Source organism: Ovis canadensis, chromosome 10, assembly GCF_042477335.2.
Source record: "Ovis canadensis isolate MfBH-ARS-UI-01 breed Bighorn chromosome 10, ARS-UI_OviCan_v2, whole genome shotgun sequence".
NCBI lineage: Eukaryota > Metazoa > Chordata > Mammalia > Artiodactyla > Bovidae > Ovis > Ovis canadensis.
Window position 1 is genome coordinate 15,784,322 of NC_091254.1, and position 72,089 is coordinate 15,856,410.

At 40.2% G+C, this 72,089-nt stretch overlaps 1 long non-coding RNA gene across 1 annotated transcript; it reads right to left on the bottom strand.

The window, feature by feature from the left end:
* Nucleotides 1-28,540: 28,540 nt before the first annotated feature.
* Nucleotides 28,541-53,216, bottom strand: LOC138446833 (uncharacterized). The gene is made up of 2 exons (XR_011259569.1): nucleotides 53,095-53,216; nucleotides 28,541-28,788 (listed from the first exon to the last, which is right to left on the bottom strand). It is a non-coding gene; the product is annotated as an uncharacterized lncRNA (long non-coding RNA).
* Nucleotides 53,217-72,089: the final 18,873 nt, after the last annotated feature.

The following is a 72,089-nucleotide window of genomic DNA, read 5'->3' on the forward strand; positions in this document are numbered from 1 at the left end:
AAGTTCTACAGATGTTTAAAAATAAGAATAAAAACCTCCTGATTATTCATAGCACTGACTGTATAACCCAGGTCACTCTAAGGCACACAACTTTTCCAAAGGGAAAAAAAGAACTAACAGAAACATGTCAGAATACCACAAATACTTTCAACCACCTGCATAAATTGTAAAATGTGTCATTAATTTACTTATTCTCTAAGTTGCAAGTTTTCATAGGTAGAATATTAAAGACTTTCATTACCACAGCCAATGAATCTGTTCCCCTACTTCCCAACACATGTATTTGTTTCTGACCCTGCATCCTAGAATAATAAAATAAGCGAATACTTATTAGGTACCAGGCACTGCTACTAACACTTGTGAAGGTTAACTGGTTTAATTCTGAAAGGAAGTTGCTCAATTATCCCCAATCACTATACATGAATTCAAACATGTTTATTGTTGTCCCAGTTTTAGGTTTTAGAAGGAGTTTGGAGCCACACTGACATCAAACAGTGTGTTGTAACCTGCCCTAGTTATAGGTGCTTTGATCTTTGAGTGTCTTTGCTGATTAATTTTGGTAAAAATAGCCAATCAAGAAAATTTAGAAAACACATATGGAAATGATGTTTCTCCCCCAGCAAAGACTGAGAATAAGTGATTTCTATATTACAAGGAGATAAATAGAAACTAGAAATGCAAGCAAATTTCTAAGCAAATAAGCTCTTTATTGCTATTTCAAATGTTGCAGAGTGTATAAAAGGAAACCAGCCAGTGGGATCCAAAGATCTCACTTAAAACTGGGGGGAAAATTAAGAATATAACATCTGGATATATAAAACTCAGCTTTTATTTCAGTTTTGTTTTTTCCAATTGTCACACTTGAAAACAGATTAAGCTGAAATCTTTCTCAGGAGCCTGCATTCCCACAGGAGCATGTTGACAGGTGAAGGAGTCACAGCCTTGGCGTGGAAGTCCTCGCTTACCTGAACTTATGTACTAAGCCTATAATGCATGGTTCACAGTGGCACTAAGTCTGTAATACACAGTTCATCATGGTTTTTAACCTTGACTACACATTAAAATCACCTGAGGTGCTTTCTGAAAATACCACCCTCAGAGATTCTTTTCAGCGGTTCTCACGGGAGGCCCTGGGAACCAGTGCTTCTTACAAATCCCTGGGAGAATTCTGCTGTGCAATCCAAGCTGGAGAAGCCCTGCTGGAAACCTGAGCCCCAGGGGTTGCCATGGCTGCAACACGCTCTTGGGCTTATCCCTGCCTGGAAAGACAAGAAAATCACAGGATGCTGAAGCCATATTCTGAGTCCTTGCAAGCTTCAAGTCCTGCTTCAAGCACAGGTCTGGACCTCTCCCTCCTTTCTGAGCTTACAGCCAGAGAAGCCGCTTAAGAGCACCTGCTCTCTGGGAAACTTCGTTGTTGTTCGAGCTAGCCGCTGCCCACAACTTCTTTCGAAACTTACCTGATTCAACATACCTGTTAACAATCTTTGAGCACCAATAAAAGTATGGTTTTCTTCATTGCAATTATGAATGAGGGAACTATGAATTAGCCAAGGAGAAAACACCACATGAAGAAATTGAGTACCTAGTCTGTTAGACATTGTATTTAGTTTGCTTTCAATCCTTACACAGCCCTGTGAGAAAGGAGTTGTTTCATTTTAGTTCTCCAAGGAGGGAAGGGAGACTCAGGGGCATTAGCCACTGACTTCTCAAGGTCTCCCGGGGCTACGGAAAGGGACATGGGAAGGTGACACAATCTGAATTTCACTATTGCACACTGCCCACTAGGGGCTTCCCAGGTGGCGCTAATGGTAAAGACCCTGCCTGCCAACGCAAGAGACACAGGAGAAACTGTTTGGATCCCTGGGTCGGGAAGATCCCCTGGAGAAGGAAATCGCAACCCACTCCAGTGTTCTTGCCTGGAGAATCCCACGGACAGAGGAGCTTGGCGGGCTGCAGTCCATAGGGTCGCACAGAGTTGGACACGACTAAGTGACTTAGCAGGCCCACCACCCTCTACGGCTGCAAGAGTCAGGGCAAGTGCAAGCTCAAAGAACCTGAAATGCCTTCAGGCAGCCAGCTTGAAATCTTCCCAGCGCGCCTGATAGACAGATTGCTCTCTCCTCTTGGTACCACGGGCTTAGCCCTGAACTCTTACTGTCTTTGGTTAACTGCCAGTTCATGTGCTTTCAGCTCATTGCGTTTACAAGCAAGCTTAAGCCAGCAAAGGGTATCCTTTGTATTTTTAATCCACCCAAGAGCCTAAAATTGCCTTAGAGCAGTGCTTCTCAAACTGTTGTTATGTCCTTATAAGCTACGGACCTTGTTAAAATGCAGATTCGCTCCCAGAAGGTCTGGGTGGTGCTGAGACCCTGGGTTCCTAACAAGCTGCCAGGAATGCCAGTGCTGCTCGCACGGAGAAGCAAAGAACTAATTACTCCAAATAAACAGGTGGTTTAAACCACAATTTGGGAACAAGCATATGTGGGTACAAGTTTGATATATTTCACTACATTTCATTTCTTTAAAAAAAAGAAAAGAAAAAGACATCTCATTATCCTAACAAGACTGTCTAAAGCCATTCCTTTCCCATTCACTGAATTATTGTAGACTGATTAGTTGATAGGTAGGTCATCTCAACATGAAAAGAATCAATACCTAGAAAATACAGTTGAATGTCTTATGACTAACACAAAGATGCGTTAAGTGGTTAATCACTGATTTTTTTAAAAAAGGATGCAGAACACCCCTCTCACCACTGCTCCTCAGTGCAAAGGACCCCTCAGGTGGGATCATGACATCCTTGGGGTTACCAGAGTAGCTGGGATGCTTCTGATGGGAAACCTGTGGATAACTATTGATCTACTCTGGGTAAAACAGTCATTAAAAATGACAGCTTCAGGGTTGGCTGACTTGAGTTCAAGCCATTGCTAACATTTTACTTCTCAAGGTTCATTTCTTCTCCAGGACCAGCCTACAGCAAGACTTGTAACTTTGACCAATCCCTAAATAGTCCAAACTCCAAGTCATTATACCTGTGGCGGATACATGTTGATGTATGGCAAAACCAATACAATATTGTAAAGTAATTAACCTCCAACTAAAGTAAAATTTATTTTTTAAAAAAAGAAAAATAAAACAAAAAAATTTAATAATTTATGAGTGAATCTAAAAAAAAATACATTCATACATACCATAGAAAAACTCATTCAAAACAATGATATATTTCACTATTGATTTTGTGGTCAAACACAAAAGAGGTTTGCCTTGCAGTTGACACAATAAAAATGTTGTAAATCCTCTTGAAATGTATCCATCATTCTTCACCTTTGTGCCTCCTCACCCCCAAACACAAATCCTGCTATTCTGACACAGTGTTTTCCCCAGATATATCTGTGTCCCTCAGTTTCCTGTCAGTAGGTTCTAATAACAACTATCTTGCAGGTTTCCATGAAGATTAAACACATATCTCCCTCCAAAGTCCCTGGAAAGCCCATCAGTACCTCTCCTTTTTTGGCTCATCCTCTGCCAACCCATGCACCCCTCCAAACTTCATCTTATCAGCCTCATCCATATGCCCCTATCTTTCTAGTTCCCTTTTCTTTACCGAAAAATTTGCCTATCTCTTGGTTTTTCCAGTTGGGATCAGTCTCTTTAGGGATAGCAGAAAATTAGAAATAGCAAATCAACAAATAACTTTACATGCACACACAGTGAATTCTCTGCAGACATTTATTAAATTAATAAGTGGTTTGCCCTCCTGTAAACCAGTCAACCTCAGTGGATACTCAGTATTGAGTTCTAGAAGTTTTTACTATTTAAAAAAATATTATGTGTGAAAATACTAAGTAACAGTTATCTATTAAAAAAATCTTCTATATTGAATTCATGTAAGCCTCTTTTCACAAAGAGAAAAGAATAAATCAAAGGTACCACCAATATTTGGGCTTCCCCACTGGCTCAGAGGTAAAGAGTCCACCTGCAATGCAAGAGCCACAGGAGATGCAAGTTTGATCCCTGGGTCAGGAAGATCCCCTGGAGGAGGGCATGGCAACCCACTCCAGTATTCTTGCCTGGAGAATCCCATGGACAGAGGAGGCTAGCGGGCTATAGCCCATGGAGTTGCAAAGAGCTGGACACAACTGAAGTGACTTAGCATGCACACATGCACACAGCACCAATATTTAGATGGAATTTCAGAAATAGTGCAGTGGCAAGGACATCAGGATGTCAGAAATGCTATTCAATATTCCAAAAGCACACATCTTCTTATGCTATGTAGAGAAACAAGTAAGAAATGCCCAGCCCCATGAAATGTGCATGATTCAATGAGGCATACAAAAGTTGCCTTGTGGGTGAACTGAGGATGTTACCACTTCAAATATGGGTTTGTCATAAAGAGTAAAGAAAATGGCAGATATGTTTCTTAGTAGTCACCATGGAGTAGATATTCAGTAAATATTCTGCTTCAGCTTATCTTCATAGCTATGTTCATCCCAGAGGCGAGGGGAGGAAGGGTAGCAAATACTTAGTCAACATCTTTGCTGAACTTAGAAAAAAAAGAGAAAGCTCTGAACATGACAAAGATTTTATATGTTAAGTAATCTTTGCTCTTATAGCCTTTCAAAATCTTATGAAAAGAGATGGCAAGTTCTAAAAAGTTTAGTAGTCCATGTACAGTCAAACTGCACTCAGTGGAAGAAAAGAGGGGGAATATAAAAACAAATGGATGACAGAAAAAAGTCAAATCACTGCAGAAAAAGTTCATAGGAAAAGATCAAATCATAGCACCAGATAATAGGCACTCTAATAAAGCAGTGGCATTAAAATAACTATAAAAGAAAATCAGAAAGAAACTTACCAAAGGAAAAAGTAAGAAAAATGAAGCAATGATTGTTAATTGAACAAAATTTAGCCTATATATTTAAGCTAGGCAAATGAGACATCATTCTCATTAAAATTAAAGTCATACATAAATTTTCCAGTTGAGTAACAGTGCCCACAAATAAAACCTATAGCAAGATATCAGAGCTGAAATATTCATGGCAAATTAAAAAAAAGTGCAATATATTTTATATTACATATTTATTTAGCAATAAAATCATCTTTTCTATTTTTTCCTAAAACTTTTGAGCATTGAACTACCAATTGCCCTTAATGTACTATTGTATCTATTCAATATTTTGTTAATTAGGTTACACACAATTAAATCCAGGAGCTACAAGAGAACACATTCAAAGTTGATGGGCTCAATGCAAAATTCTATTACACGTGTTTAGGAAAGGCCAAAAAGAAAACCCATCACACACTTTACACACGTGAAAAACGACACGCCCTCGTCTCCTGAAGGTTTCTGAGGCAGGCATTTTACTGCACAAGAAGTGCGTAGGAGCCCCCGGCCCCCTTGCTCACCGCCTTTGTCTTCCCTCTGGGGCGAGCATCTACCTACCCTCACGGGTACCCTCTAGTTGGATTTCAGTTTCATTTTGTCCTTGTCATTTTCAAATCCGCATGCCTGTCTTCCTGCTGGTTACCTTACTAACACTGTAACTTTGAGGAGTCAACCGCCACTTAGGACCTGTGCGGTCTATTCAGTTCAGTTCAGTCGCTCAGTCGTGTCCGAATCTTTGTGACCTCATGAATCGCAGCACGCCAGGCCTCCCTGTCCATCACCAACTCCAGGAGTTCACTCAGACTCACATCCATCGAGTCCATGATGCCAACCAGCCATCCCATCCTCGGTCGTCCCCTTCTCCTCCTGCCCCCAATCCCTCCCAGCATCAGAGTCTTTTCCAATGAGTCAACTCTTCGCATGAGGTGGCCAAAGTCCTGGAGTTTCACCTTCAGCATCATTCCCTGCAAAGAAATCCCAGGGTTGATCTCCTTCAGAATGGACTGGTTGGATCTCCTTGCAGTCCAAGGGACTCTAAGAGTCTTCTCCAACATCACAGTTCAAAAGCATCAATTCTTTGGTGCTCAGCCTTCTTCACAGTCCAACTCTCACATCCATACATGACCACAGGAAAAAGCATTTATTCAAATCTTGAGCCAAGAAAGAAAAGTAAGTGCTAGTTAAACATCAAAAAAGACTGTTGTCTCAAAAAAAAAAAAAAAGTCGTTAGAGACAGACCACAGCTCAGCACATTCATTTATGTTTTCTATTGAAAAGTGAAAATTAAAAAAAAAGTTAGTACTAATAATGCAAGTACTTTGTCTAAATGAAACCTGGATAAAACCTCCATAAAAACTGGAGATGTCAGTTCATCTCAAACTCAGTTCCCATTAAAGGATGAGGGATCACGCCCTTGACTTCAGAATAGATCTTATGACTTTTCAGAAGAGTTAATCACTTAAATTCCAAAGGTTCCCCAACTCAACACATCACATACCCACATCTACCAAAAATGTACTTTCTCCACATATTAGGTGAAATTTTTATCACTGTTAGTAGAATTAGTATTATAGCTGCTTTTCTTGGTTTCCAGTTGCACTCCACTTGGCTTAGTCTTAGAAAGGTAAAGCTTCAGGTCTTGTGTATTCCTGTGTTCTAAACTATCTGTCCCCTTACGGAAAGTTGCAGAGGTCAACAGATCTAATGAGGAATTGAGCGGACACAGATACCCGAGAAAGGGCAGGAGCGGGAAGGGAGCACTGGGCTCTGGGATCAAGCCGATCTCTTCACGATTTTACCTAAGGCTTCAGCAGAGCCAACATTTATGTAAATGAAATCATAAATAGAGCAAAACACATTTTGAAGAGATAAGCCCAGAGCTGCTCTGGTTGGTGCTACATTTGAAGGCTGGCCCTCTGCCTTCTGTTCTTGTTCTTCCAGACCCCGAGGCAGTTCGGAGAAATGGTAGGTTCTCAGGAATGACGCTTTGAAAACCACCAGCCCATTGGAAGCTGGTATAGTGAAAGAAATCCTAAGAGCCGTTCTTTCTCTGAAACCTTTAATCAAGACTTTATAAGTTCAGAAGTGAATTTATGATTTCCGAAGTTGATAAATACTTGGGGGAATGAATGCGGGAAAGAGAGGCATGGAAAACTGCTGGTTCTTTTTGTTATTAACATCTCTGTTTTCAAATAACACGAGACTGAGCGACTTCCCTTTCACTTTTCACTTTCCTGCATTGGAGAAGGAAATGGCAACCCACTCCAGTGTTCTTGCCTGAAGAATCCCAGGGACAGGGGAGCCTGGTGGGCTGCCGTCTCTGGGATGGCACAGAGTTGGACACGACTGAAGCGACTTAGCAGCAGCAGCAGCAGCTTAAACAGAGGTAAGGTAAAATGAAGGGATCTCTCCCATTCATAGACAGGGAGAGACGCTTCTCATGATCAGATGCTAAAGAGCTATGGAAATCCAACCATTCCTTTTTCTCCATATCCTGTCTCTTTTGCCGCTTGGAGCTTATGCTATTCTAAGCTCATGTGAAGGAAATGGCCACTGTAACTAAATCATGATTTATATCTCTCTTCATGAAATCACCCAAACTAATTCCAAATCCAAGTTTTCTAGAAAGTACTTTGCTCAGCCCAGCTTGGGTGGCGTATCCCTAATCCCACTGAAATAATCCAGCTGACAACTCTACAGTGGATAGGGCAAGTTTCAGAAAAGAGAATAAGCACAACATTGTAAATCAACTATACTTCAATAAAATTATTTTGAAATAAAACAGAAAAGAGAGCAAGCAACTTTTGCAAAAATTAACAATAGCAGCCAGCAACAAACGTACAACCCCTGATACAGTACTGATGTGCTGGACCAACTCATTCCATTTCTAGCTCAGTATCAACCATGGTGAGAGTATTTATACCATGAAAACTGACAAGTGGTATAAATCAGGGATTCCTTTCTCAGAGAACCAGTTTACCAGCACCCTACTGTCACATCTGTCTCCACGATTTATGATGTCAGACCCAACCACATTAACTTCTACTCACACACTGTGAAGTTCAGCAGATCACATTAGTACCATTTTCCTCACAAGCAGAGTCCTCTAGAAGGAACCCCCTTCAGGTTGTTCACTCAGGTATGTTTATACATTGAAGAACGAAAATAAAGCAAGACGTGTGCATTGCCATAGGCCAAAGGCATCACACCTCTGATTCAACACAAAGCCTTCTGTCTACTATGTGTATTATAAGGTTAGATACAGGATAGAATGATCTTAGAAATTGCCACATTCTTGGTAGAAACAGGAAGCAGCAACTGGACAAATCTAGTGAATAAGTGTGAAGAAATAGAAATCACAAGAGCACTTACTGGAATATGATAGATCAATAAAGGTTTGGGAAAGAATGATGGGGAGAAAGGAAGTGGGAAAGAAGGGAGGAGGTGCAAGGCAGGAGGGAGAGAGGACAGAGAACATGGAAGGAAACAGCCATCACTCAAAGGAGACAACCTCCCGCTGAGAATAAAAGCAAAGTAACTAAATAAGTTATGACCAACCTAGATAGTATATTGCAGCCATGAAATTAAAAGATGCTTACTCCTTGGAAGGATAGTTATGACCAACCTAGATAGCATATTCAAAAGCAGAGACATTACTTTGCCAACAAAGGTCCATCTAGTCAAGGCCATGGTTTTTTCAGTAGTCATGTATGGATGTGAGAGTTGGACTCTGAAGAAAGCCAAGGAATTGATGCTTTTGAACTGTGGTGTTGGAGAAGACTCTTGAGAATCCCTTGGACTGCAAGGAGATCCAACCAGTCCATTCTAAAGGAGATCAGTCCTGGGTATTCTTTGGAAGGAATGATGCTAAAGCTGAAACTCCAGTACTTTGATCACCTGACGAGAAAAATTGACTCATTGGAAAAGACTCTGATGCTGGGGGGGATTGGAGGCAGGAGGAGAAGGGGACATCAGAGCATGAGATGGCTGGATGGCATCACCGACTCGATGGACAGGAATTTGAGTGAACTCCGGGAGTTGGTGATGGACAGGGAGGCCTGACGTGCTGTGATTCATGGGGTCGCAGAGTTGGACATGACTGAGCGACTGAACTGAACTGACTGAACTAAATAAGAATGTAAAAGTCTTCATTCAGTAGTAAGCTACATCAGATACTGAACCTGCAGCAGGTGCTGCGCACACAGCTCTTAGTAAGACATGGTCCTGGCCTCAGGCACCGTGTGGGGCAGTGGAGGAGAGCTGCAGGGAAGTCATCTCCATGCTCAGATGGTAAATGATGTGCTTAGTTAGCCAGGGATGCCGGGGTTGGGTGGGGGTGGGGGGAGGGACCATAGGAAGGCTTCTCCCCTAAACCTGAGAGTCAGAAAATACCTCCCAGAGAAGGTAACATCTGAACCAAGACCTGAAGAATACCCAGAAACTGCAAATGGATAGGATGGCATCAAGGGCATTTCAGATGAAGTATGTACACGTGTGCTAAGTCACTTCAGTCATGTCCGACTCTGCGACCCCATGGACTGTAGCCAGCCAGGCTCCTCTGTCCAAGGGATTCTCCAGGCAAGAATACTGGAGCGGGTTGCCATGCCTCCAAAGGATCTCTCTGACCCAGGGATCGAACCCACATCTCTTACGTCTCCTGCATTGGCAGGTAGGTTCTTTACCACTAGCACCAGCTAGGAAGAGTTTCAGGGGGAGGGGGAAGTGTAAAAGAGTTTGGCTTGAGTAGAAGTTGGCAATCATAGGTCTGGAATAAGTTTAGGCTATAGTGCTCAAGAGAGGAAACAGATAAAAACCACTGTGGGTCAAGAAAGTGTTGTGTGCATACTTGGAATTGGGACTTCAAGGACAGAAGTGAACTCTCTAGGGGGTTAAACAAGATAACACTTTAGAAAAATCACCAAATCCTGTGATTTGCTGGCATGTATCCTTAGGGGCCATCCTGGAGGCTGACTACCATATTCTCTCTTAATCAGGGAAGAAACATTGGCAACATAAAACTTCTGTCTGCTATGTGTGTTATAAGGTTAGACATAGGATAGAAGGATCTTGAAAATCATCCATATTTAAGCTCTCACATTCTCTTCTTCACCACCACAACCTTTTTGTTTCAGCGGGAGTGACATCACGACCTGCAGCTGGCCTCCCTGCCTTCGTTCTTTCCCACTTCTAAACTTGGGAAAGACAGGGTGCCAACCAGTGGCTGCCTCAGTTGTGTTGAGAGAAAGACTGTGGTCGTTCTTGCCCCGGGACAATCCAGAGGGATGGTGTGGGGACGGAGAGGGGAGGGGGTCAGGATTGCGGGACACGTGTGCCTGTGCCTGATGCATGTCGATGTATAGAAAAAACATCACAATATTCTAAAGTAACTATCCTTCAATTAAGTTAATTTTTAAAAATAAATAAAGGAGGTTAGATCAACAACAAAAGACTGTGATCATGAAACTAAGAGGTGGAGCAGTTTGAGAGCTCCTCAGGGGATCAAGGAAGCCGTCTTTGCTGACTGACAGGACTAGGTTGACACAGGAGGCAGGAGTTCAGACAGGCTCCCAGACTCCTAATTTGGGCAGCTGGATGCATGGCGATGCTTTTGACTCTGAGAAGACAGTTTTTTAAAAAACAGGTTTAGCAGAGTATATCAGGAATTTAATTTTGACCTTGCAGTGCTGTGGGACATCCTGATAGAGATGTTTAATAAGCAGTTAACTAGAAAAAAATGCAAAAAAAAAAAGATTATCAAGCTTTAAGAATTTTTAATACCTTGGGTTTTGAGAGGGTCAATAATAGGGGCATGAACAGACAGAAAAAATATGCACTTTGATTATAGATACCCGCCACGTTCACGTGAAAGGATTTCAACCTAAGATGGAACCAAAGGAGATGAAATAGAGAATCTTGCATGCATTCTCAGAAGAACAGAATTTAAAGACTGAAGTCCATTAAAACCCTGTTTTAGGAAAAAGTGAGACTTATCTCTTGACCAAGGAACACCTGCCAACAAGCTCTCCCAACTCCAAGTCAGTAAACTTACTGCTTGTGCCCGGCCTGCACTCCCGCCATGCTCTCCATGAATACAACCCACCCCTAGCCTTCACACGGCTCATCTGCAACCTGCTGCAGTTTGTGTTTCCAGAATTGTAATCCTTTGGCTGTTCCCGAATAAACTTAATTTCTTGAAATTGCAGCTTGCTTCAGTTTAACTCTTTATTTAAGTTGACATTTGCAAAATGTATATTACCAGTGTTTCACTCCTGATTTAGAGAGAATATGGTAGTCAGCCCCCAGGATAGCCCCTAAGGATACCTGCCACCTTGAGAAGCCCTCTTCCATACTGAAGGGGGCTGACTTGCATGACCAATAAGATACTATGAAAATGGCAAATGTGACTCCTGAGGCTAGGTTACAAAAGCTGTCACTTCTATCTTGTTTTCTTCTGGATTCTCGCTCTAGGGGACATGTCACGAGGTTACCCAAGCAGCCCAACAGACAAACTCACATGGTGAGGAGCTGGATCCTCCGGACCACAGCTGTGGGAGCAAGCCATCCTGGGAGCAGACTCTCCTGGACAAGACCCTCGGGACAGACACTCAGCCATCATCCTTACTGTACCCACAAGGAGAAACCCTGAGCCAGAACCACCCTGCTAAGCTGCTTCGGAATTCTTGACCCACAGAAATTGTAAAGTTAAAATGTTTATTGTCTTAAGCCATTAAATGTTAAGAATAATTTGTTACACTGCAACAGATTAATAATATAGAAATTTACTTACCAGGTCAAAGAAAGAAAGAAAGAAAGCCAGAGGAGTGTGGGCCTCACTGAGAGGGTCCTGCCTATAAAACTTAAGGCAGCAGTAAAGCTCCAATATGAAATGCAATCTTGAAGGGATCATTAAAGATAGATTTCTGGGCCCCAGCCATGAGTTTCTGATTCAGTGAATCTGAGGAAGGGCCTGAGAATTGGCAATTCTGTGGTGAGTTTCAGGATGTTGGATTTGATCAGGAAAAAGATGTGACCATAAGATCATCAAGCGTTCTTTCCGTGACTCTGACATGTTTGCACATGGGGAAAGTCTCTCACAGCATAAGTGAATTTAGAGGCCACCCCTGGGGAGGGGAGCATGGGTTTATCTATTGTTGTTCTGCTGCCCAGCAGGGAGTCTCTGGGTCACAGAGCTCTGAAGGTCAGCAGGAGCTTGGAGTCTTATTTATAGCTAAAGGATTTATCTTATCTTTTCTATGGTTAGCAGAAGGGTGAAATTTCATGGGGTATGCAAAACAGGCAGGATCCTATATGGCTAAAAATCTGCATATTAGGGCTGTACCTAAAAAATGGATATGATAAAGAAAGTGTGGTGTAAACATACACACAATGTATATAAACACAATGGAACAATGGAACGTTACTCAGCTATGAATAAGAATGAAATCTTGCCATTTGTGACAACATAGATGGACCCAGTTGGTATTATGCTAAGTGAGTAAGTCAGGCAAAGAAAGACACATATTATGTGATTTCACTTACATATGAAATCTAAAAACCAAAGCAAAACAAATGAACAAACAAAACAGAAACAAAATCATAGATACAGAGAACGAACATGTGGTTGCCTGAGAGAAAGAGAGTTGAAAAGGAAGGAAAGAAATAGATGGCGGAGATTAAGAGGTATAGATTCGGTTACAAAATAAATGAGTCGGGGTGAAATGCACAGTATGAGGAATACAGTTAATTACTATGTCATATCTTTATATGGTTACATATTGTAACTTGACTTATGGGGATCAGTTTGAAACGTTGAATCACTAGGCTGTGTAACAGAAACTAACAGTGCTCTAGGTCAATTATACTTCAAAGACAAAATTTTTAAAAAAGATCATATTGGTGGTTGCCAAAGGTTGAGGTGGGGAAGAAGGGCAGGGGACAGAATTAGATGAAGGCATTCAAAATGTAAGAACTTTCAATTATAAGAGAAAAAATACTAGGGATGTAACGAATTAACACTGATAAATATTACATATGAAATTGTAAGGAGAGTAAATCCTGAGCTCTCATCACAAGAAAAAATTTTTTCTAGTTCTTTAATTTTATATCTAGATGAAAGTGAAAGTGTTAGTTGCTCAGTCATGTCTGACTCTGCAATCCCATGAACTATAGTACACCAGGGTCCTTTGTCCATGGAATTCTCCAGCTAAGAATACTGGATTGGGTTGCCATGCCCACCACCAGGGGATCTTCCTGACCCAGACATCAAACCTGTGTCTCCTGAATTGCAGACAGATTCTTTACCACCTGAGCCACCAGGGAATATGAGTGTTTACTAAACTTATTGTGATAATCACTTCATGATGTATGTAAGTCAAATCATTATGCTGTATTCTTTAAACTTACCTTGCTGTATCTCAGTTGTATCTCAATAAAATAAAAGTGCAACTGGATGCCAGTGGACTTTTAACTGTGAAGAAAGATAGCTATAAAGAAATAAACAGCATAGGACCAATATGCAAAGGTCATCGTTAGCTCACTTATACAACAAAGTCTCCCAAGTCTCCAGCAAATCCTAATGCTGCTGGTCCAAGAACACACTTTGAGAAACTCTGACCTAAATGCTTCTTGTGGGCAGAGTGGCTCTGGAAAAGACGGTGAGGGTCAGTGTCTTCTCCCAAACTGACACATCAAATAAAGTCTCCTACACTGGAGAGAAGGAAAAAGGGAAGGAGAGGGAGATTATTGTACCATATGGAAGGAAGCATTATAACTGAGGAAGAACTCTTCTTTCCTCATATCCTAAGAAGAAACATACCTTTTCTTGGGACATTTTTTCATTGTTGAGAAGGAACTCCAGGGAAAACAGCCTGGTTTTCTATAAAAAGAAACCAGTTTCATTACCCTGACAAAAACAACAGTACTTTGCCTGTGGGTGGCAAAAGCTGTTTGTATATTCTTACCTTAATTAAGGAATCTCTGACGAAAAAGGATTATCTCACAAGTATTCTCAACAGACCTTCTTTAAAGAGTTTCAAGAAACACATTAATTGCAGTGTCACGAAAGGTATATTAATTGAGATCTCATGTTAAAGCTGTTTCCTTAATTCAGTTTTTAGTTTCTTTCATTTGCCCTTTACCACATTCACATCCCTGTAATTATCCATTAGTTCAATCAGTAATTTATTCATCTAGTCTTAATGTGTATGTTCTCTGCATTAAGAACTGCCCTGGGTGGTTTGAGATGATGGATGCTGAAGCAAGAGTTAGAAATGAAGAAACAAACAAAATTTTTTATTGGTCTCTTTGTTTTTTAATGAGAAAAACAAAGAAAACAGTTTCTGAGAGCCTTTGACATGTTGTTCTCAGCTATTTTTTTCTTTCCCCCTCCAATCCCATTTAAATGAATTAACGCTAAATTAGGGGGCTTCTCTGGTGGTCCAGTGAATAAGAATCTACCTTGCACTAGAAGGGATATCAGTTCAACCCTGACCCAGAAAGATTCCATGTGTCGTGAACCAACTAAGCCCGTGCACCACAACTACTGAGCCTGTGCTCTCGAGCCACGAGCCACAACTTCCGAGCCTAACTGCTGCATCAGCTGAAGCCTGTGTGCCGAGAACTTGCGCTTCTCACAGAAGAAGGTGCCACGACGAGAAGCCCAAGCACCACAATGAGATAGCAGCCCTCACCCACCTCAAATAGAGAAAGCCCACTTGCAGCAACGAAGACCCACAGCAGCCAAAAAACAAAATAAACTAATATAAAAAAACACTAAATCAGCATGGAAATTTTAAGAGGGAAAAAACAACAGAACAGCTGTTCTAACAAAGAAAATCTTTATCATGAGATTTAGTGAAAAGAAACATGTCACTTCACGTGGTAGTTTTAATAACAGATGCTGAGTCTTCAGAAGGTTTTGTACTTCCTCCTGGCTGAAATCTCTAGCTGGCCCAAAGCTCTGGCCTCTTGGTTCTGTCAGTGTTGATACCATTTGCATAAGTACCTGTCATTATCCCCTATCAAGTGCCTGCTCTCCAACCTTGAACATTTCTTCTTGATTCATTATAATTAAAGAACTAATGTAGCCATTCAAGTTCACATTGTCAATGACCATGTAATCATCTGCCCTAGTGATCAGAATTCCTTTCTTTTTATGAGGGTTACAATTAAATTCCTTCCAGCCGTAAGGTCAAAAGAATCTGGAACAGTTAGCCTTCCCAGTGACTAATTTCACACTTGTGACTGATGCATATAAAATAGGACCTCTCCAATGGAAGGTGTCAAATTAAGAAATAATATACATTTCACTACACCTCAATTGAAGTCAATTAGATGTAAAAATTAAAGACTGTGGATTCTTTGCCTGTTACTAGAAGTGATGCTTGACACTTGACTTATCAATTTAAGACACATCTGTGTCCCTTAGAAATGTTAAAGTAATTTGTAAGTTGGAAGAAAATTAAAATGGCTCAAAGCCTGGGAGAATACCGGCCAGGAGATTAAGATAATGTGCTCATGTCTGTTTCATATAATAACTTGTCCATCACTGTATTTTTTTTCCCCTTCTCAAGATTTGCTTAAGTACTTCTTAAAATGGATTTTGTTACTTTCCCTGCTAACGAGACTTTTTACATTTTATAAAGGATTCTAATTACTAGGCCATCACACATAGCTAAATGCCATGAGCAGATTTAGCCTCCGACTTCCAACACATAACACAGTCCAAGGAAGCTTTCCAGTTCTTTGAACTGTTCCTGGATAGTAGCTTTCTTCTTCAGCACATCATGAGTACAGAGTTTTCCCAGACCTTCTGTGCCTTTGAAATAATGAGCCCATATCAATTTGAGCACAATATCAATTTTCCAGTTGCTTCACTTAACACTTCCTCCAGGTCATAGATACCTCTCCTCTCTGTCACCAGGCTCTACCTTCACACCTCTACCCAGCTACAACGTTTAGACCCTTACTTCAGCCCAACCTGTATCCCTCCTCCCCATCTTCTTTCTGCCTCACCAACCTGATGTATAACTTATCATATATTATCTGACTTGTCCATTCTTCATCTTCCTTGTGGAACTACAGACTATGAGAAGCAGGGGCTTTTTTATACCATTGTATCCCCAATGTCCAGCATCATTGTGCTTGACAAATCACAGACAATCAACACCTATTCACCCCAAATATGTCTCTTATGAATTGACTATGGGATGGAAGATATGCTGAGTGCCGAGAATGTGACGATCAGAAAACAAGACCAGAGCTTAGTCTATTGGGTGTAAGAGCAAGGCGGTGGCAATACTGCAGCAGGCTCTTTAATATTAGTGCCACCTGGGAAGCCGCTGAGTAGGACATGGTCCTGGAAACCCAAGTAGTGAGCAAGAGCAAAGAGTGTGGTGTTCACTGCAGAGCAGTTTCAGAAGAACTTGCAATTCAGAGAATTTGCTGCCAAGTGGACAATTCACAGACCAATACATGGTAGATAACTTCTTTCCCAAATATATTGAAGAAGTTGTCCCTTGAAATTAGAGACTTTGACACTCACTACATATATACTAAGAATCGATCAAAGATCAGAAAATGAAATGTTTTGATATATTTTGTTGACCAGGAAAGGAAGTTTTGCCTTTAAAAAGGCAAAACTTTTTAAAACTATGTTACTAATCTGGATTCATTTTCAGCAGATCATACTGAACACTTGTATTATGTTTTCTCCTGGGATTTCCTGGCCTTGATCTTCTCAAAGATCCATAAATTTGAACACTAATAATGGAAAAGGAATATAAAACACCTGGTGAAACATTTAGGTGATAATAAACTGGACAAATATGCAAAAACCTCAGAAATACAGAAGAAAATTATTAATGACAGTTATATAAATCCAAATAATAAAATAACGACCAAATCACACATGAATTAACATATTTTAATGGAAAAAAGAAAATAGTAAAATGAGAACTGCATAAGACCAAATTAGATTTTTAAAATATTAAATATGAAAGGGTAACCATTAGACTACTTTAAATTCCAGGAACTTAGAAAAATATATTCAAAGTACCCCAGGATCCAATCAAGATGCACTGGTAGTGTCCCAGGCAGATACAGGGTATTCGTAAATGTGAGTCTGGGTAGAATTTACAGTTATGTGAAGTGACAACTTAAAATACTAGTTGATATATAAACAAAAAAAAAATCAATAAGGAAGGGACCAGAGTAAATTAGTAAATGCTCAAATCCATCAAAACATATGGATAAGAATTCACAGCACTGGGTTTTCTTAAAGGATTCTAGGGAAAGCCAAAATTCCCTCAGCAAACTAGAAACAGAGAGGAAAATGAGCAAACCGCAAAGTGCAAGATGAGCAAGAGAGAGGATTAGATAACTGTTAAGGAATTAAAGGAGATGAATATTCATGACCTAGTCAGGATTCACAGCAAGCTGGAAAGCTTGACTTTGAATAATACAGAAAAAGACCCAGATATCAGAAAAAGAAAGAAAGAGATCTTTATTGATTCTATGTCTCTGAAGAACCCCACTTAATACAGCAATCATTCTTTATATATATATATATATATATATATATATATATATATATATACACACACATATATATATACACATATATACAAAAAGAGATATAGGGGGATATGGGGGAAAATACACAGGTATATGTATAATTCCCTGGTGGCTCAGATGGTAAAGAATCTGTCTACATTGCAGGAGACCTGGGTTCAGTCCTTGGGTTGGGAAGATCCCCTGGAGAAGGGAATGGCTACCCACCCTAGGACTTAGTCCATGGACAGAGGAGCCTGGCAAACTACAGTCCACAAAGTCGCAAAGAGTTAGACACCACTGGGTGACTAACACTTTCATTTTCACACTTTTATAATGTGTGTGCCTGCTAAGTTGCTTCAGTTGTGTCTGACTCTATGCAACCCAACAGACTGTAGCCTGCCAGGCTCCTCTATCCATGGAATTCTCCAGGCAAGACTAGTGGAATGGGTTGCCACGCTCTCCTCCACGGTATCTTCCCGACCCAAGGATCAAACTCACATCTCATATGTCTGCTGCATTGGTAGGCAGGTTATTTATCACTAGCACCACCTGAGAAGACCCTTTTATAGCGTAATTCAGTTCAAAGGCCTGAGAATCAGAAGAGTAATTGTGTAAGTCCAGGTCTGAGTTCAACATGCAAGAATCTGAAGTACTGACATCCAAGGGTAGGAGAAGGTGGATGTCCCAACTCAAGCAAATTGACCCTTTCTCTGCCTTCCAGTTCTATTCAGACCTTCCGTGGATTAGATTCCCACCCATATCTATTGACCGAATTGCTATACTGTTCTGGAGACACCCTCACAGACATACTCAGGAATAATGTTTTACTGGCTATGCAGGCATCCGTTAGCCCAGATTGGCGTACACAGAATTAACCTTTCCAGCTGTCACCTTCTTCCCACTGCCTTTCCTCTTTCTCTCAAACTTCTATTGGGAAGAACCCTGATCTCCTCACATACCTCATGTTAGTAGTGTTAGTTGCTCAGTTGTTTCCAATACTTTGCAGCCCCATGGAGTGTATTTGCCTCTCCCCACTGCCCAGGCTCCTCCATCCATGAGATTCTCCAGGCAAGAGTACTGAAGTGGGTTACATTCCCTTCTCCAGGGGATCTTCCTGACCCAGGGATTGAACTTGGGTCACTGCAGGCAGATTCTTTACCATCTGAGCGTGTTAGGGTCATGAAAAAATAGAGCAAGGAGGAGGGCTAGCACCACTCAGAATACAATAGATGAGCTCTGCGGTAGGCCCATGAGAGTAGGAGCAGAGCTCTTACACTACTATGTGTGTGGTCATGTGTGAATCACTCAACTACTCATACAAGATGGGGATATGACAGTGCTACTGTTTAAATAAGTGTTTGGCATGTAAATAATGTTCAGTAAATGTTTGTTCAGTTTCTCCTTTTAATTCATAAGACAGATCAAACAATTAAGAATGTATTCATGACAATAATACATTGTCTAGCATTAATCTCTTTATAGGTGATTTATTAAGTTCTGTTTATGATTATCACACTGTGGGGTAAGAAAGTATAAGATTCATGTTTATTATATTCTGATTATTATAGCTTGGATTATTGCAGTGAATCAGAGAGCATTTGGAACTGGCTAGCATGACCAGTTATAAAAGTGCTTTAATTGCTAGGTATGATGGTATAACTAAGCCAGTAATAATTAAGTCCCTGTCTCTGAATGAGCCTTAGGAGAGACTAATGTAATGAGAGCAAAACCGCCACATCAGAAGTGACTCCTGACTCTGATGTAGAGAAGCAGGAAATCCGTGCCATGCAGACCTGGCCCCAGGCAGGAGTGCTCCCTGGGGGGGTCACTCTGAGCTGACACCTCACTGGGACAGCCTGTGGCCAGAACAGCTCCTGAAAAGGGGAGCCCAGGTTGTCAATGACATGAGAGTGGTGGTGAGCCACATCCGTCCTGAAAAAAGTCTTTTTTGACAGACCGACAGAACTTCCTGCCTTGGAGCCTGGTGTAGAGGAGTCAGGTATAGTGGAGTGAGGTGGGATTGGTGAGGAAGGATAAGGTCAGAGCAGGAGATCCCTGCCATTTGTTTCTTAAATGGCAGCCCACTCCACTACTCTTGCCTAGAAAATCCCATGGACGGAGGAGCCTGGTAGGCTACAGTCCATGGGGTGGCAAAGAGTTGGACACGACTAAGTGACTTCACTTTCACTTTTCACTTTTATGCATTGGAAAAGGAAATGGCAACCCACTCCAATGTTCTTGCCTGGAAAATCCCAGGGACGGAAGGGCCTGGTGGGCTGCCATCTATGGAGTCGCACAGAGTCAGACACGACTGAAGCGACTTAGCAGCAGCAGCAACAGCAGCAGTTAGTAAATGCATGATTCTCAAAGAGCTCAAATCCCTCAAAACATAAGGATAAGAATTCACAGCACTGGGTTTTCTTAAATTCTTTGCTCGTACTCTGAATGTAGTTGCTATGCCTCTTTCTGGGAAATGTAACCACAGCCTATCCCACACATCCTGTAAAGGACCAAGAGCAAGTGATGGGATCTGAAGTGAATGAGCATGGAGCTTTCCACATGGGGACAGCTGAAGGCATCAAGCAGCCCAAGGCCTCCCCTGTACAGACCCACCAGGGAGCTAAGCAGTGGGTGGCTTGGTTTTTGTCTTCCTAATGTCAGTCTCTCCAGTTCTAGACCAGCGTCCATCCACCTCATGAGGTACTCAGGAAAATCTTCAACCTGTAAGAGCACATGTCATCCCTGGCCTGACATTGCCAGGCTGAGTAACCTCTGCTAGTTTTAGTGCTGAAGGTCCCAAGGTGCTCCTGACTCCCAGGAAAACTGGGTTGACCAGTTGACACTGGTCACAAGTGTTCTGAGACCTCTCCTCAGACAGATTTCTGATGAAGTGGGATCTCCAGGCCTCCAGGTTAGGAAGTAAGGATGTGAGAGCAGATCAGACCCCCATTCACATTCTTGCCTCTTTACTAAGGCAGCAGAGCCTGGAACAAAAGGAGTCCTGCTTCACAAAAGGCTGGCTGAGCTGATGAGGGCATGCTGTCTCTCCTTCTGGGATGTGGTTTTGAATAGGATTATGAAATAAAAGGAGAAGAGAGGGAAAAAATTTGTCCAGATTCTTGCAGTTAATTAGACAACCATACCGATTTAATTTTGCAATGAAATGTATTTTCTGCAACTGAAAGACAGGTGGTGAAGCAAAGCATCTGCTTAACAACAAACAAAGCTCTAAGTCTGACTTTAGTGTTTAAGACAAAAGGCAGGCACCTGGCCGTGGCATGTGATTCATTAGCATTAAACCAGTCCGATTCCATTACCATGAACTTCCATGGACACAGAAACAAGATGAGCATTAGCTAAGCCTCATTAATCATCCAGGGTTACAGAGATTCTCAACATAAAAGCATCCATAGTTGTAGAATCCAATTGATCCCAATTATACCAAGCACTCAAGGGATGCTGTACCTTGTTGGTTTATTTCTGAATGCCAAAGATACTGATGTGAGAACTGAAAATCTTCACCTAATAAGTATATTTACATAAGACATTAAAGGTAACAGAGAAAATAGACCAGCAACCCGTATAAAAAATACTTCAAGAATATTGAAACCTTTAGATTCCAATTTATGTTATTTACCTAGCATCATGTTTATCAGAGATAAAGTTCTAGGGGTCGTACCTAGAGTCATGTTTATCAGAGATAAAGTTCAGTAGAAACAAAAGGTTAATTTAGACCTGATACCACAAACTGGCAGCCCACAAGATAAGGAGGCCCAGCCAGTGAATGGTTCTGGTTTATTTGTTTTTATATTCAGTTAAGGTTAAATATGGCAGACCAAACACATGTGTTTATCACCACTCCTTCATGAAATGTCACTAAAATGATAGCAAAGTAATAAAAATAGTGTGAACCCTGATGATTAAGAGGACAGGAAGAAAGTGGTGATGGAGTATAAGACGCGACAACAAAATTTTGAAAGACAAAAAGTGAATTGAGGAGCTATAACTAACTTAGCAGGTGACAGAGTGGTAAAGCATCCACCTGGCAATGCAAGAGATGCAATTCAATCCTTGGATTGGAGAGATCCTCTGGAGAAAGAAATGGCAACCTACTCCAGTATTCAACCCTGGGAAATCCCATGGACAGAGGAGCCTGGCAGGCTATAGTCCATGGGATTGCAAAAGAATCAGACACAACTTAGTGACAAAAACCACCACTACCACCATAACAATTAATTTAGCAAAGAGAAGACTGAAACTAAAGTGTCTTCTCAGGACAATAGTAATATCATGCAATCTGGTTTTAGGAAATTTAGAAAGTCTCAGAAGTAACAGAGTTCAGAGTTCACTTTGAAGGCTTAATATTGGAATGAGTGGAAAGCCTCTTTCAGGAGCAATTGGGCCTTCAAGCCCCTTTCCCAGTCTGTGTGGCCAGGCAATTCCCTTTATACTTGTCCCCAAAGAAGACTCTTTTGGAGAATTGAATCTGAGCCATTCTAGACTCTAGGACATTCCAACAGTGGAGGGCTGAGGCAGGAGAATTGATTGAAAGTTTACAAACAGAGCTATTGAGAACTCTAAAGCCCTCTTTTCTCCTATCCAGCCCTGGAGCAACAGCAGCCAGACTCACAGAGCTAGGAAGTCTTCTCTGGAAACCTGAACTACCTCAAAGGAAACACATAATGGTGTTAACATTGAGGTGCTCCAAAGAAATATCAGACATTGCCCACTAACCTCACAGCAAACCCACCCTTACATATATTACTTACAAACAGCTTCTCAGTGTTTCACTATATCAATAGACAGCCAAAGAGCACCAAAGAATTTGAGAAAATCCTACAACCCTCAAGAAATCAAAACAAATAAAAATATTTTAAAAAAAATTAAGGACTCCAGAAAACAATTCAATGAGAGGAGCAGAAGAAACAGAAAAATGAGATATGTGGTTGTCAAAATGAAAAATCAGAGATCAAGAAAGAGATCAGAAATTGTAAAATATGAAAGATGACATTTTTCCTAAAAATCTATAGAAGAGATGGAAAATAAAGCCAGGAAATCTCCAGTAAACCAGAACCAAAAGATACGGAGCTACACAATAGGAAAGAGATGATAAGTCAGATTATTGGTCCAGGGGATTCCACAGTCAATGATTCTAAGGGAAAAAAAGACATTCCAAGAGATGAGGGGCCATCACTATCAAGAAATTAATACAGGAAAATTTTCCATTCAGGAGTTTCCAGGCACAGGCGAATGTAAAGATACCCACGTCCTAGACATCATTGTGAACTCTCAGAACAACCAGAATAGAGAACTCTTTTAGAAGAGATATTCAAACCACCCAAAGAATCAGTAATCAGAAATCAGGATCACTTTGGGTCACTTCAGGATCCAAATCACCTCCAATCAGGATAACCTCAATAATAGTATTACATGCTAAAATCCAGGCAAATGGCCTTTAAAACTCTGAGTGAAAATATTTTTCACACTCAAATGCTTTTACCAAACCAAACTACTAAGTAAATGTGAAATAGAAATCTTCAAAAATGCAAAGACAAGAAATGTCCCTCTCACTCACTTTCTTTAGAAAACAGCGACAGCTGCATGGCAGCACAGCAAATGAGCAAACGAGACACAGAAGGACCGGCACCGGGACAGAGGGCCCCTAACACGGGACCACCCCAGGTGTGCTGAAGGCAACCCTAAGAGCACAACATACCCAGAGCCGATGAGCATGACCCACTCCTGGGAGAAGAATTCAGGAATGAGAAGGGGTGGGCCAAGCCATTGTTCTATTTTATCATATGTTTTCTCACAATTGAGTGACTTTCACTTTATACATTTTCTTTACCATGCAACTATTTAAATGGCATGTACACCCGTGGTGGATTCATGTCAATGTATGGCAAAACCAATACAGTATTGTAAAGTAAAATAAAGTAAAAATAAAAATTTTAAAAAAAATTTAAAAATTAAAAACTGTTAATAAATAAATAAATAAATAAATAGTATGTGCTATTTTCATTTAAAAAATAAATATCATTTTTAGAAATTTACATTGGTTACAATATGTAGAAACTAGGAGATTTCACATAAAAATAAAAATGTATGGTTTGTATCAGTCAAGATGGGCTAGTTTAAGACACAAATGACCATAAACTCAACATTAAAAAAAAAAACCAAACGCTAAGTTCTCAATGAACTGAAATGGTCTCTGCTTATCTTATCACCCAAGGAGACTGACAGAGGACTCAATCCAAAAACATATCCCCATGATTTGAAAGGAAGGTAAAAGAACATACCAAACCATCACTATCCTTAAGGCTTCTGCCATGCCTGAGTTCATAGACTAGACTATATAATTCATTTACAGAATAGATTACCAGTGGACCCATGTTTAGTTTTAGCAAGAATCCGCAGGAGCTGAGTAGCAATTATTTCTTTGAAGATGTGTGCACACTCAAATTTGCCAAAATCCTATTACGTTCTAAAGTCTCCCTGACATGGAGTCACGTGCTAGTTGCCATTCACTACTGCACTTTCAATTTTTTATAGCATATTTTTAATAGTAACAATAAAAATAAGATGAAATATTTGTCTATACCCACAGAAGAAAAAGAAAAGTAGAACAAGAGAACTGTTTAAAGAAAAATGGAATAGATCTTATTTCATCATAGAAGTGAAGAATACTCCTATGAATTCAGCCTGCAAACAAGGCATATTTTCTTGCACACTCATTTACTTTACCTTGCTTTGAATTGTCCCCTCAAAATATGTGCTGAACTTCTAACTCCCTATACCTCAGAATGTAACCTTATTTATAAATAGAGTCCTTGCAGAGGTAATTCCCTAGTGGCTCAAATAGTAAGGAATCTGCCTGCAATGCAGGAGACCCAGGTTTGCCTCCTGGGTCAGGACACTGGTGGAGAAGGAAAAGGCTACCCACTCCAGTATTCTGGCCTGGAGAATTCCATGGACTGTATAGTCCATGGGCCCACAAAGAGTCAGACAGGACTGAGTGACTTTCACTTCACTTCAGGACACTGGAGAAGAAAATGGCAACCCATTCCAGTATTTTTGCCACAGAATTCCATCGACAGAAGGAACCCGGTGGGCTACAGTCCATGGGGTGGCAAAGAGTCAGACACTTTCACATTTTCACAGATATAATCAGTTAAAATGAGATCATCCTAGGGTAGGGTATATCCTTAATCCACGATAACTAGTCCCTTAAAAAAAAAAAAAAGATGGAAAATAGACACAGGGAGAGAATGCCATGTGACCACAGAGGCAGAGATTGAATTTATGCCACACAAGCCAATAAAGCCCTGGGCAACCAGAAGTAGGGAAGAATCCTCCTCCAGAGACTTCAAAGGAAGCAAGCCCTGGCGAGACCTTGGTTTTGATCCAGAGTTGTCAGGGAATGAATTCCCATTGTCTAAAGCCACCCAGATGGTGGTATTTTTTTTCACTGCTGCCCTGAGAAACTAAGACTCCCTAAGCCCTGCAGGACCACACCCTCCTACTGAGAGCACTGCGGAAGCATGGACCCGGGAGAGTTCTGCATCTGTCTCTCTGAGTGAAGACTTCCTTCTTCTGGTGTGTGTTTAACGGTGACACAACAGACTGAAGAAATCTTTCTGATCCTGATAGTGTCAGTCAGCAAGCCATGAACAATTCATTGCCAGTTAGTGGCACGGACGTAGGGTTATAGACTTTGTAGATGAACTGCTATAGGATCCAAAATCCCATCAGAAAACTGGGTTCTCCAAGGAGGGGCATGTGAGCGCTACAAATCACAAGAGTCCAAAGTCAACGGTTTAGAGCAGCCAGCAGGAAGCCAATATTCCAAGTAAACCGGCTGGGGTTAAAACCCAAGCAGAGAGCATGAGCCAAAAGATCATTCCAGAGGATGAGGATGGAGTGTAGGCTCAGGTTCAGAGCAGAGAAGTAAATCCACATAAGGAACACAGTGAACAATGGCAGTTCCTCCTAGGACAGAGATTCAGCTGTCCCTGCAGGGGTGGGTCTAGCCAGTCTCAACAAAGAGCAGGAGACAGGCGAGGCAGCACAGTGGAGGCCCACGGAGCCGGCCCACAGCTGCTCTCCCTGCTCTTCCTTCAGAGCTCTTTCAGGAAAGGGTCATACCCATCAAAGTGAGGTGAGCATATTTACCTGACTCAAGTACCCAAACCACGGCCCGGAGATGACTTACTAACTTACAAGATGCTGTATTGTCAACAGGAAGAAATAGCCTATTTTGCCTGTAAATACCATGTCATTTGGGAAATGATATTTTAATTGTCTGTTGGTAGTCTAGCCTTGTTTTTTAACCTTACAAATCAGGGCTTAATGTCTTCTCATTTGTGTTGTGTCAAAACTGTCCTCACTGCATTGTGTTTGCTATGCTTTCTCTATTTCTCACAAATCACACAACTTTTTATAAGGGGGTTCAACTTTTATCTTTGTTTTCCATCATGTTCAATCAGTTATAAGTCTCCTACATTCTGTCTCTCTCCTATACATGCAAAGATACATCAATACTAAAGGGCTAATTAATTTGGACTTTTATCCTTTGCTACTTCCCTGTACTTGTTAGCAGAATGGCCAGAACACATCGTTTGCTAGTCAACTTTATAAAAAGCGTAAATTTTCATTTAAATAATGATTGATCTAAATAGCCAACCATAGGAAAATCATTAAGAAAACTAAACAGCTGCCACGTGATGGAAGATTAGGCACCGCTAAGCATGATGTTTAAAAATAATTTTTCATATCTTGAGAAAAGACTCGCAATAAGTGAAAAGCCAGAATATAATATACAATAACATTATTATTCTAATTTATGTAAAAAAAATGTGTGTTAAATGCTAGGTAGTATTTCTTTCTTTTGTTCATCCCTCCTGTGCTTTTCAAAATTCCAATAATAAGTAACTATTATTTTTGTAATCGGAAAAAGATAAACTAATAAAAAAATTTTGGAACATGAATGGTATTTACATTATCTAGAATTACCTTAGAAGAATTCATAATTTACACTCAAACTCATTGAACAATTTTCCCAATAAAAAATAAATAAATAAATTTTTATATTTATATTTAGGCTACAACATTCACACTTGGGCATATGATCTCTCAGGGAAGTATCCCATAGTGACACTGGAATCCAAAACAAGAGTCTGCAAACTGATTCTTATAGAGTGAAATAGTAAATATTTTTGGCTTTGCAGACTATGTGGTCCTTGTTGAAATTCTGTTTACTCAGCTCTGTTGTGGCACCTTAATAGTCCCAGGCAATGCTTAACCAAAGGACATGGCTGTGTTCCAATAAAACTTTATTTACAAAAATAGATGGTAGTTTGCTGATTCCTACTCTAGAGCACTGCATCTCAAACTTTAATGGGCAAAGCAATCACCTGAAGATTTAGCGATTCAGATTCAGCAGATTAAGAAGATTTAGAAGATTTAGAAGATTCAGATTCAGCAGATCTACATTGGAGTCTGAGAGTCAGCATTTCTAACAAGTTCCCAGGAGATGCTATTGCTGCTGGTCTGAGGACAACGCTTTGAATAGCAAGGCAGAGCATCTGTTTTATCAGCCACATATCATATAGATTCTCTTGAGGTGAACTTCAGTAGGATATAATAATACACTGTTTATCCACAATGTTTGCATATAGTAATAATATTCAGGGCTTTCCAGGTGGCGCTAGTGTTAAAGAATCTGTCTGCTAGTGCAGGAGACACAAGAGCTATAGATTCCTTAGCATGAGATGGAAAGTCCTCTCTTATCTTTCTTGCCTGACTCTTCCTTTCTGAAGCCCCAGCCATAGTGAAGTACTTGTCCTCCTGAAGTGTCACCTTAAGCTTTACTGTCTCTGCAGGTGTATCTTTCTTCCCCAGAACACCTTCATTCTTATCACTCCTCTTGTCACTAATTTCAAGTCTCAGTTCAAGCCCCATTTGACCTATGCTATGAACTTTTAGCGGAGTCTACAGGGCCAGTAGCCCACATGCTTGTATCTGCAGGCCTGTTGTGGGGCCATAGTGACAATGCATGGCCACAAATGAGAAGGTTGAACATTCTCTCCATTGCTTCAAAACCACCTGAGCAAGGGCCTCAGAGAATGTGCTTTGTTGCTTTGCAGATTCAAGGGCTTTGTCTGTCCTTGGCACAGTCAGGATGTCATTTTAGTGGTTATGAGGCTGGCAGCCGGAGTGAGTGGGAGGTGCACTCAAGAATCAGACAAAGCTCTTGAATCTGCAAAGCAGCAAAGCACATTCTCTGAGGCCCTTGCTCAGGTGGTTTTGAAGCAATGGAGAGAATGCTCACCATTCTCATTTGTGGCCATGCATTGTCACTATGGCCCCACAACAGGCCTGCAGATACAAGCATGTGGGCTACTGGCCCTATGCTGCTGCTGCTGCTGCTAAGTCGCTTCAGTCGTGTCCGACTCTGTGCGACCCCAGAGACGGCAGCCCACCAAGCTCCCCCATCCCTGGGATTCTCCAGGCAAGAACACTGGAGTGGGTTGCCATTTCCTTCTCCAATGCAGGAAAGTGAAAAGTGAAAGTGAAATCGCTCAGTCGTGTCCGACTATTAGCGACCCCATGGACTTCATGGGATTTTCCAGGCAAGAGTACTGGCCTTGTAGACTCCTCTAAAAGTTCAAAAATGTCTGAATTCCACCAACAGATAAAACTTCAAGTTCACTCATTCTTCACTTCCAGGATGAAGCTTCTAAATTGTGCTGGTTGATGGGTAGATAATGTAAATGTGCTACTTTGCCAAGAAGTTGGCCCTTGGTTTATTGAGTACTACTCTTAAGTCTCAGACCATTACTGTGGTATCCAAACTGTGAAGATTAAGTGAAAAAGCATGTACCCAACAAACCACTCCTAACCTAAAGTGCATAAGACACTTGTGGTATAGTTTCTTGAAAATAAGGCACTAAACGAATAAAGAAAAGCTTTCTTGTTATACATTATTCAAAGGCAATTTGGATAACATCTTGTTATACATTATTCAAATGCAATATTTCACAATACCAAATAAATACTAAAAAATGCCCCACGGCCAAAGGATATATCAATATTGGATGAAGTTCATTCACAATACTTTATTTAGAAACAATTTAAGATTCTGAGTCTATTACTTTTATAAATGTAAATTGGGTGGCTTTTTTCCTTCACTGAATTCATTTGAATTCCCTTTCCTTCAGACCAATCTAGCTGCAGTGTTTCTGCTTCCATCAAAGGCCAGATGAGTGTATCAGGCAGAGAATCAACAGTCCTGGCTGTGGTAGCATGAGGCTGGGTGGTGGTATGCAGTCTGTGTCTCAATTTCCCTGTTGATAAAAAGAAAGGTTTGGATCAGGTCATCTCTAATATTTTTTTCAGCAATATATTTTCATGATTCCATGTTTTAAGAAGAACCAACTGAATTTTAAGGGTCAGAAATGACTTGTGGTCAGTGTATGTGCAAACTCATCATTAAGCAATCATTTCATCTTTAAGAGTTCAAAAACAATTACTTACATTGTAATTATATTGCTTAAAATTTCTACATATACTATAGGATAATTACTTCCTAAAGTATGCTATACTAACATAATTATTTCAACTTTACAGATTCATTTATTTGGTCAACAATTTTTGAGCACCTAGCATATTTCAGGTATTATGTTAAGTCTTGAGTATAAGTATACATCATCACAACATAGTCTCTGCTTTTAAGGAGTAGGTGAATAAAATAAAATAATGGCAATAAAAATGCTAGAAATATAGGATGAATTCTATATAGTGTTCAGAGTGAACATAAGGGAAAGAGGTCAATTCTATCTGGAGGGAAGCTTCCGTAGAGGAAATGGGGCTTGACCTAAGACTTGAAATTAGTGACAAGAGGAGTGATAAGAATGAAAGTGTTCTGGGGAAGAAAGATACACCTGCAGAGATAGTAAAGCTCAAGGTGACACCTTCAGGAGGACAAGTACTTCACTATGGCTGGGGCTTCAGAAAGGAAGAGTCAGGCAAGAAAGATAAAAGAGGACTTTCCATCTCATGCTAAGGAACCAGGTTTTAACTAGCAGTGATGGGAAGTCATTTACAGATTAAAATCAGGGAAATAATGATTAGATGTGCATCACTGGAGGCTTCCTTTCACATTGTTTTCAAAGATGAATCAGATCATGGCCAAGGAAGGAAGGGAGATGATATATTAGTTGGTCATGACTGCCATAACAAAGTGCCACAGACTGGGCAGCTTAAGTAACACAAATTTCTTTTCTCACAGTGCTGGAGGTTTGAAGTCTGAGATCAAAGGTGTCAGCAGGACTGTTGCCTTTGAGCCCCGTCTTCATGGATTGTGATGAAGGCCTTCTCTTTGTCTTCACAGAGTCTTCCACTGGTGAAACTCTTACAGCCAACAAATATGACCTCATTTTACTTTACCTCCTTAAAGCCTCAGTCTCCAAATAGTGTTACATCTGAGGTACTGGGGGTTGGACCTTCAGCACAGGAATTTCTGGGGATGTAGTTCAATCCATAACAGATGAGTTATAGAGAATGCGATGCAATGGTCCAGCAAAGAGACAGTTAGGGGCATGAACAAGGCAAGAGCGGTGGGCATGCAAGAGTGGTGATGGGCACAGGACACATCAAGGACTGGACACCACCTAGGTCGGGGTGAGAGGAGCAAGGAAAGAAGGAGGCCTCTTAGATTTCCTCCCTGAGAGAAGGAGGGCCAGGTGTGAGGAGGGGGCTTTGAATTTTTACATGTTTTGATATTATATTTTTACATCAATTTTTGTACTTAGCAACACATGACATGTATATACCTTAAACAGTCACATATAACAGGCTTCAGTAAGAAAAAAGTCCTTTGCTTCTCATCCACTTTCTATGCCTTCTCCCCTCCTCAGAAGCAATCACTTTCAACTATTTAGCTCTTTCATCTGGTGCTTACCACAATGTTTCTAAATAATATTAGCATTATGTTGATGGGACTTAACATCATTCTTCGTTCTGAGTTTAGAACTGACTGGGAGGCAAGCACAGGAGTCAGATGACTAAAGATCAAAGTAGCAGCTTATTACTGACCAAAACAGATAAGTTCCCTAAAAGTTCACCCTAAATTTAACAAACCTACCCCGGCCTGGCCAAGGTGGACAAGCTACAGGCAGAGCTTGCCCCGAGAGCTTCCTTCTCACCAGGCAGTGATATGGGACTCGAAGGAATCCAGTTTAAGAACTGATGTCTTTAAAGATCTTAGAGGAGTCTGATCAGATCTGGCTCCAACTCCCCAATTTATCAGTAAGAAAAGGTTCAGAAACAGAAGAGTATCCCACCATCTGAAAATTAAAAAAAAAAAAATCAAAAGAAGAGTTAAAATCAAGAAAGAAGGAAGCTGATCATACTAAGGAATTATCATTAATTTTTAGTATAATGATGATATTACAGTTCTGTTTTCTTTTAATATTTCTTTTTGGCAATATAAACTGAAATATGTATGCATGAAATGATATCTGAATTGTTTCAAATTAATATCAGAGAAAGTAAGTGAAGGTTTAGATGAAATAAGATCGACGGTAAGTTGAAGCTGGGTGATGGGTACCCAGGCCTTCATTATTTTATTTTTCTTACTTTTATATCCACTTATTAAATTTTAAAGAAAAAGAATTATTACAAAAACCAAGAGAGTGAAAGTAGTTGGAAATGATAAGGCTACTAAGAAGTTAAGTAAGATAAGAAAGGCAGAGTTCTTTGCTTTGTTGATTAGAAAAGTATTTATTCATTTTGTTCATTTCTTGAGCACATATTATATACCTGGCACTACTCTGGGGACACACACAGAGGAGAACAAAATGGAGAAGATACCTGCCCTCTTATAAATTACCTTCTAATGACAGTGACTTTCTCCAAACAGTTTTATGCAGTGGTGAAGAGGAGCCGTCTAATGGCAGAAAGGTACAGAGAGAAGGGAAGAGGTAAACAAAAGATAGAGTAAACTTTCCAAGGGGTAAAAATGCAGTAGATGGAAGAGGCTTTTTTTGTTTGTTTAATGTGAGAGAGATGAGAATATTGCCAAACTATAAGGATGGAGGTTATAGAAGAGAGGATGCTATCAGAAAGAACAATCAATAAAATCCTAGAACTGCTGGAAAGAATACAGTATTGTAAAGTAAAATAAAGTAAAAATAAAAATTTAAATAAATAAATAAATAATTTTTTTAAAAAAAGAATTGCATCAGACTGCAGTAGAGGGATCTTCCTTGAATAAAAAAGGCCACGTTTTCCCTAAGTTTAGAATAAAGGAGGAAATTCTGCAAAGGTGGATTCTGTAAAGATGGATTCTGCATAATAAGATTAGGGTGAGAAAAGTTAGCTTGGTCTAGGCCATAGGTATTATGTAGGAAGTGGGTACAGATTTTCTTATCCATAGATCACACAAATGCTCATCTTTCCTTCCAATTCCCATCTGCCACTTAGACAACCTCTTGATATCCCATTCACTTCCTTGGAAATTCCATCCCAGGCTCCACGGTTAAATTAGATTCTCTGTATATCAGTTAGAAATGCATTCAGCTGCAATAGGTGAAATACTAATACCAAAAAGCCTCTTAACAATGCTGTTAAAGCTCTAGACTTGCTCATTCCTTCTCCACTATTTTAATTGATGTTTGTTTCATCTCCATGGGCACAAAATGGCTCCCATAGCACCAGACATCACATCTCAAGTAGTAGAAAGAGAAAATAACAGTGCCAGGTGCATCTGTTCCTTTTATCAGAGAAAGCAAAAGTTTGGGGGATTTTTTTTCCCCTTGAAATCTCTTGCATACTTCTGCTCATACATACTGGCCAAAACGATGTCTCTTGGCTATCGGGAAAGTGTTTGTTAAATGGTAGAAGTGTGCAAAAAGCAGCAACAACAAACTAGGCTGGGAATGGTGGTAGTGAACTAACAGTGTCTATCATACTCTATTATACTTTCTTACTAGACTGCATGCTCTCTGCCAACAGAGCTCATGCCTATGCCTCTCACCAACATATGCCATCACTTAGAGCAATACCTGGGGCAGAGGGACATCTGAAAGTTTTGCTGGCCAAGGATCCATCTTTTGTCCTTTTTTTTTTTTTTTTTGGTTATAAAACCTTGACTTTCTTTGGAGTGGCCCCTGCCAGAGTGCATGCAATTCTAGTAGGTCTCAGTCAAGGGGTTCTATCCTTCCAGCAAAGGTGTGAGAAGTGACTCAAGTCAGTCACTTTCCCATCTTTCCTGGAAAGTTAAGTCTTCACCGGGTGCAAACATTGGAAGCATGGATGCCAGGAAATCCTCTCTCTTGCTGTTAGACCCTTGGAACTTCCATGAGTCTTGTCCTGGAGACCTGCTTGGTTTCAGCTTTGCCTTCTACTCTGTGAGACATCCTCTAGCTTGACCATAAACTCATTTTTCGTTACTTTGTTCCCTTATCAAGAGCATCAAAGAAACCTAGCTGATAAATGAAGGCATTTAATTGGTGAATGATGATTGTTTTAATTAAAGTTAACCTATAAGCCAAAGGATCGTGCAACAAAAATGAAATAAACTGAATAAGATTCAAACTTTCATTTGGGGCCAAACTTCTTGATTTGCAGTAAGTTTTACTCTCGTGACTACAAAATGTTTCTCCTTGTCAATCTCTTCATTTTAAATGTCAGGGATTATGTTTTCTAATACCTGGTTTACTCTCCCATGATGCTTCTATCCTAATTCCCATTGTCTGCCAGTCCATGCCTTCTTTGTCCTCTCTCCTCTCCTCTTGAAAGGTGTCTGTTATCTCTAGACAAGCAGCCATCAAAGGAATATCTTCTTCACACACATTTATGAGTTGTCAGAATGACAGTCTCAGTGGGATGTTACATCACTGCCTCCAACTCTGAATGGTACATTTTCTTTTCCTTCAGGTTTGCACCTGGGTGTAAAGTTTTGAAGTTATCTTTGAAAACCATTTGCTCAGAGCCAAGCCAAGTTATAGCTTCTAAGGGAGGAACTTTGGGGATATTCTGTTCCAACTCCTTCCCTTTGAAGAAGAGGAGGAAGGCCCAGGGCATGCTGTGACTATCCCAAGCTCATACACTCTATTCTTAATAGAACTCCAAGTCTGGGGACTCCTTGATTCTTTCTACCAGACTTTCTTTTTTTTTTGTTATACAACTTTAAACCACACACTATGTAAAACATTAAAATACTTACCCTAAAGTCTCTAACTCCACAGCCTAATTATTTTGTATCCTCAGCTAAAAGTGACTGCAGTCTGAGTTCTCCAGGACACAGATTCTTTCATTGGTGAGTGCCCTTGGCACACACATCTGGGGAAGTGAGGAGAGGAAACAGAAATGGACTCAGAGAGAAGTCAGTGGTGATGCAGGCCCTTGAGAGCTAAGCCAAGGCTTTCAGTTCAGGCGCTCAGTCGTGTCCAACTCTTTGCGACCCCATGAATAGCAGCATGCCAGGCCTCCCTGTCCATCACCAACTCCTGAAGTTCACTCAGACTCACGTCCATTGAGTCCGTGATGCCATCCAGCCATCTCATCCTGGGTCTTCCCCTTCTCCTCCTGCCCCCAATCCCTCCCAGCATCAGGGTCTTTTCCAATGAGTCAACTATTTGCATGAGGTGGCCAAAGTACTGGAGTTTCAGCGTTAGCATCATTCCTTCCAAAGAAATCCCAGGGCTGATCTCTTTAGAATGGACTGGTTGGATCTCCTTGCAATCCAAGGGACTCTCAAGAGTCTTCTCCAACACCACAGTTCAAAAGCATCAATTCTTCATCACTCAGCCTATTCACAGTCCAACTCTCACATCCATACATGACTACCGGAAAAACCATAGCCTTGACTAGACGGACCTTAGTCGGCAAAGTAATGTCTCTGCTTTTGAACATGCTATCTAGGTTGATCATAGCTTTCCTTCCAAGGGGCAAGTGTCTTTTAATTTCATGGCTGTAGTCACCATCGGCAATGATTTTGGAGCCCCAAAAAATAACGTCTGACACTGTTTCCACTGTTTCCCCATCTATTTGCCATGAAGTGATGGGACCAGATGCCATGATCTTCATTTTCTGAATGTTGAGCTTTAAGCCAACTTTTTCTCTTTTCACTCTCCTCTTTCACTTTCATCAAGAGGCTTTTTAGTTCCTCTTCACTTTTTGCCATAAGGGTGGTATCGTCTGCATATCAGAGGTTATTGATATTTCTCCCAGCAATCTTGATTCCAGCTTGTGCTTCTTCCACCCAGCGTTTCTCATGATGTACTCTGCATAGAAGTTAAATAAGCAGGGTGACAATATACAGCCTTGATGTACTGCTTTTCCTATTTGGAACCAGTCTGTTTTTCCATGTCCAGTTCTAACTCTTGCTTCCTGACCTGCATATAGGTTTCAAGAGGCAGGTCAGGTGGTCTGGTATTCTCATCTCTTTCAGAATGTTCCACAATTTATTGTGATCCACACAGTCAAAGGCTTTGGCATAGTCAATACGGCAGAAATAAATGTTTTTCTGGAACTCTCTTGCTTTTTCCATGATCCAGCAAATGTTAGCAATTTAATCTCTGGTTCCTCTGCCTTTTCTAAAACCAGCTTGAACATCTGGAAGTTCATGGTTCACATATTGCTGCAGCCTGGCTTGAAGAATTTTGGGCTTTACTTTACTAGCATGTGAGATGAGTGCAATTGTGTAGTAGTTTGAGCATTCTTTGGCATTGCCTTTCTTTGGAATTGGAATGAAAACTGACCTTTTCCAGTTATGTGGCCACTGCTGAGTTTTCCAAACTTGCTGGCATATTGAGTGTTACACTTTCATAGCATCATCTTTCAGGATTTGAAATAGCTCAATTGGAATTCCATCACCTCCACTAGCTTTGTTCGTAGTGATGCTTTCTAAGGCCCACTTGACTTCACATTCCAGGACGTCTAGCTCTAGGTGAGTGATCACACCATTCTGATTATCTTGGTTGTGAAGATCTTTTTTGTACAGTTCTTCTGTGTATTCTTGCCATCTCTTCTTAATATCTTCTGCTTCTGTTAGGTCCATTCCATTTCTCTCCTTTATCGAGCCCATCTTTGCATGAAATGTTCCCTTGGTATCTCTAATTTTCTTGAAGAGATCTCCAGTCTTTCCCATTCTGTTGTTTCCTCTATTTCTTTGCATTGATCCTTGAGGAAGGCTTTCTTATCTCTCCTTGCTATTCTTTGGAACTCTGCATTCAGATGATATCTTTCCTTTTCTCCTTTGCTTTTCACTTCTTTTGTTTTCACAGCTATTTGTAAGGCTTCCCCAGACAGCCATTTTGCTTTTTTGCATTTCTTTTCCATGGGAATAATCTTGATCCTGGCCTCCTGTACAATATCATGAACCTCTGTCTATAGTTCACCAGGCACTCTATCTATCAGATCTAGTCCCTTAAATCTATTTCTCACTTCCACTGTATAATCATAAGGGATTTGATTAAGGTCATACCTCAATGGTCTAGTGATTTTCCCTACTTTCTTAAATTTAAGTCTGAATTTTTTAATAAGGTGTTCATGATCTGAGCCACAGTCAGCTCCTGGTCTTGTTTTTGCTAACTATGGAGCTTCTCCATCTTTGGCTGCAAAGAATATAATCAATCTGATTTTGGTGTTGACCATCTGGTGATGTCCATGTGTAGAGTCTTCTCTTGTGTTGTTGGAAGAGGGTGTTTGCTATGACCGGTGCGTTCTCTTGGCAAAACTCTATTAACCTTTGCCCTGCTTCATTCTGTATTCCAAGGCCAAATTTGCCTGTCTCTCCAGTGGAAGAGACCTGAATAAATCATGATGATAATTGAAGTGTAAAACTAAACATATAAAGGTAAACATGCTCACAAGTAGGGGATGATTATGTACACTGACTTGGGATGGATAAGATCCAGGAGACACAAGAGAGGAAGAAGAGCCAGCAGTCTCTGCCTTCCTTAGCAAGAGGAATCACTCGTGTTCGCACCAGAAAGTTTCTGTTTCCTTCCTTCCTTTTCAAGTCTCTCTCCAATATCTTCCCTTTGAATATAATCCTGTTAATTCCACTCCTCACTTATTTAATGTATTTTCCTACTTTCTTCTAATGTCTAGGGACGCATTTTTCTCTATTCTTAAAAAGCTAATCCCTCAGCCTGTTTTAAGGGGAGCTTTAAAAGCTAATTGTGTGCCATTTTGCACATTCGTTGTGATTGCACATCTAGCAAAGAGCATTTTCAAGGGATCTGTAGACTTAATGGGTTCAGGTTTCAAATATGTACATAATTAAATTTCTGATGTTAATAAAAGACATATTCTAGATGCTAAATAGAAATAAAATCCTGAACAGGGAGAGAAGTGGGGAATGGAGTCCATTAACAAGTACTTACTCATAAGGAGATGTTAACAGGTGATACTGCCAGATCTGAAAGGTTATGTTGCAACTTTGACTGGGGAATATAATCAGAAAATGCTAAATTGGGACTTACAATTCCATGGCAGAAAGAAAGAAGAAAGGAAAGAAATAATGAATGGAAAACAATTTGTCACCTTCAGACTTGAGAATTGGAGAAGAGAACACACACCAAAGTGCCTTTGAAAATAGCTGACAGCTTGCAAGCTTCCTCAGAGAGCCTGGCTTCTCTCCCCGTGCTGGAGGAGCTGGCCTCAGACACACAGAGAAAGATCACTGAGCAGTCTGGCATGCCCAGGCTCGGTCTCCTTTCCCAGGAGAGCATCCCACACACAGCGAGAACAAGTGAAGGCAAACCACAAACCCACAGCACACGGCGCTGTCAAGCCAGACCCTTGGACCGCACACCGGCTGCAGCCTTTGTCACGTGACAAATGGAAAGCGCCTGAAGCCTTTGCTGTCAGTGCCAAGAAAAGCTTGTCCCGTCAGGGACCCACCTGGGTCCTGAGCCCAGGAGGTTGGAAGGTGGATGGGGGCAGTGCATGATTACAATCAGTACATGAGCCAAAGTCTCCCTCTGCGTTGAGAGTGAGATCAAGCCCCATCTGCGTTTGATGGCCTGTAAGAATGGATAATACAATACTGTTCACAACCATGTTCTGGGGGCGGGGATCGTGAAATTTTCAATGGGTTGTTCAGGCCCATCTGGAGGGCTGATAGATGCCCTGAGACACGGAATCATTTTGTCAGATGCCAAGGCAGCTTCTTAATAGTCTGACCTTTACATTTGAAGTCCTTCGGTTCTGAAGATGAATTACAGCCTAATACAGCCAAAAGGTGAGGCAGTCCTCTCCACATCCATGAATTGTGTGAGCTCCTGAGAAGAGGGAGCCAATGATTATGTGTGAGTTCAGGTTTTGGCCCCTGTCCCCTGCTGTCTCTGAGCTCAGAGTGGTACTATAGTCCCAGAGTCAACTCTGTGACACATAAAACCAAGGCCAAACCTCAAGCCACCAGCACCAAGTGCTGTTAAAACAACAAAGAACAAGTATGTGTGTGTGTGTGAGCCCATGCCCTGATCACTGGAGATGTGGAAAACAAAGCCAAGGAAACAGAACACCAGCTGGCACCAGAGACTGACATGTCTGCATTTAAATACTTCAACTTAAAAAGTGATTTTAAAAATTACTTTCAAATAAATTATTCCTGAGCATGGCTGAGGTTCCGGCTGCATTTTGTATGTATAACTTTACTTTTACATTTAACCATCATTTGGGGACATCTTTTATGTATCAGTCATCATGCCAAGTAGCAGGGAAAAATAAAAACAAAGTTAAGCTTAAAAGATGGTTTATTATAGAGACTCCTGGGAAATTGTGTTCAGAATATTCATAACTAAACTTTGAATGAAAACACAATTATGGGGGCTTCCATAATGGCTCAGTCATTAAGAATCCACCTGCCAATGCAGGGCACACAGGTTCCATCCGTGATCCTGGGAGATTCCACATGCTGTGCGGCAATTAAGCCAGTGTGCCACAACTAATGAGACAGCACACTAGCGTTGTCTCCCAGAAGCCACAAGACCAGAGCCTGTGTGCCCTAGAGCCTGTGCTCTACCACGAAGAGGATCCCTCGCTCCTCGCAACTAGAGAAAAGCCTCCATAGCAATGAAGACCTGGCACAGCTAAAACATAAAAACACAGCTACGTCCTTCAGAGAGTCATCGTTCATGGAGCCTCTGCTCCTCGAACTACCCTGAGTATGACCGACTTTCCACTTTATTGCAGGGTAACTTTCTGTGGGTGAACTTGTAAGGACAGAATATGGCAGAGCCTTCCAAATGGGTCCTCTTGAGGCTGCAACTAATCCACTGTCTCAAAGTAGTAGTGTGCCACACACATCTAACCCAGAGAACTTGAGTAACAGGGTTGAATGAGTCTTTTGATTTTTGACATTATATTTTTTAAAGAAAACCATCTATTTTAATGTTTGCAAGAATTCTTAGCAGCTAGTATTGACTATTTAACACGTGCCAACCACAGAGTTCAATGTTTCACATAATTTTTTTTTTTTTTTTTTTTTTTAGTGGTCAGTTAGGTAGGTGCAGTTATCCTCAGGTAAGGAAACATGCTCAGAGAGTCTAAATCACCCACCTAAGGGCAAATAGTTAATAAAGGATGAAACATAGATTCGCACCCAAGCACTTGGACTTTATGACCCAAGCACTGGTCATAGCAAACACCCTCTCTTCCAACAACACAGGAGAAGACTCTAACATGGACATCACCAGATGGTCAACACCGAAATCAGATTGATTATATCCTTTGAAGCCAAAGATGGAGGAGCTCTACACATTCAGCAAAAACAAGAGCGGGAGCAGACTATGGCTCAGATCATGAACACCTTATTGCCAAATTCAGACTTAAATTGAAGAAAGTGGGGAAAACCACTATACCTTTCAGGTATGACCTAAATCAAATGCTTTATGACTATTCAGTGAAAGTAGAAATAGATTTAAGGGACTATTTCTGATAGAGTGCCTGATGAACTATGGACGGAGGTTCGTGATATTGTACAGGAGACAGGGAGCAGACCATCACCAAGAAAAAGAAATGCAAAAAAGCAAAATGGCTGTGAAAAGAAGAGAAGCAAAAAGCAAAGGAGAAAAGGAAAGATATACCCATTTGAATGCTGAGTTCCAAAGAATAGCAAGAAGAGAGAAGAAAGCCTTCCTCAGAGATCAATGCAAAGAAATCGAGGAAAACAACAGAATGAGAAAGACTAGAGATCTACTCAAGAAAATTAGAGATACCAAGGGAATATTTCATGCAAAGATGGACTCAATAAAAGACAGAAATGGTATGGACCTAACAGAAGCAGAAGATATTAAGAAGAGGTGGCAAGAATACACAAAAGAACTGTACAAGAGATCTTCATGACCCAGATAATCATGAAGTTGTGATCACCCCCACTCACCTAGAGCTGGACATCCTGGAATGTGAATTCAGGTGAGCTTTAGGAAGCATCACTACCAACAAAGCTAGTGGAGGTGATGGAATTCCATTTGAGCTATTTCAAATCCCGAAAGATGATGCTGTGAAAGTGTCACACTCAATATGCCAGCAAATTTGGAAAACTCAGCAGTGGCCACATGACTGGAAAAGGTCAGTTTTCATTCCAGTCCCAAAGAAAGGCAATGCCAAAGAATGCTCAAACTACTGCCCAATTGCAATCATCTCACATGCTAGTAAAGTAATGCTCAAAGTTCTCCAAGCCAGGCTTCAGCAATACGTGAATCGTGAACTTCCAGATTTTCAAACTGGTTTTAGAAAAGGCAGAGGAACCAGAGATCAAATTGCCAACATTCACTGGATTATCAAAAAAGCAAGAGAGTTCCAGAAAAATATCTATTTCTGCCGTATTGACTATGCCAAAGCCTTTGACTGTGTGGATCATAATAAACTGTGGAAAATTCTGAAAGAGATAGGAATACCAGACCACCTCACCTATCTCTTGAGAAACCTGTATACAAGTCAGGAAGTAACAGTTAGAACTGGACATGGAACAACAGACTGGTTCCAGACAGGAAAAGGACTACATCAAGGCTGTATATTGTCACCCTGCTTATTTAACTTCTATGCAGAGTATATCATGAGAAACTCTGGGCTGGATGAAGCACAAGCTGAAATCAAGATTGCTGAGAGGAATATAAATAACCTCAGATATGCAGATGACACCACCCTTATGGCAGAAAGTGAAGAAGAACTAAAGAGTCTCTTGATGAAAGTAAAAGAGAACAGTGGAAAAGTTGGCTTAAAGCTCAACATTCAGAAAACTAAGATCATGGCATCCGATCCCATCACTTCATGGCAAATAGATGGGGAAACAGTGGAAACAATGTCTGACTTTATTTTCCTTTGCTCCAAATCACTGCGGATGGTGATTGCAGCCATGAAATTAAAAGACGCTTACTCGTTGGAAGGAAAGTTATGACCAACATAGACAGCATATTAAAAAGCAGAGACATTACTTTGTCAACAAAGGTCCATTTAGTCAAGGCTATGTTTTTTCCAGTGGTCATGTATGGATGTGAGAGTTGGACTATAAAGAAAGCTGAGTCCAAAAGAATTGATGCTTTTGAACTGTGGTGTTTGAGGAGACTCTTGAGAGTCTCTTGGACTGCAAGGAGATCCAACTAGTCCATTCTAAAGGAGATCAGTCCTAGGTGTTCATTGGAGGAACTGATGTTGAAGCTGAAACCTCAATACTTTGGCCACCTGATGCAGAGAGCTGACTCATTGGAAAAGATCCTGATGCTGGGAAAGATTGAGGGCAGGAGAAGGGGAAACAGAGGATGAGATGGTTGAATGGTATCACCAACACAATGGACATGGGTTTGGGTGGACTTTGGGAGTTGGTGATGGACAGGGATGCCTGGCATGCTGCAGTTTATGAGCTTGCAAAGAGTTGGACATGACTGAACGACTGAACTGAACTGAACTGAACTGAACTGACTTGGACTTTGCAATTCTACCATCCCCTGTTGTCAGCATTGGGACTTCCTTATCACTTTTCACTGGGGCATAATAAATGGGAAGAGTCTCTAAAGAATTGCTAGGACTACTTGATTGAATAAAGTCTCCATTTGGAGACATTTATGGAGTAACAATTGCCAAGGCAGACACATATACCTGCCCCTACATTCCATTCAGGGGCAACGTGATCTCTTCTGGATCCCAGGACAGTTCTACTCTTCTATTACCCTCTACTGTGTTGATTTATTTATTGGTCTTTGTCCTCTAGTAAATAATTCTACCCAGCAGGAGGGATTTCAAATTATTTATCTTTGGATTCCCAGCACCTATCACAGTGCCAGGCATATTGTATGTTTAAACAATGAATGCTTAAATGACTCAATAAATGTATTAATCTAGAGAGGTAGATATTAAAAAAATAGATCAGAACTAAAAGAATCAGAGTGGGGTAGAAATGGAATTTATTGAGTAGTATATGCAAAGTACTGTGATTTGCTTATTTTAATTTAATTATCCTTCAGAACAAACTTCTGAGGTAAATCTATATCTCCCATTTTACAGGCAAAGTAAGCAATGCTTGGAGAGTTTAAACAAGTTGCCCTGGGTCACACAACTAGTAAAGAGTACCATCGGAATTTAACTCAGGTTCTCTAGTTTCAAAGCCATGGTTGGTTGGTTGTTTGTTTTTTGGTTTTTTTTTCTGTCCTCTTGCCTCCTCTAACTTTCCAGTTGCTTCCACCAAGTTCTAAGAAATCTATTCTTCCTCAGTTGTACCATACCTCATCTTCTTTCTTAAACTTTGTAAGGATAGTCTCATAACGTTAATTATTTTATAATCTAGCAGTCTAAAATGTAAGCTGTTTTAACCAGTGACTAAACGAACAAAATGATGGATGAATGGATGGATGGATAAATGGATTCATTAGCACTTCTCTTATTCTTACTAAAACAGCAATGTTAGTTGGAAAACTAGGGTTCCAACATTTAGCTGTAGAGCAAGATTTTGGTCTCTATACACAAGTGTATATCTCCAGAATTTCCTTTGGTATTTTTTAATTGATTTTACAGAAAGTATGGAAATTAAAATTTATTTTGCCTCTATATTCCTTAAAATATAATTAGAGTTTATAAGAAACTTAATTGCATTTAGTCACTTTAGAACAGTGCATTTAAAATGTCGTAATTTTAAGTGAAATTGCATGAGTTTAATAATAAAATCAAGTTTTTCATATATTGTTAGAAATTGCTAGTTAAATGAATTCTCAAAAGACAAAAGTTGCTGTTTAGTACTTTAAAAACTTGTCAACGACTGCCTTGCTATTTGTTAAATTGTACTATAGAATATACAATACACTTTGAGAATTTTTATTTTGGCTTATAAAGCAGAATTAAGAGTTTTCTCCTGAAATTTATTCAATAAACTTTATTAGTTCTTCTTTTGACCCTCACTACGGAGAAGGCAATGGCAACCCACCCCAGTACTCTTGCCTGGAAAATCCCATGGACAGAGGAGCCTGGTAGGCTGCAGTCCTTGGGGTCGCTAGGAATCAGACATGACAGCGACTTCACTTTCATTTTTCACTTTCATGCATTGGAGAAGGAAATGGCAACCCACTCCAGTATTCTTGCCAGGAGAATCCCAGGGATCGGGGAGCCTGGTGAGCTGCCGTCTATGGGGTTGCACAAAGTCGGACGCAACTGAAGCGACTTAGCAGCAGCAGCAGCAGGGAGAAAGAAGATAAGGACACTCAGTGAGTAAAGACACAGAGCAGAGCATTAAAACTGGCAGTCGAAAACATGTAGAATATTCAGGCAATAAAATACTGGAAGTAAGTGGCAACATGTGATTCCTTGGAGCATAAAGTATGATAGACAGTAGATTTGAGAGGGAAGAGAAACTCTGTGGTCACTAAGTAGGGGACAGTTTTCACATATGTGGCATCACTGATATTGATCATGTGAGAGGGCTCAGTTTAGAGCCAAGAATGCCAGGCACTGGCTGGATATTATCTTATATGTGGAATCTAGAAAAAAGAAAAAGCAAGCTCATAGATACAGAGAATATATTGGTGGTTGTCAGAAATAGGGGGTGAGAGGGGAGGGATTAGATGGACAAAGTTGCTCAAAAGGTACAAACTTCTAGTTATAAAATGAAAAAGTTATGGAGGTATAATGTCCACCATAGTGACTATAGTTAATGTATTGTATATTTGAAAGTGGTAAGAGAAATTTTTTAAAGTTCTCATCACTGGAAAGAAAAGGTAATGGATGTGACTTAGACGTGTTGTTTGCAACATGTACAAATAGCAAATCATTGTGTTTTGCTAACATATATCAGTTAACAGAAGGTAACATAATGTTATATCAGCTATACCTCAATTTTTTAAAATGTCAGGCACTGGATGATTAGACTGGACAAGAGCAGTTACCATCTGATATGTATCTGTTTCTACTAAGTCTCACAACCAACCTCTCCGGTGAGTATGATTATCATGCCCCCTGAATTGAGGCTCATCTGTGAACAATGTCTCATCAGGGAGTAGTGGACATGAGATTCAAACTTCCAACTGCCATCTCCAAAGCTGTACTACCCGACTAAGGTGTAGTCTACGAACTTCCACTATAACCAACCAGTTCTGCTACACTATAAAGGGTCTTGTACCAAGTTTCACTCTACTGCTGAGATTTACAAGTACACTGAGTTTTCTTCTAGGTTGTCCAAATAATTTTTTGCAATAAGGAGTTCATGATCTGAGTCACAGTCAGCTCCCGGTCTTCTTTTTTCTGACTGTATAGAGTTTCTCCATCTTTGGCTGCAAAGAATATAATCAATCTGATTTCGATATTGACTGTCTGATCATGTCCATGTGTAGAGTCAGCTCTTGTGTTGTTTGTAGACAGTGTTTGCTATGACCACTGCATTCTCTTGGCAGAACTCTTTTAGCCTTTGCCCTGCTTAATGTTGTACTCCAAGGCCAAGAAAGAAAGAAAGGAGAGAAAGTGAAGTCGCTCAGTTGTGTCTGATTTGTTGTGATCTTTGTGACCCCATGGACTGAAGCCTACTAGGCTCCTCCATCCATGGGATTTTCCAGGCAAGAGTACTGGAGTGGGTTGCCATTTCCTTCTCCAAGGCCAAACTTGGCTGTTATTCCAGGTATTTCTAGACTTCTTACTTTTGTGTTCCTGTCCCCTATGATGAAAAGGACATCATTTTTTTTATTTTTTGTTGTTAGTTCTAGAAGGCTTTGTAGGTCTTCATAGAACCGTTCAACTTCAGCTTCTCAGCATTAGTGGTTGGGATATGGACTTGGGTTACTGTGATGTTGAATGGTTTGCCTTGGAAATAAACAGAGATCATTCTGTCATTTTGGAGATTGCACCCAAGTACTGCATTTTGGAGTCTTTTGTTGACTATGAGGGCTACTCCATTTCTTCTAAAGGATTCTTGTCCATAGTAGATGTAATGGTCATCTGAATTAAGTTCACCCATTTTGGTCCATTTTAGTTCACTGCTTCCTAAAATGTCCATGTTCACTCTTGCCATCTCCTATTTGGTCACTTCCAATTTATCTTGATTCATGGACCTAACATTTCAGGTTCCTTTGTTGTTCTTTACAGCATTGGACTTTACTTCCATCACCAGTCACATCCACAACTGGGCATTGTTTTTGCTTTGGCTCCATCCCTTCATTCTTTCTGGAGTTATTTCTCCACTGATCTCCAGTAGCATATTGGGCACCTATCAACCTGGGAGTTCATCTTTCAGTGTCCTATCTTTTTGCCTTTTCATACTGTTCATGGGGTTCTCAAGGCAAGAATATTGAAGTGATTTGCCATTCCCTTCTCCAGTGGACCACGTTTTGTCAGAACTCTCCACCATGACCCGTCCATCTTGGGTGGGCCTACAGGACATTATTCATAGTCCAAATAATTTCAATGGAATATAAATGGAGGTAGAGCAAAAGATCCTAGGATGAAGACCTAGTCAAGTGCTCTTTCTTGAACACACATGCCATATCAAGTACAGCACTTGAATAAGTATGGCAATTTTGGTAGAGGATTCAGAATTATGAATTCTGAAGAAAAGAGATATCTTTTCACAATTGTAGGAAAAATATTTACATTAATTTTTAAAAGGACACACACACATAACAGTGTTGCCTGACAAATTATACTAAAATTTTCCCACATTCAAGAGTAACTGTGATAAAACTATGCCCAAAATAGTTTACCTGAAACATTATGGGTCAGATATGTTTTGAATTCAGAATTTTTTAGATGTTAGTAAAGTAACAGACTACTGTATTACATGACACCCTCAAATGGTATATGAAATGCTGACTTAAAATAATAGACTGCCAGATATTTCTCCAGCAAAGATGGGTTTATTCAGGATCAAAAGGGATGCAATTCAAGGTCTGTGATCATGGTGAGCCTCCTACAAGTCCTGACAGGAAAGAAGAATGCTTTCATAGAGAAAAGGGAACTCGAGAGGGCTATACAAAACAAAAAGTACTCAGGTTTTCTGTGGCTGAGTCTTTGCCAGGGGAAAAAAACGACTCTTCTTTATGGGCTCTGCTATTGTTGCAGGGTGTGAGAGCTCCCCCTTCTGGTTTTTCAAGTCTATTTAATTGAGGTCTTTACTGTATTAATTGTTTACAAAGGCAGCATGAATATGAAATATTAACATTTATGTCATGAAATATGAATATTGACACTAAGTAGGTTAAATAAGTTCTATATGAAACTTCATGTGATTTCTGGTGAGGTTTTGCTGCCAAAAAAGTTTGTCACAAATTTATCAACAAATTTTTCAGAGAGTTTTTAATTTCAAAATTATATATAAGGAGTTTTAGACCAATATTTTCTTGAAAAACCGTATTTCATATACATCATTAAACATTGTGGTGGTGGTGGTGGTTTAGTCGTTAAGTCATGTCTGACTCTTGCAACCCATGGACTGTAGCCCACTAGGCTCCATGGGATTTTCCAGGCAAGAATACTGGAGTAGATTGCCATTTCCTTCTCCAAGGGATCTTCCTGACCCAGGAATCGAACCAGAGGTCTCCTGCATTGCAGGCAGATTCTTTACCGACTGAGCTATGAGGGTGTCAGGAAGCATTTAACAGGAGGCTTCCTGTGTGCTGTTTTGGATCTGCCAAGAATCCTCTGTTCCCTATTAATTCGGAATTAAGAGGAGAGGCAAGCCTCTCCTGGGGCTGAGGGATCCAGGCATTTCCTTTGTTAGTTTTTCAATACTTTAATACACATCGTGATAAGTACCTTCTTCCTTCTTGTGAACCATACGGTAAAAGTGATTATTTACAACTCTCTCTGTCTTTGGATCACTTACGTTTTGTAAGTCTAGAATTTTAATCTTCATCTTTGCTGAGAATAACTACAGTATATAGGCCTACACCATGTTGACTAAAACACCTTTGCTCCATCAGAGCTTTGGTCCCCATGTCTTTCTTTCTCTTTCTTTCTCTCTCTCTCGGGCTATTTCTTTGGAGCACAGAGGCCCTCTGAGTTCATTTTCCTTACCAGGCTTCTAAGACCCTCTCGAGAAGGCGCTCTGCGCCTTCACCCCATCGAGAGGGCACCTGAGGCCTCCGTGAACAGAGCAAGTCCCGTATAAGGGACTTTATTGGTTTTTTGCATAAACCAAGGAATATCAGCCTCTTTCTTATCGTTGACTAGGGACCACCAGGTTCTGGTCCATCAAAGGACCTCAACATGAGCAAAGCCCATTAAACATTGTATTTTGTAGAGAAAAAAGTCCACATCTCAAATTGCAACTTAGAACAAAGTAAACATTCATTCCATCATGCTTTTTTGTATAGTTATTACTTCAATACATGTGACAACCTACAGAAAATAAGCCAGTTAAATTTGATATAATAGATGCATCAGGATTGGTAAAATTAAGACTTGTAAAATCCTTAGGATTGGTAAAATTATGAAGCTATAGAAGTGTTTCCATAACTCTTTCCCTATACTGTCAACCAAAAGCACTATGCAGGAGACTGCAAATAAGAAAGAGTTTATTTGGGGTCTTAAGAATTGCAACTCAGGGGACACAGATTCAGGTAAAGCTTAAAGAGGGTCCCAGGGAACAGAAAGAGCCAGGGGCTTATACACACTGAAAGGTTTGTCAACTGGAGAAATGTACCACTTAAAATTTGAAAATAACATTTTATTTGGTTGGTTTAGAAATTAAGGCCAGGATATAGCCTATGAGACAGCTCTTAGGAGTTGTTAAATGAGGTAAGGGAGGAGCAAGGATATATAGAAGTTTTTACTGGAAAAAGAAAAAAAGAGAGAGAGAGGAACATCAAAGATTACCACTAATCATGAAAAAAAAAAAAAAACAGACATCTCAATGAATAATTTTAGTGCCTTTCTATGTATGGAAAGAATCAAGAGACTGGGCTTATTTAAATCATAAATGCATCTTAACTAGGGGCAGTATCCTGTTTTTCTCCATCCTGAATTCCTCTCTGTGTGAACTGTTGAGGGCTGCTGCAGTGGCTGTTGGCTTTATGACCATAATATCTTGTTTACTGAAAAGGCATTTCGCTTTCTTAGTTCACAGTGCCTCCTCTTGATCATAAATTCAACCAATATTTGGGAGGAATTTCATGACCATTTTGTCCCATGGTGCTAAGAAAGCTCATTCCTAGATCAGGCAAATATTCTGGTGAGAGGCCACTCAAGTGAGAATTCTTTGGATTAGACACTGTTGGTAATCTAAAATTCTCTGGATCACCTGTTTTGCTAGTCTACTATGATTCGGGAAATGTTTTCCCTCATTGTTCCTTCACATATATAGAGTTGCACTATTAAAATTATTCTATGTAGTTATATATATGATTGACTGCATCTAGACATTTAGCCATCATTAACATTATTGAAAGAGATGAGAATACCAGACCACCTGACCTGCCTCTTGAGAAACCTGTATGCAGGTCAGGAAGCAACAGTTAGAACTGGACATGGAACAACAGACTGGTTCCAAATAGGAAAAGGAGTAAGTCAAGGCTGTATATTGTCACCCTGCATATTTAACTTCTATGCAGAGTACATCATGAGAAATGCTGGGCTGGAAGAAGCACAAGAGGGAATCAAGATTGCTGGGAGAAATATCAATAACTTCAGATATGCAGATGACACCACCCTTATGGCAGAAAGTGAAGAAGAATGAAAAAATCTCTTGATGAAAGTGAAAGTGGAGAGTGAAAAAGTTGGCTTAAAGCTCAACATTCAGAAAACGAAGATCATGGCATCTGGTCCCATCACTTCATGGGAAATAGATGGGGAAACAGTGGAAACAGTGTCAGACTTTACTTTTTGGCGCTCCAAAATCACAGCAGATGGTGATTGCAGCCATGAAATTAAAAGACGCTTACCCCTTGGGAGGAAAGTTATGATCAACCTAGATAGTATATTGAAAAGCAGAGATATTACTTTGCCAACAGAGGTCTGTCTAGTCAAGGCTATGGTTTTTCCAGCAGTCATGTATGGATGTGAGAGTTGGACTGTGAAGAAAGCTGAGCACCGAGGAATTGATGCTTTTGAACTGTGATGTTGGAGAAGACTCTTGAGAGTCCCTTGGACTGCAAGGAGATGCAACCAGTCCATCCTAAAGGAGATCAGTCCTGGGTATTCTTTGGAAGGACTGATGCTGAAGCTGAAACTCCAATACTTTGGCCATCTCATATGAAGAGTTGACTCATTGGAAAAGACTCTGATGCTGGGAGGGATTGGGGGCAGGAGGAGAAGGGGACGACCCAGGATGAGATGGCTGGATGGCATCACCGACTCGATGGACATGAGTTTGAGTGAACTCCGGCAGTTGGTGATGGACAGGGAGGCCTGGCATGCTGCGATTCATGGAGTCGCAAAGAGTCGGACATGACTGTGAGACTAAACTGAACTGAACTGAACATTATAATCCCCTTCATGGATCACAGCCTTGTCATGGCAAAGGGGCTTGCATAGCTCAAAGAAGCTTTGAGCCAAGCCATGCAAGACCATTTAAGATAGACAAATCATAGTAAAGAGTTCTGAGAAAGGTACACTGGAGGAGGGAATAGCAACCCACTACAGGATTCTTGCCTGGAGAACCCCATGGACAGAATGAAAAGGCAAAAAGATATGATATTGGAAGATGAGAGGATGACATGTTTAGATAACATCACCAACTTGACAAGAGTTTAAGAAACTCTAGGAGATAGTGAAGGACAGAAGAGCCTTGTGTGCTGCAGCTTGTGGGATGACAAAGAGTTGCACAGATCTTAGCAACTGACAACAATATGATATGTAATATATACAAAATAGGATACATAATATGTGATTTATTTATAGTTTATATATGTATTTGTACATATATACATGCATGTGTTTGTGTGTGTTATTTGCCCAGTTATGTCCGACTCTTTGAAACACCATGGATGGTAGCCCACCAGGTTTCTCTGTCCTTGGAATTCTCCAGGCAAGAATACTGGACTGGGTTGCCATTTCCTCCTCCAGGGGATCTTCCAAACCCAGGAATCAAACCAGGGTCTCCTGCATTGCAGGCAGATTTTTTACTGTCTGAGCTACCAGAGAAGCTCCTATATTAACCATCTCATTCTCTGCCATCCCTTTCTCCTTTTGCCTTCAATCTTTCTAGCATCAGGGACTTTTTCAATGAGTCAGCTCTTCATATCAAGTGGCCAAATTATTGGAGCTTCAGCTTCAGCAACAGTCCTTCTAATGAAATTCAGTGTTGATTTCTTCTAGGATTGACTGGTTGGATCTTCTTGCAGTCTAAGGGACTCTCTACAGTCTTCTCTAGCACAACAATTCAAAAGCATCAATTCTTCAGTGCTAAGCCTTCTTTATGGTCCAACTCTCACATCCAGACATGACTACTGGAAAAACTATAGCTTTGACTATGTGGACCTTTGAGGGCCAATTGATATCTCTGCTTTTTAAACACTGTCTAGGTTTGTTATAGCTTTCCTTCCAAGGAGCAAGCATCTTTTCATGGCTATAGTCACCATCCACAGTGATTTTGGAGCCCTAAAAAAATAAAATCTGCCACTGCTTCCACTTTTTCCCCTTCTATATGCCTTGAAGTGTTAGAATTGGATGCATGATCTTAGTTTTTTTTTAAGCCAGATTTTTCATGCTCCTTTTCACCCTCATCAAGAAGTTCTTTAGTTCCTCTTCACTTTCTGGCATTAGAGTGGTATCACCTGCATATTTGAGGTTACTGATATTTCTCCTGGAAATTTTGTCTCCAGCTTGTGAGTCATCCAGCCTGGCATTTCCTATGGTGTACTCTGCATAGAAGTTAAATAAACAGGGGGACAATATACAGCCTTGTCGTTTTCCTTTCCCAATTTTTAACCAGTCCATTGTTCCATGTCAGAGTCTAACTGTTGCTTCTTGACCCACATACAGCTTTCTCAGGAGACAGGTATGGTGGTCTGGTATTCCCATCTCTTTAAGAATTTTCCATGTTTGTTTGTTTTTGTTTTGTGATCCACATAGTCAAAGGCTTTCAAGTAGTCAATGAAGCAGAAAGAGATGTTTTTTCTGGAATTCTTTTGCTCTCTCTATTATCAAATGAATGTTGGCAATTTGATTTCTGGTTCCCCTGCCTTTTCTTTTCTCTTCTTTTCCTTTTTTAATGTAAATTTATTTATTTTAATTGGAGGTTAATTATTTACAATATCGTATTGGTTTTGCCATACATCAACATGAATCCACCACAGGTATACACGTATTCCCCATCCTGAACCCCACTCCCTCCTCCCTCCCCGTACCATCCCTCTGGGTCATCCCAGTGCACCCTGCCTTTTCTAAACTCAGCTTGCACATCTGGACAGTCTCAGTTCACATACTGCTGAAGCCTATCTTGAAGGATTTTGAGCATAACCTTGCTTGCATGTAAAATGAATGCAATTACACAATCTTCAGAACCTTCTTTGGCATTACCCTTATTTGGCACTGGGACGAAAACTGACCTTTTCCATTCCTGATGCCATTGCTGAGTTTTCCAAATTTGCTGAGGTATTGAGTGCAGCACTTTACCAGCATCATCTTTGAGGATTTTAAATAGCCTAGCTGAATTCCATCATATCACTGGCTTTGTTGGTAGTAATACTCCCTAAGGTCCACTTGACTTCACACTCCAGGATGTCTGGCTCTAAGTGAGTGAGCACAGCATCATGGTTTTCCGGGTCATTAAAACCTTTTTTGTATTGGTCTTCTATGTATTCTTGCTATTTCTTCTTAATCTCTTCTGCTTTTGTTAGGTCCTTACTGTTTCTGTCCTTTATCATATCCATTCTTGCATGAAAAGTTCCCCTGATATATATGAATATAAATGTTCTTCTAATTGCTTTTTTCACCAACAGAGACCAATAAACAGTTATTTCTAATGAGAGATTTCTAAAAATTTACCAATTTAGAATTTTTTTCAATTCAAGGGCTCCTTCAGCTGGTCACTGATGATATACCTAAATAGCAGCTCAAACCAATAAGACAGAAGTGGCATCCCCACAAGAGATCTTCTGCAGTCTTCAGAAGATCTGGAAAGCTCACTCTTCCAAACTAAGAATATAAAGGGTCTTGTTGTACAGGCAATGCAACAAAAGGCATTGTGACAAAAACCTCTGTGAGTTGGCACAGAGAGAAAAAGCCCTGCTTAGAATCCCAGTCTACGTGACTGGTGGCCAAATGTACACCATATGTGTACCTTCTGGATGGCAGAGATAAAGCCCTCAAAACATTGAACAGGGAAAAACAACAAAATAAAACAATTCCTAAGATCAGTTAGAACATTTACATCTCAAAGACTCAGGGAGATAAATACAAGGGTTCTTATTTCTTTAAGGTCAGCATTCTGAAAAGATGTTTTCTGAAGCTAACTTGCAAAATTTCCTTGTAAGTGTAACGTTTGTACTTACAAAAGCCTGCCTGAAATATTAGTTGGACGGTGGCAATCTGTTGTTCCTTTTGTTTTGAAAGCTTTTTTCCCCATTCCAAGGTCAGTTTGCCAAGATAAATTGCTAGTGATGACCATGTGGTACACCAATGTGCTATTTGTGAGCTTAACTTCTCTAGGTCTTTCAGCCCTCTTACGTGTCTCAAGTTCTCCCTTGGGCAGTTTACAACTACTGTGGCTGCCCAGAATGCTGAGTAGCCAGCTCTTATGTGTGTTCCCAGCAGAGCAAGTTGCTTATTAAAATGAGTCCCCTATAGGGACAGCTGCATAGTATGAGGACTTGCTGCCACCACTTTGAAAACTTTTTCAGTTTCCTAAGAAAGCTTTTGTCAACTGGCAGGAAGATTTCCCTTATTCAGAGCTGAAAGTTCTCATGATATATTTTCACTTTTATTCCAACAAATTCTATTAAAGTATCCAACTCAAGGAAGAACATCAGGCCAGTCTCCCACTAATTACCAAGCCCAACCTTATTCAGTGTCTGAGCAAAACTCTTCTAAATGTCTTTTAATGGAATATAACCCAGGTACTGCTTCTTGAAACTAAGTTTCAAGGATAACCTACTCCTCCAGAGAGGAATTTATTAACAAGATGTCTGAATCTTCATATTGTTATCAGTCTACTTATCCTAGGTAGACTGAATCTACCTAGGATCTTCAGCCAACAATATGACATCCAAGAACCAGGAGAGACTCACCCAAATTTGTCTGAACTTCCTGAGGAGGTCCTCTGCTTCTACCAGGGTCCAGATCTTTGTAGAGTTCACACAAAGTAAAGGACTCTGCTCTGGATCGCTTAGTGGATCATCACAACTATGAGCTGGGAAAACAACAACAAAAACCCCACAACTTAAAAGAGGAGCATTATATCTTATTCTGGATATTACTGGGGGCTATGTATATTGCCACCCTGCTTATTTAAATTCTATGCAGAGTACATCATGAGAAACGCTGGGTTGGAAGAAGCACAAGCTGGAATCAAGATTGCCAGGAGAAATATCAATAACCTCAGATATGCAGATGACACCACCCTTATGGCAAAAAGTGAAGAAGAACTAAAAAGCTTCTTGATGAAAGTGAAAGAGGAGAGTGAAAAAGTTGGCTTAAAGCTCAACATTCAGAAAACGAAGATCATGGCATCTGGTCCCATCACTTCATGGCAAATAGATGGGGAAACAGTGGGAATAGTGTCAGACTTTATGTTTTGGGGCTCCAAAATCACTGCAGATGGTGATTGCAGCCATGAAATTAAAAGATGCTTACTCCTTGGAAGGAAAGTTATGACCAACCTAGATAGTGTATTCAAAACAAGAGATATTACATTGCCAACAAAGGTCTGTCTAGTCAAAGCTATGGTTTTTCCAGCAGTCATGTATGGATGTGAGAGTTGGACTGTGAAGAAAGCTGAGTGCCGAAGAATTGATGCTTTTGAACTGTGATGTTGGAGAAGATTCTTGAGAGTCCCTTGGACTGCAAGGAGATGCAACCAGTCCATCCTGAAGGAGATCAGTCCTGGGTGTTCATTGGGAGGACTGATGCTGAAGCTGAAACTCCAATACTTTGGCCACCTCATGCAAATAGTTGACTCATTGGAAAAGACCCTGATGCTGGAGGGATTAGAGACAGGAGGAGAAGGGTACAACAGAGGATGAGATGGCTGGATGGCATCACCGACCGACTCAACGGACATGAGTTTGAGTGAACTCTGGCAGTTGGTGATGGACAGGGAGGCCTGGCGTTCTGTGATTCATGGGGTCACAAAGAGTTGGACACGACTAAGCGACTGAACTGAACTGAACTGAACTGATAGCCTGGAACTCTGATAGCCCTGATGAACTTTTCCAAATAGGTAAGGGAGACCCAGGACATATAGTTTTTGCTGAAAACAAAATTTAAAAACAAAACACAAAAACCCATGTAGTTGAACATCAAAAGGTTACTGCTAATCACACACACACAAAATGAAACCAGACATCTCAAGTTAATGACTCCAGTGCGTCTCTATGTATGGGAAGATGTAAGAGTTTGGACTCACTGAAATCATTCCTCTGATTTGTATCTTGACTGTCTCGGACTAGGATCTTGTTTTTCTCCATCCTGAATCCCCTGGGAGTTCACAGTCCCCTGGGCGTGCACTGTCCCCTGGCCGTGCATGGTTGAGTGTAACTTCAGCAGCTGATGGCTTTAATGCTGCAGTATGCTGGGCTCAGTGAAATGGCAGGTGACATTCTTTGTCCACAGGTTGTTAAAAGTTGTCTGGTGAGAATTATGATAGACTCTAATGTGAATCAGACAATATTTGTCCTTAAGGAATCACAGGTTATTTTACAGTAGGGGTCCAATAAGTAGATAGGCCATCACCAGCTATTTTAGAGTAAGGTTCTAGGGTGAATCTTGGGTTTCTGAAAGATGCTCTGGATGCTTTCATTAAGACAACAGTGGTCAAAAAGTCAGATTTCATCCAGGCTGAAATGTGTACACTTCCCCAAAGCCCTCCCAGCAGCATTTTAGAAAGCTCGCTTAGTAATACCCTCTCCACTTTGATTTTCCTCCCACAACACCTTTTTCCTACCCGAGGCAGGTTTCTCCCTTCATGCTGACCCAGGAGTTCCCTGGGTGGTGACGGTGGTGATGACGGAGCTCTTCCCAGCTCCCCAGCCCTGTCTTCCACTCAGCATCCTCAGGGGCCTGCTCTTCACCCGAGGAGGCACCTGAGCGTGTGATCTGGGCTGAACCTCAGCAGCATCTCAGTTACTCAATTTAGGGCTACAAGAAGCAAGATAAGTAACTTTTGTCCATCTTAGAGGTGAAAAAATAAGCTTGAAAAAACAAAGTAACTTATTCCAGTTGGCAAATAGCTAGCTTGATCTGAACCCAAGTTTTCTCCCTTTTCCTCTAGCCTCTTAGGTGCTAATTCATCTGAAAATTCTCTTTGTGCTGAGAGGCAAGTCTCTTGGAGTGCTACTGTTCCAGAATACTGAATTAGAGCTTGGAGGTGGACAGAATAAGTGCTCTTCAAGTCAGACCATGTGGCTGCCCCCCGACCTGCCAACCTGCCATCCAGCTCCAACCTGCTTCCCAGAGAAGCGCTGAGCCAGAAAGGAAGCAGAGTCCTGGAGCCCTCACTCAGGGAAGGGAGGTGCATAAAAAGAAAGGGGAGTTTAAAACATGGTGGTGAGGCTTTTCCTAGCTTTTAATGCCCACTGAGAAAAGATTTTAAAACATGTCAGTGAAATAAGGCAAAGGCAAGTTTTGAAGAAGGGAGAAAAAAAAATAGAGAGAAATATCACAGAGGAAAGACTTTTCCTTCTCAAGAGGTGGCCACTCCAGCATCATTTTCAAGAAGAGTTTCCTTCACAATCCAAATCACAGAGTTGCCACGAAGCAGCTCCTGCAGAGATGAGGAAGGTGCCCACTGAGCCAGGGAAACTGAAGGCTGGGATATGCTGTCAGAACCTACACTGGAGGCAGCTGTCAGGAAAGTTAGCTAGGCCAGTGCTGGCCCTGCTTTCACTAACGTGTGCCCTGGTACCCGCATTAGCAAGAGCAGAGCAGGTCAGAGTATGTGGCCCTGTGGTCCAAGGGAAGCCCTGGGGGCTCTACCCCTGGGTCAGGCTCACTACTGACCCTGGGTAACCTGCCTTAAGAATTATTTGCACCTGCTAGGGAAACAGCATTAAAAACAAAATCTTCTCCTATGCCAGAAAACCTCTCCACAAGGTAGTGGAGACAGAAAACGGGTGTGTTAGTGAGTAAAGGTCAGAATGTGAATCACACCACAGGCAGAGATTTCAAAGACAGATAAAAACACACAAACAAAAAAATCCACCCCATAGTAAAACCAAGCAGATAGAATCCATTACATACGTGTCCTCTGACAATTACTAGCACTCAAGTAAGGGGTCTTGACAGCACCATTTGTCACACATAGTTCATCCTTGACTCACATGGTAAATGGAGTGCTGTCAGTGTTAGTTTATCAGCTGTATCTAGTGAAGAAACAAACTTCTCATATTTTTATGACTGGAGGTAGTTTTGCAACTTGCAGCAAGGCTCCTACCCTCCCACAGAAACTGGCAGATTGGAGTGCTATTTTCCTTGATGTTTACATTTCAAAGAGATGGCTCCCAGGCCTTTAAGAAAAGTATTCATGGGTCATCAAGCTGACAAAAGGCCCATCTAGTTTTCAAAAGGCTTTATATACATTTCAAAGGGAGGAAACTACTTACTTACAAGCATTCTAAAGTATAAGTTCTGAGAAAAACAAATTTTCTCAGAGGAAGACAAATCTCTTGTTTTCAACAGGGAGAAGTAAGCCTCTTATTTTTAATTTTTATTTGTCCTTAGACACCCTCCCCAACGTTCTCTGATTCTGCAGTGTTTCTGATTCTGATGCCTTCATCTGCACTTTTAAAGCTCTGCAGGAGATTCTGATACTCAGTTTGGAACAGTGTTTCTGAGAGCAAGAGCCTCCTGGAGTGTCACAGTTCTCTGAGAATGATTAAAATGCATATTCCCCGGATCTGTGCAGAGAACAGGTGTCTGAATTCCAGAGGTGGCTCTAGCAACTGCATTTAAACAAGCCTCTGGAGGTTCTGATGCTCTCTACAGGTGAAAAACCATTGCCTTTGGTTACAGTATTGACTCTCACAGGGAGATCCCTGTACACCTGGGGGGAAATGACAATTTTCCAAAGGCCACACAGACTTGAGTAAATTGAAAGAATCATTTTCTAGATCCTCAAATTTTTATTTTCACTCTTTGAAAAACATCTGAGAGTATTGCCCATGATTCTTGAAAAAAAAAAAAAAAAAGGATGTAGACTGTCTCAGAAGGTAAGCACAGCCCCGAGTTAGCTTTTTTTTAAAAATATAAATTTATTTAATTGGAAGCTAATTACTTTACAATATTGTATTGGTTTTGCCATACATTGACATGAATCCGCCACGGGTATACATGTGTTCGCCTTTCTGAACCCCCCTCCCAACTCCCTCCCCATCACATCCCTCTGGGTTATCCCAGTACACCAGCCCCTGTATCATGCATCAAACCTGAACTGGCGATTCGTTTCACATATGATAATATACATGTTTCAGTGCCATTCTCCCAAATCATCCCAGCCTTGCCCTCTCCCACAGAGTCCGAAAGACTGTTCTATACATCTGTGTCTCTTTTGCTGTCTCAATACAGGGTTACTGTTACCACCTTTCTAAATTCCATATATATGCGTTAGTATACTCAATTGGTGTTTTTCTTTCTGGCTTACTTCACTCTGTATAATAGGCTCCAGTTTCATCCATCTCATTAGAACTGATTCAAATGTATTCCTTTTAATGGCTGGGTAATACTCCATTGTGTATATGTACCACAGTGTTCTTATCCATTTGTCTGCTGATGGACATCTAGGTTGCTTCCATGACCTGGCTATTATAAACAGTGCTGCGATGAACACTGGGGTACACGTGGCTCTTTCAATTCTGGTTTTCTCAGTGTGTGTGCCCAGCAGTGGGATTGCAGGGTCGTATGGCAGTTCTATTTCCAGTTTTTTTAAGGAATCTCCACACTGTTCTCCATAGTGGCTATACTAGTTTGCATTCCCACCAACAGTGTAAGAGGGTTCCCTTTTCTCCACATCCTCTCCAGTATTTATTGCTTGTAGACTTTTGGATCACAGCCATTCTGACTGGCATGAAATGGTACCTCATTGTGGTTTTGATTTTCATTTCTCTGATAACGAGTGATGTTGAGCATCTGTTCATCTGTATGTCTTCTTTAGAGAAGTGTTACCGTTGGTAGCTTGATAGGGATTGCATTGAATCTATAGATTGCTTTGGGTAGTATAATCATTTTCACTATATTGATTCTTCTGATCCATGAGCACGGTATATTTCTCCATCTATTAATGTCCTCTTTGATTTCTTTCACCAGTGTTTTATAGTTTTCTATATATAGGTCTTTTATTTCTTTAGGTAGATATATACCTAAGTATTTTATTCTTTTTGTTGCAATGGTGAATGGAATTGTTTCCTTAATTTCTATTTTCTCATTATTAGTGTATAGGAATGCAAAGGATTTCTATGTGCTGATTTTATATCCTGCAACTTTACTATATTCATTGATTAGCTCTAGTAATTTTCTGGTGGAGTCTTTAGGGTTTTCTATGTAGAAGATCATGTCATCTGCAAACAGTGAGTTTTACTTCTTCTTTTCCAATTTGGATTCATTTCTTTTTCTGCTCTGATTGCTATGGCCAAAATTCCAAAACTATGTTGAATAGTAGTGGTGAGAGTGGGCACCCTTGTCTTGTTCCTGACTTTAGGGGAAATGCTTTCAATTTTTCACCATTGAGGATAATGTTTATTGTGGGTTTGTCATATATAGCTTTTATTATGTTGAGGTATGTTCCTTCTATTCCTGCTTTCTGAAAAGTTTTTTATCATAAATGGATGTGGAATTTTGTCAAACACTTTCTCTGAATCTATTGATAATTATATGGTTTTTATTTTTCAATTTGTTAATGTGGTGTATTACATTGATTGATTTGCAGACATTGAAGAATCCTTGCATCCCTGGGATAGAGCCCACTTGGTCATGATGTATGATATTTTTAATATGTTGTTGGACTCTGTTCGCTAGAATTTTGTTAAGGATTTTTGCATCTATGTTCATCAGTGATATTGGCCTGTAGTTTTCTTTTTTTGTGGCATCTTTGTCAGGTTTTGGTATTAGGGTGATGGTGGCCTCATAGAATGAGTTTGGAAGTTTACCTTCCTCTGCAATTTTCTGGAAGAGTTTGAGTAGGATAGGTGTTAGCTCTTCTCTAAATTTTTGGTAGAATTCAGCTGTGAAGCCAAATGATCCTGGGTTTTTGTTTGCTGGAAGATTTCTGATTACAGTTTCAATTTCCATGCTTGTGATGGGCCTGTTAAGATTTTCTATTGCTTCCTGGTTCAGTTTTGGAAAGTTGTACTTTTCTAAGAATTTGTCCGTTTCTTCCAAGTTGTCCATTTTATTGGCGTATAGTTGCTGATAGTAGTCTCTTATAATCCTTTGCATTTCTGTTTTGTCTGTTGTGATCTCTCCATTTTCCTTTCTAATTTTATTGATTTGATTTTTCTCCCTTTGTTTCTTGATGAGTCTGGCTAATGGTTTGTCAATTTTATTTATCCTTTCAAAGAACCAGCTTTTGATTTGTTGATTTTTGCTGTGGCCTCTTTTGTTTCTTTTGCATTTATTTCTGCTCTAATTTTTAAGATTTATTTCCTTCTACTAACCCTGGGGCTCTTCATTTATTCCTTTTCTAGTTGCTTTAGGTATAGAGTTAGGTTATTTATTTGACTTTTTTTCTTGTTTCTTGAGGTATGCCTATATTGCTATGAATCTCCCCCTTAGCACTGCTTTTACAGTGCCCCACAGGTTTTGGGTTGTGTTTTCATTTTTATTCATTTCTATGCATATTTTGATTTTTTTAAATTCTTCTGTGATTTGCTGCTATTCAGCAGCGTGTTGTTCAGCCTCCATATGTTGGAATTTTTAATAGTTTTCTCCTGTAAGTGAGATCTAATCTTATTGCATTGTGGTCAGAAAAGATGCTTGGAATGATTTCAATCTTTTTGAATTTACCAAGGCTAGATTTATGATGCAGGATGTGATCTATCCTGGAGAAGATTCTGTGTGCACTTGAGAAAAAGGTGAAATTCATTGTTTGGGGGTGAAATGTCCTATAGATATCAGTTAGGTCTAACTGGTCTAGTGTATCATTTAAAGTTTGTATTTCCTTGTTAACTTTCTGTTTAGTTGATCTATCCATAGGTGTGAATGGGGTATTAAAGTCCATTATTATTGTGTTATTGTTAATTTTCCTTTTCATACTTGTTAGCATTTGTTTTACATATTGCAGTGTTCCTATATTGGATGCATATATATTGATAATTGTTATATCTTCTTGGATTGATCCTTTGATTATTATGTCCTTTGTCTCTTCTCACAGCCTTTGTTTTAAAGTCTATTTTATCTGATATGAGTATTGGTACTCCTGCTTTCCTTTGGTCACTATTTGCATGGAATATCGTTTTCCAGCCCTTCACTTTCAGTCTGTATGTGTCCCTTGTTTTGAGGTGGGTCTCTTGTAGACAACATATATAGGAGTCTTATTTTTGTATCCATTCAGCCAGTCTTTGTGTTTTGGTTGGGGCATTCAACTCACTTACATTTAAGGTAATTATTGATAAGTATGATCCCAGTGCCATTTACTTTGTTGTTTTGGGTTCGACTTTATACACCCTTTCTGTGATTCTTGTCTAGAGAAGATTCTTTAGCATTTGTTAGAGAGCTGGTTTGGTGGTGCTGAATTCTCTCAGCTTTTGCTTTCTGTAAAGCTTTTGATTTTTTCCTTTGTATTTGAATGAGATCCTTGCTGGGTACAGTAATCTGAGCTGTAGGTTATATTTTTTCATCATGTTAAGTATGTCCTGCCATCCTCTTCTGGGCTGAAGAGTTTCTAGTGAAAGATCAGCTGTTATCCTTATGGGAATCCCCTTGTGTGTTATTTGTTGTTTCTCCCTTGCTGCTTTTAATATTTGTGCTTTGTGTTTCATCTTTGTTAATTGGATTAATATGTCTTTGGGTGTTTTGCCTTGGGTTTATCCTGTTTGGGACTCTCTGGGTTTCTTGGACTTGGGTGATTGATTATTTCCTTCCCCATTTTAGGGAAGTTTTCAGCTATTATCAAGTATTTTCTCATGTTCTTTCTTTTTGCCTTCTTCTTCTTGGACTCCTATGATTCGAATGTTGGGGCATTTAACATTGTCCCAGAGATCTCATTTCTTTTAATTTGTTTTTCTTTTTTCCTCTCTGTTTCATTTATTTCTACCATTATACCTTCTACCTCACTTATCCTATCTTCTGCCTCTGTTATTCTACTATTGTTTCCCTCCAGAGTGTTTCTGATCTCATTTATTGCATTATTCATTATATATTGACTCTTTTTTTATTTCTTCTAGTTCCTTGTTAAACCTTTCTTGCATCTTTTTGATCCTTGTCTCCAGGCTATTTATCTATAACTCCATTTTGTTTTCAAGATTTTGGACCATTTTCACTATCACTATTTGGAATTATTTATCAGGTAGATTCCCTATCTCTTCCTCTTGTTTGGTTTGGTGGGCATTTATCCTGTTCCTTAACCTGCTGGTTATTCCTCTGCCTTTTCATCCTTAGATTGTTGTGTTTGGGGTGTCCTTTCTGTATTCTGGCAGTTTGTGAAGTTCTCTTTGTGTAGTTTCCTCACTGTGGGTGGGGTTGGACAGGTGGCTTGTCAAGGTTTCCTGGATAGGGAAGCTTGTTCGGTGTTCTGGTGGGTGGAGCTGGACTTCTTCTCTCTGGAGTGCAATGAATGAAGTGTCCAGTAATGAGTTATGAGATGTCAGTGGGTTTGGAGTGACTTTGGGCAGCCTGTATATTGAAGCTCAGGGCTATGTTCCTGTGTTGCTGGAGAATTTGCATGGTATGTCTTGCTCTGGAACTTGTTGGCCCTTGGGTGGTGCTTGGCTTCAGTGTAGTTATGGAGACATTTGTTGAGCTCCTATCAATTAATGTTCCCTGGAGTCAGGAGTTCTCTGGTGTTCTCAGGACTTGGACTTAAGCCTCCTGCCTCTGGTTTTCAGTCTTATTCTTACAGTAGGCTCAAGACTTCTCCATCTATACTTCACTTTCAGATAGTTCCTTTATCCGGCTTATACTTCTCAAGATCTATAGGCCCTTTCCTATGTTGTCAGTGCTAACTACAGGGTTTTAATCTATTGCACCTGTCACTTCAAAGGCAGTCCCCTCTGTTTTAGCTTCTTCTGTTTGCTGGTCTCTTCAGTGTCTAATAGGGGGTTCCCTGGTGGCTCAGAGCATAAAGCGTCTGCCTGCAATGCAGGAGACCTAGGTTCGATCCCTAGGAGATCGAACTGGAGAAGGAAATGGCAATCCGCTCCAGTACTGTTGCCTGGAAAATCCCATGGACAGAGAAGCCTGGTAGACTACAGTCCATGGGATCCCAAAGAGTCGGACATGACTGAGCGACTTCACTTTCACTTTCACTTTCAGTGTCTAATTTCGCCCTGACACAAGGGGGTGGTGCTGGGCACTTTTTTAGGCTCACTTGTTCAGCTGTGCTGTGGGGAGGGAGGAATGCTGGAAACAAATAGCACTGGCATCTGTGGGGTGTTCTCCCAGTGTCTTGGCCACAGTGGGTTTGCCCCCACTTATGGCGAGTGTGCTTTCCCTGTCTACACTGCTTAGGCTCTAGGTTGCTCTGCAGGAAACTGTCTGAGGCCGGCCCTGGTTTGTATGCACTTCCCAGGTCTAAGCCACTCAGGTTCACGTACTCAAGTACTCCACAAAGGCACAGACTCAGTTGGGCCTGCGTTTTGTGCCCTTCCCAGGTCCGAGCAGCTCAGGTAACCAGGTGTTTGGCAAGTGCAGTTGCTGCAACTTATCACCTCCCCCGTCCCTGCCGCTCGGTTTTCTGGATTTACAGCTGGTGCACCTTCTCAGGCAGATGTCAACTGTCCAGAATCCCAAGAAGTCTTGGTTAGCAGTGAAGCCTGATTGCAATTTCGTAGATGATGTCTCTCTGGGGCTGTGATTGCCCCCTTCCAGCTCTGGCTGCCCTCGCCTGCCTGTCTCTGGCGGGGGATGGGCTGGTCCACAGCCAGCTAGCTCTGCTCAGTCCTTTGTTCTGTGAGTGGGCCTGGCAGTGTCTTAGATTAGGGCTTTTCGAATAGCTCTAGTCAGTCCTTTGTTCTGTGAGTGGGCCTGGTGGTATCTTAGGATAGGGCTTTTTGCAGGATAACTATCTCACAGTCTGGTTTGCTATCTCAAGTTAGTTCCTTCAGATTGCCCTTGGGGCATTCAGGCCCGGTCCTTACTCTAAGCAATGCAGCCCACACCTCCCTGCCCAGCGCCTGCTTGTTAATAGCGGATGCAGGTGTCTGCGCTGCTTTTCCGCTGGGAGTTACCATTGGGCAAGTAATCTGTGGGGTTTAATTATTTATTTATTTTTCCTCCAGGTTATGTTGTCCTCTGAGTTTCCAAGGCTTGCTACAGACTCGCCAGTGAGAGTGTTTCCTGGTGTTTGAAAACTTCTATTTTAAGACTCCCTTCCTGGGCCGGATCTCTGTCCCTACCTCTTTTGTCTCTCTTTTTATCTTTTATATTTTTTCCTACCTCCTTTCAAAGACTGTGCTGCTTTCTGGGTGCCTGATGTCTTCTGCCGGCATTTAGAAGTTGTTTTGCTCAATTTGCTCAGCGTTCAAATGTTCTTTTGATGACTTTGTGGGGGAGAAAGTGGTCTACCCATCCTATTCCTCTGCCATCTTAGGACCGCCCCCTGTCTTAACTCTTATCTATATATATATATCACTTGCAAATATCTTCTTCTATTCAGTAGAAGATAGTTTCTCATTTTATTGTTTCCTTCACTGTGCAAAAGCTCATTTTTTTTTTTTAAGTTTTTATTTATTGTTTTGGCCTCACCATGTGGCTTGTCATTAGACCACCAGAGAAGTCCCATGCAAAAACTCTAGTTTGATGTAGTCCCACTTGTTTGTTTTTGCTTTTTTTCCCTTGCCTGAGAAAACAGATCCCCCAAAAAATTCCAAAATTGTTTTATATATATATATATATATATATATTATACACACACACATATCAAAGAATGTATTTCCTGTTTTCATCCAGAAGTTTTATATGGTTTAAAGTATCATACTTCAGTCTTAAACCCATTCATTTATTTTTAATTCTTAATTCATTTCTTTTTTTTTTTTTTACAGCATGAGAAAGGAGTCCATTTTGATTCTTCTGCATGTAGCTATCTAATTTTCCCAACACCATTTGTTGATGAAGCTGTCTTACCAGATGTATGCTCTTGCCTCTCTTATCACAGATGTGCGTTAATCTCTGGGCTCTCTATTCTGTTCCACTGATCTGTGTGCCTGTTATGTGTCAGTTCCATACTGTTTTGATTTGAATAGCTTTGTGTATAGTTTGAAATCAAGAAGCGGGATATCTCTAGCTTTGTTCTTGTTTCTGAATATTGTTTTGACTACTGAGATCTTTTGCGCTTTCATAAAAATTTTAGAATTATTAGTTCTAGTTCTGTGAGAAATGTCATTGGTATTTTGACAGAGACTGCACTGAATCTGTAGTTTGCCTTGAGTAGTATGGTCATTTTAACAGTATTAATTCCTCCATTCCATGAGCAGGCTATATCTATCCATCCTTTATAATGTGAATGTTACTACACTTGATGTTGCCCTAGAAGTCAAACTTCCTTCATTTTCCCCCCCTTTGGTGATGTTAAACTGATTCAAAAATTTATTCTTTCCCACCTATTTTGAGTTCTTTTTTTGGTGTACATATGCAAGAGAAATTGGTTGTGAATATTTGTCTAAAATTTTGAACACTGTTGGAGTTTAATTGTTCTGACATATTTGCCAGTTTTACTTCTACACTTTAAAAAAAATTATTTTTTAAGTGATTGATATCTTTACAATGTTGGTTTGATTTGTCATACTTCAACATGAATTAACCATAGGTGTACATGTGTCCCCTCCTTCTTGAATCTCCCTCCCACCTCTTGCCCTTTTCCACCCGACTAGGTTATTACAGATCCCCAGTCTGATTTCCCCAAATAATACAGCAAATTTCCATTGGTTATCTATTTACATGTTCTATGCTGTGAATAGGTTCATCAGTACCATTTTCTAGATTCCACATGTATGTGTTAATATATTATATTTGTTTTTCTCTTTTTGACTGAGTTCATTCTCTATAATAGGCTCTCAGTTCATCTCCTCCATTAGAATTGTCTCAAATGCATTCCTTTTAATGTCTGAGTATTATTCCATCGTATATATGTACCATAGCTTCTTTATCCATTCAACAGTCGATGGACACCTATGTTGCTTTCATGTCCAAGCTATTGTGAATAGTGCTGCAAAGAACTTTGGGGTACATGTGACTTTTTCAGTTTTGGTTTCTTCAGGGTATATGCCTAGAAGTGGCATATTGCTGGGTTGTATGGTGGTTTTATTCCTAGTTTTTAAAGGAATCTCCATACTGTCTTCCATAGTGGCTGCATCAATTTACATTCCCACCAGCAATACAGGAGTGTTCCCTTTTCTCCACATCTTCTCCAGCACTTGTTTGTGGATTTTTGATGATGGCCATTCTGACTGGTATGATGTGATATCTCACTGTAGTTTTGATTCTTGTGTTGCTCTAATAATGAGTGATGTTGAACATATCTTTATGTGTTTATTAGCCATCCATATGTCTTCTTTGAAGAATGTCTGTTTGGGTCTATTGCCCACTTTTTGATTTTGTTGTTTCTTTTTCTAGAATTGAGTTGTATGAACTGCTTGTATATTTTGGAAATTAATCCTTTGTCAGTTGTTTTATTTGCTATTATTTTCTCCCATTCTTAGGGTTTTCTTTTCACCTTTAGTTTCCTTTGCTATGCAAAAACTTTCAGGTATAATTAGATCCCACATATTTATTTTTGTTTTTATTTCCATTATTCTAGGAGGTGGGTCATAGAGGATCTTACTATGGTTTATGTCATCAAGTGTTCTGCCTATGTTTTCCTCTAAGAGTTTTATAGTTTCTGGTCTTACACTTAGGTCTTTAATTCATTTTGAGTTTATCTTTATGTGTGGTGTTAGGAAGTGTTCTAATTTCATTCTTTTACATGTAGCTGTCCAGTTCTCCTAGCACTACTTATTTAAGAGACTATCTTTTTCTTGCCTCCTTTCTCAAAGATAAGATGTGCATAGGTGCGTGGGTTTATCTCTGGGCTTTCTACCTTGTTCCATTGGTCTATAGTTGTGTTTTTGTGCCAGTGCCATACTCTCTTAATGACTGTAGCTTTGTACTATAGTCTGAAATTAGGTAAATTGATTCCTGCAGCTCCATTCTTCTTTCTCAAGATTGCTTTGGCTACTTGGGGTCTTTTGTGTTTCCATACCAACTTTGAAATTTTTTGTTCTGGTTCTGTGAAAAATGCCTTTGGTAATTTGATAGGGATTGCATTGCATCTGTAGATTGTGTTTGGTAGAACAGTCATTTTCACAATATTTATTCTTCCAACCCAGGATCATAAACTATCCCTCCATCTGTTTATGTCATCTTTGATTTCTTTCATCAGTGTCTTATTGTTTTCTGTATACAGCTCTTTTGTCTCCTTAGGCAAATTTATTCCTAGGTATTTTTATTATTTTTGTTGCAATGGTAAATGGGATTGATTCTTTAATTTCTCTGACTTTTCATTATTAGTATAAAGGAATGAAAGTGCTTTTTGTGTATTGATTTTGTATCCTGCCCGACTTTACTAAATTCACTGATTAGTTTAGTAACTTTCTGATATTTTAGTTAGGGTTTTCCATGTACAGTATCATGTCATCTGCAAACAGTGAAAGTTTTACTTCTTCCTTTCCGATCTGGATTCCTTCTATTTCTTTCTCTTCTGATTGCTGTAGCTAGGACTTGCAAAAACTATGTTGAATAATAGTGGTGAGAATGGGCACCCTTGTCTCGTTCCTATTAGAGGGAATGTTTTCAGTTTTTCACCATTGAAAATAATGTTTGCTGTGTGTCTGTTGTATATGACCTGTATTATGTTAAAGTAGGGTCCTTCTAAGCCCATTTTTAAAGAGTTTTTTTTTTTTTTAATCATAAATCGGTGCTGAATTTTATCAAAAGGCTTTCATGCATCTATTGAAGTTATCATATGCTTTGTATCCTTTAACTTGTTAATATGGTGTATCACATTGATTGAACTGCATATACTGAAGAATCCTTGCAACCCTGGGATAAACCCAAGTTGATCATGGTATTATCTTTTTAAAGTGTTCTTGAATTGTCTTTGATAGAATTTTGTTGAGAATTTTTGCATCTATGTTCATCAGTAATATTGGTCTGTAATTTTTTTCATTATATCTTTGTCTGGTTTTGATATCATGGTGATTGCGACCTCATAGAATGACTTTGGAAGTGTACATTTTCTGAAATTGTTTGAAAGAGTTTCAGAAGGATAGGCATTAGCTCTTCTCTAAATTTGATAGAATACACCTTTGAAGCCATCTGGCCCTGGGCTTTTGTTTTTAGGGAGATTTTTTAAATCAGAGTTTTGATTTCAGTGTCTGTAACTGGCTTATTCATAATTGGGCTTCCCTCGTAGCTCAGTTGGTAAAGAATCTGCCTGCAATTCAGGAAGTCCGGGTTCAATCCCTGGGTCAGGAAGATCCCCTGGAGAAGGAAATGGCAAACCACTCCGTATTCTTGCCTTGAGAATCCCATGGACAGAGGAGTCTTTCAGGCTATAGTCCATGGAGTTGCAAGAGTCAGACATGACTTAGCGACTAAATCACCACAGTCTTGAAAGGTTGAACTTTTCTAAGAATCTGTCCATTTCCTCTAGGTTGTCCATTTTATTAGCATAGCGTTGTTTGTAATAGTCTCTTATGATCCTTTGTATTTCTGTTGTAACCTCTATTTCATTCCTAATTTTGTTGATTTCATTTTCCTCCCATTTTTCCTTGATGAGTCTGGCTAATAGTTTGTCACTTTTATCTTCTCAAAGAACCAGCTTTTAGTTTTATGCATCTTCATTGTTTCCTTCATTTCTTTTTCATTTATTTCTGCTCTGATTTTTCTTTCCTTCTACTATCTTTTTGTTGTTGTTGTTGTTGCTGTTTGTTTTGTTTTTTCTTTTTCCAGATGCTTTAGGTGTAGAGTCAGGTTGTCTGTTTGATGGTTTTCTTGTTTCTTGAGGTAGGATTGTATTGCTATAAACTTCTCTCTTAGAACTGCTTTTGCTGCATGCCATAGGTTTTGGGTCATAGTGTTTTCATTGTCATTTGTTTTGGGGGGATCTTTTGATTTCCCTTATTTCTTCAGTAACCTCTTCATTACTTAGAAATATATTGTTTAATCTCCATGTGTTTGTGTTTTTTGAAGTTTTTTATTTTCCCTGTAATTGATATCTAGTCTCATAGCACTGTGGTCAGAGATGTTTGATACAAATTCAATTTTCTTAAATTTACTAAGGCTTGATTTGTGACCCAAGATGTGGTCTATCCTGTAGAATGCTCCATGTGCACTTGAGAAGAAAGTGTATTCTTTTGCATGTGAATGCAAAGTCCTGAAGATATCAATTAGGTCCATTTGGTCTAATGTTTCATTTAAGGTTGTGTTTCCTTATTGATTTTCTGTTTTGATGATCTGCCCATTGGTGTAAGTGGGGTGCTGAAGTCCCCTAATATTATTGTGATATTGGCAATCTCCCATTCTATGTCTGTTATTATTCGCTTTATGTATTGAGGTGATCCTGTGTTGAGTGTATACATATTTACAACTGTTATATCTTCTTCTTGGCTTGATCCCTTGATTATTATGTAGTGTCTTTATCTCTTGTAATATTATTTATTTTAAACTCTGTTTTGACTGAAATGAGAATTGACACTCGGGCTTTCTTTTGATTTCCACTTGCATGGAATATCTTTTTCCACCCTTTTACTTTCAGTCTGTATATGTCTCTAGGTCTGAAGTGGGTCTCTTTGTAGACAGCATATATATATAGGTCTTGTTTTTTTATCCATTCAGCCTGTCTGTGTCTTTGGTTGGAGCATTTAATACATTTACATTGAAAGTAATTTTTGATATATATTTTCAATTGGCATTTTCTTAATTGTTCTGGGTTTTTGTAGGTCTTTCCTTTCTCTTCTACTGCCTTTATAACACCTTTTAGTATTTGCTGTAAAACTGGTTTGGTGGTGCTAAATTCTCTTAACTTTTGCGTGTCTCTAAATCTTTTGATTTGTCCATCAATTTTGAATGAGATCCTTGGTGAGTAGAGTAATCTTGGTTGTAGATTTTTTTTTTCTTTCTTTCAGTACTTTAAATATATCCTGCTATTCTCTTCTGGCCTGCAGAACTTCTGCTGAAAGATCAGCTGTTAATCGTATGGGTTTTCCCATGTATGTTACTTGTTGCTTTTCCCTTGCTGCTTTTAATATTCTTTCCTTGTGTTTAATGTCTGTTAGCTTGATTAGTATGTGTCTGAACATGTTTCTCCTTGGGTTTGTCCTGTATGGAACTCTTTGAGCTTCTTAGACTTGATTATTTCCTTTCCCATGTTGAGGATGTTCTCAACCATGATCTCTTCAAAAATTGTCTCAGTGCCTTTGTTTTTCTCTTCTTCCTCTGGGACACCTATAACTCATAAGTTTCTGCATTTAATATTGTCCCAGAGGTCTCTCTGAGGCTATCTTCAATTCTTTTTATTCATTTTTCCTTTATTTTCCTCTTCATCAGTTATTTCCATCATTCTATCTTACAGTTCATTTATCCATTCTTCTGCCTCAGTTATTCTACTATGGGTTCCTTCTAGAGTGTTTTTAATTTCAGTATTGTGTTGTTCATCTGTTTATTATTTATTTCTTCTCTGTCCTTGTTAATTTCATTAACTGTGTTAATTGGTTCTTGCATTTTTTCCATTCTATTTTCAAGGCTTTGGAACATCTTTACTATCATTATTCTGGATTCTTTTTCATGTAATTTCCTCTTCGTTTATTTGGCCTAGTGATTTTCTACTTTGTTCCTTCATTTGCAGTATATTTCTCTATCTTTTCATTCCCCACCCCCACTTACTCCATTTGAGGTGTCCTTTTCCCAGGCTTTACAGACCAGAAAACTGAGCCAGAGCAGAGTTCCAACTGCAGAATATAGCAAAGGAAACATAATAAACTAACATATATGGTGAAAAAAGTAGGAGAAAAGGAAAAAAAAAAAAAACAAAAAAAAACACCAGAAAAGCAAAGGTAAACAGACGTTTGTGAAAAAGATTTATATATATTAAGGAATTCTTTACCATCTATGGCTCAGATGGTAAAGAATCCGCCTATAATGTGGGAGACCTGGGTTCAACCCCTGGGTTGGGAAGATCCCCCTGGAGAAGCTGCATGGCAACCCACTCCAGTATTCTTGCCTTGAGAATTCCATGGACAGAGGAGCCTGGCAGCCTATAGTCCATGGGGTTGCAAAGAGTCATACTGGACTGAGCAACTAAGAACATAAATAGTAGGAAAAGAACAGTAAGAAAACAGTCAAACAGAACAAAAACAAAATTTTAAAAGCCACAAGAAAAGGAAGAAAAGCAATCTTTAAAGAAAGTTTTACAAAAGAGAGAAAAAAAGGAAAACTCCACAGAATTGCAAAAAGCCAATACAAAGGTATGTAGGGGGGATAAAAAGTGTGATTTAAAAAAAAAAAGAAAAAAGGTTTCTCCAGGTCCTAGATCATAGTTCTTAGTTTTGGTGTCTGCCCTCTGTGAGTGGGGTAGGTCTAGAGTTTTGTGATGGTTTCCTCATTAGGTGGACTTGTGCCTGTGTTCTGGTCAATGGAGCTGGATTCTGTCTCTGAAGGGCAATGCAGTGTCCAATGGAAGGTTTTGTTTGGGGTGTCTATATGTTCAGTATGGCTTTGGGCAGCCCTCTCAGCTTTGGCAGTGATGCTGCTGCTGCTAAGTCGCTTCAGTAGTGTCCGACTCTGTGCGTCCCCATAGAGAGCAGCCCACTGGGCTCCCCTATCCCTGGGATTCTCTAGGCAAGAATACTGGAGTGGGTTGCCATTTCCTTCTTCAATGCATGAAAGTGAAAAGTCAAAGTGAAGTTGCTCAGTCATGTCCAACTCTTAGCGACCCCATGGACTGCAGCCTACCAGGCTCCCTCGTCCATGGGATTTTCCAGGCAAGAGTACTGGAGTGGGGTGCCATTGGCAGTGATAGACACATCTATTTGCACAGCCATGTCAAAAGAGCCCCTCAGCACATCCTCACTGTTGCCAGCCCCCTATGCCTCTCCAGGGTCTTTCCCAGAGCCTCCGCCCCCTGGTCTCACACTGTGCTGCAGGCCATAGCTTGCTAGCTGGAGGCTTCTATGTGGGTCTCTTGGTTCCCCTAGCCCACCCTGTTTGGTGGAGGCTCCTGTGTGCTTCTCTTGGCACAGAGTCCGCCTTCTGCTCAACAGAGACTTGTGTGCATATCTCTAATCTCCCTGCTCCAACCCTCTTGGCAGGGCTAAGACTTGTGAGCTGTTCATGGGCTGAGAAATGCAGCCCTCTCTGTATTTTGCTTTTTGGGCCCCCGATTTGCATGGCTCTCTGAGGTTCTGCAGCTTCCCCTTGTTCCTGCCTGTGAAGGGTTTCCCAGTGCATGAACTTCACAACTCTCTCACTCCCTTGGGGCACAAGCTCCTGTCCTGAAGTTCTCTCTAGCATGTGCACTTTTTAATGTCTATCTTTTCCCCTACTTCATTCCAGGGAGTTTAGCTTGCTTCTTTGGAAGCCTGGGATCTTCTGCTGTCATTTACGAGGTTGCTTTGTTGGAGTTGTTCCATATCTTGGTAAGTTTTTGATGTATTTGTGGGGAGGCTGGCCATCTCCATCTTACTCTTCTGCCATATTCTTCTGACACTCTACTTCCCTTATTTAAAAAAAAAAATTTTTTTTTTCTATTAAGCTTGGGTAATTGTTACTACTTTTCCAGTTCACTGAGCCATTCCATTATGCCATCTAATCTACTGTTGATTTTTCTGTAGTGTATTTTTTATTTCAGGTGTTGTATCTTCAACTCTGTTTAAATTCTTCTTTA